The sequence below is a fragment of the Vitis riparia genome, chromosome 10 (assembly GCF_004353265.1).
Source record: "Vitis riparia cultivar Riparia Gloire de Montpellier isolate 1030 chromosome 10, EGFV_Vit.rip_1.0, whole genome shotgun sequence".
NCBI classification, from domain to species: domain Eukaryota; kingdom Viridiplantae; phylum Streptophyta; class Magnoliopsida; order Vitales; family Vitaceae; genus Vitis; species Vitis riparia.
In genome coordinates this window covers 22134578-22206666 of record NC_048440.1, presented here as the reverse complement: position 1 = coordinate 22206666, position 72089 = coordinate 22134578, and the positions used below count along the sequence as shown (strand labels likewise).

At 34.0% G+C, this 72089-nt stretch overlaps 3 protein-coding genes across 4 annotated transcripts in view; 2 read left to right on the top strand and 1 right to left on the bottom strand.

Annotated features, from left to right (window-relative positions):
* Positions 1-4263, top strand: part of LOC117923240 — an 8789-nt gene extending 4526 nt beyond the window's left edge. The window contains exons 4-5 of the mRNA XM_034841460.1: positions 1585-2134; positions 3340-4263. Coding sequence (XP_034697351.1) covers positions 1585-2134; positions 3340-4062 — 1273 coding nt within the window. The 3' untranslated portion in view covers positions 4063-4263. The remainder of the gene's footprint in view (positions 1-1584; positions 2135-3339) is intronic.
* A 26447-nt stretch (positions 4264-30710) lies between these two features.
* Positions 30711-57545, bottom strand: LOC117924288 (ankyrin repeat-containing protein ITN1-like). Of its 2 annotated transcripts, XM_034842887.1 has the most exons (5): positions 56915-57545; positions 39765-40031; positions 38518-38557; positions 33311-33776; positions 30711-31755 (listed from the first exon to the last, which is right to left on the bottom strand). In XM_034842887.1, exons 1-5 carry the CDS (start codon positions 57447-57449, stop codon positions 31183-31185), a joined length of 1881 nt encoding a protein of 626 aa, XP_034698778.1. In that variant the 5' UTR covers positions 57450-57545; the 3' UTR covers positions 30711-31182. The 2 variants fall into 2 exon arrangements, with proteins under 2 accessions (XP_034698778.1, XP_034698779.1); XM_034842888.1 differs by lacking the exon at positions 39765-40031.
* A 2254-nt stretch (positions 57546-59799) lies between these two features.
* Positions 59800-60891, top strand: LOC117923239. The gene has a single exon (XM_034841459.1). It carries the CDS (start codon positions 59800-59802, stop codon positions 60889-60891), a length of 1092 nt encoding a protein of 363 aa, XP_034697350.1.
* The last annotated feature ends 11198 nt before the right edge of the window (positions 60892-72089 follow it).

Sequence of the window (72089 nt, the reverse complement as noted above, 5' to 3'; positions counted from 1 at the left end):
TTTTTTAATAGTAAATGGGTTTAATATATGTGTTTTCAAATTCTTCATATTATTACTAAACATTATATATTTTATCATGCATATATAGTTTTCTTTGATAAAATAACTTAAATATGTATATAATTATTTGTTTTATCATTTCTTTGAGGTTTTTTCTCAATATTTCTATTTGTTTTTATCATTTTTCATGTGACCAGTGTTTTTTATTCAAACTTTTGTTTGATTTTAAAATCAATCCACCAATATTTATGTAATCATTATTTACTTTTGAATATTAGAGTAAAGACTCTTATACAAAAAGTATGAACTTACCTTATATTTTTTAAATTATTTTTAAAAATTTTAAAATTTGAAAGTAGTAAATTTTTTTTTAATATCCCAAATTTTAAAATAGTTTTTAAAAACCATTGTCATTTCAATATAAATCTTTAAGAATTCTTACATTTCATAGAAGAGTTAATGCTCAGCTCAAGCCTACTCCTAGGCTCAAAAAAGGCTTGAATTTTTCTTTTAGGTCTCATAAGAGAAATTCTTCGGATATTGATTTGTCACTACATCAAATTTTGAATTTGAGTCAATAATGTAATTAGTTACATAAATTATATAGGAGATTAGTAACTTAGGTATATAACTTGCAGCAAAGCTATGCAACATCTATATATGGTGGTTTTAACTTCAGATACAGAGATCTCACTTCTTTGAAAGAGAAATTGTTCCAAGGAAGCTAATAAAAGAAGTTAATAAATAAATCATGTTTAGACTAAGGTCCATTTGACATACTGTTTGGGTAAATTCAATAAAGGATTTTTAAATAAATAAATAAAATTTTAATTTTAGAAAATTTATAATATTACATACATTAACCTTCCTTTTGTTTTTTTTTTTTTTTTTGGGAACAACTACGAGTACTTTCATTTTACTTGGAAATTTGAAAAAAAAATTCTATCTTAGAATGTACTTCTTAAATGCAATCAAGCACCTCTAAAAACAAGTGAATATTAAGACTTAATATATTAAGTGACTAACTTAAGGGAAAATAGATTAAGTGAATTTTAAATTTTATAATTTGAGAACTCTAAGTCTGCAGAAACAAATGAAACTATTTTTTCCAAAGGACTACTTCTGATTGGCATTCACCTAATTTTTAATAACTTTTAAAGACTTCTATAATGAAGTGAAAAAAAAAGAGGTTTTCTTAATAGATTAATTGACCAATCACTAGGAAAAAATTGTAAAATGTTCTTCATCATTTATAATGGATTATATTAGAAATGTATTATGGAAAGCTACTGTTGTTGGAGTACCCTATTGATATAATATTAATCACAATATGTCTACTAATACTAGGTCATTTACTCATGGTGCTTTTCAGTATTTTAGTGAATTGAGTATCTCAATACTAGCTATTTGTATGTTTCATATAATATTAAGTTGTTTACTTATAAATTAATATTTATGAGTTTCCTGTTTTAGTAGTTGATTTTTAAATTTGTGAAACACTTTCCTTATAAAAGCAATTTTTTATCAAATGCTTTTCAATGTTATGTCATATTAACCCCTAGTGTCTCACATTACTGAATGTAGATGCTCTCCGACACTTCAAAGACTCATCAAGGTTTTGGTAGAGAAGGATGCTTCATGGCATGCTAGTATTGATTCTCAAGAAGTTGTCCCAAGTAACACTAAAGAGTTGAAAATAGAAGAGCACTCCTTTGAATTGCATCCGAAAAAAGATGGACAAGAGTCTCGAAAAACAGAAGGACAAAACCCTCAAAAAATGGAAGGGCAAAACTCCAACATGAATAGGAAGAGCGATGAAACTCCATTATTTTTGGCAACAACATCAAACATTAAAGAGATTGTTGAAGAAATACTCTTATATCATCCTATGGAGCTTGAGCATACTAATAAGGAGGGAATGAACATATTACAAGTGGCAGTCCGTCATCATGATGAAGAAATTTTTGATATGTTGGTAAAGTCTGAAGTGCTTCCAAGAAGACTATTTTTAGCTACCGATGACCAAGGAAACTCCTTACTACATATGGTTGGCCAAATTAATATAAAAAATCAAGTCAATGAAAAGATGCAAAATCCTGCATTCCAGCTACGAAACGAGTTGATGCTCTTTCAGGTGCACTTCAACTTACCCATTAGTGATAAACATAAACATTGTGTCTATGCATACACTTACTTAAGCCATTTGATTATTAGTCTTCATTACCAAAAAAAAAGAAAAAGTTATGAGGTAATTGATGAAAAATATGTACCTAAGTTAGGAAAATGATAAGCCACTTATTGGGTACTAAATTCCAAATTTGAGTCATGCATTATTGTGGTTAATAAAAACTAGTTCATTGAATAAAAGTATAAAATACTAGTTTTTGATGTAAAATCAAATAAAACCAAACTACTAGGAAATGTAATTTGAATACAATAAATAAGTCCTAAGTAGATATAAATAAAACCATTTTAAAAAGTATAAACAAGTAAGATCATCTTTACCATGTATTAATTTTTCTTTAGTCTTCACTTTTGTGTATTTTCATATACTTTTCTGTATTTTATATACGGAAATTAGTTTTTTGATATTGTAGAATGACCCATCAAGTTATCACTAAGGACTTTTTTAGATTTACACAAGGCTTAGTAAATGCATTGGAAAATAAACACATCAATGAGGTTCAAACTCAAGACCAAGCTAGTCTTGCCATATTAAAAAACGCTAATTAACTTAGGAGTTTTAAGTTACTAGCTAGATAATGAATGATATTAAGCTCACTTGAAGTGAGAGTTAATATTATGTTTGGTTCTAGAAAAGTATCAAAGAAAGAAAAATAATATTGAAAACAACAATCTTCTCATTTTTTTTTTTAGTATATAAAATATAAAAGACATTAAAATATAATGAAAATTAGTTATAAGGTTATGTCATTTTCAAATTATTGTATGTGTGAAAGAGGTAAAATAAGTTTGAAGTAATATATAAGAATAATTTTTATTTTAAGTTTATTTATTTTTGGTTTTTTTACACTTTTTTTTTCTACTTTTTTCCCTTCAAATTTTTTGGAAAATCAAACATAACCTAAAAGTTTATGAATCACCTTGTTTTAATTTGAAGAATTTGTATAAAAAGGACAAGATAATCCACACATTTGGAGGTTATTTTTTCTGAAAGATGGAGGATATTTTTTGTTATGGAATATGTGACTTCTCTTTTAATGAAATAACCCTTTGACTTTGATCCAGTGATAGATGGAAGGATTACAAACAACAAAAATGCTTGTATGTATTACAATTGAACCATGGTGCTACTTGTGATTGTATGTGTGGGTGCAGGACGTGAAGAAAGCCTGTAAGATGCATTTGACCGAGCCTCTCAACAACAATCACCAGACTGCTGAAGAATTATTTGCTGTTTCTAAAGAAGATCTCCATCAAAAAGCCAAGGAATGGCTAATGCGTACAGGTGAGAATTGCACCATTCTTTCTGTTTTCATAGCCACTGTTGCCTTTGCAGTAGCCTACACCGTACCAGGGGGTTCTGATGGAACCACCGGTATTCCAATCCTTAAAGGTAAACCCTTGTTTGTGGTTTTCATTATGGCTGATGTGATCTCCCTCACTTTCGCTTTGACATCTGTGGGTATATTTCTATCCATCCTTACATCCACATTTCCACTACAACACTTCGAAACCTATCTTCTTAAGAAGCTGACGCTGGGAATTAAATTTATGGTCTTCTCGGTCTCAATGATGGCGGTGGCGTTTGGAGCCACTATAGTTCTGATCATGACACATAATTGGGAAAGTGTCTTTTGGTATGTGGTTGCATTTCTTCCTGTTCCCATTTTCTTTCTCTCATATTCACCTCTACGTTCAGCAGTCCTGATGCGCAGCACAGAATTGGTCAAAAAATTTGTTCCAATCCTCCTTCTCCCCTTTTTATTTCCCACTTATGGGGCTTACAAAGGACAGCGCTGGACCAAGAAAAAGTTTCAGTTTTGTTGGAATAATACCCAATCACCTCAGCCAACTGCAGCTCCTTGTACTCAAGTTTGAAAGAAGAAGAACTCTTTTCAGAGCACACGCATGGATGAATGATAACGTATCACCGGAATTGTCCTCTCCTTTTCTATTTCCAAGTAGTAATAGAACATGTCTGTGTGAAGTTAATTAGCATTGTGAGAGTGTTGTATTAATTGATGACTCATTATGATGCATGTATGTTTTAAATTTTAATTTTAGAGATTCTATTTAACTTTTCAATAGTATTTTCTTTCGTGAGAGTTATGAGCAGATGAGATGTTTTTGGGAGAGTATGAGGTTTAGTGTAACAAAGGCAGGTATTCCACTCTTGTTCTATTCCTTTTTATATATTAAATAAGTTCTGGAGCTGAGACAGAACAAAAACTCTAGTGACATCTTCTATTTTTTAATTGATTTTGGTGAGCAACGAGTAAATCAACTTTCTGCGGAATCATTGTATCATGAAGGAAGAGCGTCAATCAACTCTAGGCACAAGATGTTGATTTTGAGACGATGACAGAGACATGGGTTAGAAGGCATGAGATGCCTCAAGTGATGTGGTTTGTAGACCTAGTTTTGAAGACTGATATATATATATATATCACCTTTCGGTTACAAAATGGAGGGGGGATAAATTTCTTGAGACTTTGTACTGCATGTATAAGGGTGAATGGTGGAGTGTGTGCATTCTCATAGTGTGGATTCTTTACTATTTTCATTCAAAGGTGAAGCTAAAAAAGACCAAGTCTTCAGCCTTATACGCACTACCACTCCCCCGATTACTGACACGGTACTTGATCAGAAGAGGCTTCAAATTTGATGATAGAGAAGAAGCGTTTGTCACGATATTTATGAGGTTAACTATTGGGAGAATTTTTAGAATTGAGAGAGTGACAGCGCAGAACATAGCAGACCCCATAGACAAAAGAGAGCTAAGAAAATTACTTCTACACTACCATGCACGCACAACCAACAATAAAAAATCCAATTAATGTTGCATGCATTAAGCAACACTGCACCCTCAGAAGATGCTATCTTTCGTCCATATAGACAGGAAGGCATATCAGAGGCACTGCCTGTACTTGCAACATCAGCACCAGCATGTTCATCAAGCCCTCTTTTTGAGCCTTCTTTCATTCTGCCCTCCAATATGTCAACTGCTTCTACACATCCTATGAAGTCACCTACTTCTAAATTCCAACTTATAATGGCAAGGATGGGCATGTTCCAAAATGGGGAATCATATAATGCAAAAAGTAAAAAATACATCAGAGGATCAACAACTTCTTCTTAAGCTGGTAGATGATATCGCATTAGCAGTGCAACACTTGATTACTACATCTTTTCCAGGGAAGATTGAGCATGCACGAAAGAATGATCATTCCATTGAAGCAACTACAAAAAGTAATGATCCCTTACAAACTGTAGCTAAGACCCTAACAAATCTGCATCAACACTTACCAGTTCCCTATAACAAAATCTACTTCGGATCCTGAACAACATCATATTTAGCAACCTGGAGATATCACAATTAGGGTACAAGAGCCGCATCTTCCTATTTCTTTCACTCCATTAGCTGCAGACAACATGGACCCATCAGTTATCATACTCGAGACACTTGCCAATTTGCAGGAGAACTTTCCAGTGATAATTTCCATGACAATAGTACCAGTGGAGGCCATATACACAAAGGCGCCAACCCTCGTCACCACATCACAAGTGTGTAGGGGCAATACTACATTGTCACCATAAATCTGCATCTAGGATATATGATCCACAATTGCCTTTTGGACATTTATATATATACAAATGCTTTGGGATATACTTCGTTTATATTGTGTAACTGTATGATATTGTACTAACATTATCCCTATAATATTATAAATATGGAATAACTAATTTGCCAGGGGCAATAGTCCCATTCCATACTACTTCTAAGACTCGAGCGACATTTTAGACGATGAATGAAATTATAGAATTTGGAAGCAAAATAATTTGATATCAAAGCGAATTAGAACAATTTCAGGGTGAAATTCATACGTTAATGTGAAATTTATAAATGAAAGGACTAAAAGAATTAGGGAGCGAATTAAGCTGCTGTGGAGTGTGGACATAATCTTTTGGGAGGAGAATGTAAAAATATTTTGGAGCGGAATAATGCATTATGGGAGCAAAATAAATTCTTTCCGTTGCCAAAGGTTATCATGGCAGGCAAGAATTATATATTTGGGAGAAAAATTTATTTCATCCTGTTGTTGCATATATGGTATAAATCATTGAGACCATTGTACAAAGATATAGGTGGTGTTTATTTTTTTACTTAATTATAAATAGAACCTTAATACTTAATAGTGTTAAATATTAGGTTGTTTGTTTTTGTAGTATTTTATTTTTATTAAGTATTAAAAAGTACGAGTAAAAAAAAAAGAGTATTAAAAAGTAAATAAAAACCAATATGTTATTTTTTCTATTTAAAAAAAAGCTATATATTTTGGTTTTTTCTATTTAGTAAAAATTTTATAATAAGTCATGAAAAAGTAGAAAAATAAACAACCTAAATTCTGAAAACAAATTGCTTTCAATAAAAAGCCAAAAAAACAAACACCACCATTGAATTTGGGTACAATCATATGAAACTTGGAGTATAAACTTTTCAAGCTAGTTATAAATCTTATATTTGGGAGAGGAATTATAAAGAGTAATTGGATATTGTAGGATCGATGGAGGAATTGGACAAATTAGGAGCACACTTGGGAGCCATGGGAGTGGAATGGGACAATTTAGGAGTGAAATAAAAAAATTAAAAAAGTAGTTTAAAATTCACATTTTTTAACTTTCAACAATACTTATGTGTTTTAAATAACTTTAAGTTCAAAAATGAGTTAAAAACACGTCTTTTTTAAAACAATCACCCCAAAATATAAACAAATGAGATAAGGTACAAGAAAACAAGATTTGGACACAACCTAATGAGATAGGGTACAAAATCATAGCACTATCCAATAAACTTGAAAACACTTTATTTATTAAAATTATCAAGTATATTATTTATATAATAATATTTTTATTTTTATTTATTATATATTTAGGTTTTTATTTAATTTGTAATCATTAGCTATTTATTATATATTTTCATTTTATGATAACTATCCAAAAAAATAGTTAAAATCAATAAATATGAAGAGATGAAAGGGGGAAAAAATTATACTTAAAGCATATTTAAAAAGTGTAGAAAGTAAGAAAGAGAAAAAAATAATAACAAAAAATAATAAAAAGTGTAGAATAAATAATATGAAAGGAAATAAATAAATAAGAAAAGTGATATTTGAGGTTGAAAGGTGTCAAAGAGGTGGCGAGAGAATTTTTAAAAAAGAAAGGAAAACCTAAAAAGAAAGTCGCACGTGTGTTGGTGATTTAAAGAAAATGACAAATTTGAAATTATTATTTTGATTACTGTTTAAATGTAGGTGAGAGGTTTTATTTTATATTTTTAAATTTTTAGGTTTGGCCTTGTCTTCGTGGGTGGGATCGGGCTTGAAAGGGGCATTTAATTTAGGGAAATTGGAGGTTTATACAGCTTATAAGAAGACTTTATGAGGTGTTCAGTGGGACAAAAGCCAAGTGTTGAGAACACAGGTCTGATTTTGCCTTTTTTGGTTGGATTTGGTGCGAAAGGGACATATATAATTTATAGAAATTGGAGGTTTTCACAGCTCATCAGAAGACTTTATGAGGTTTGAGTCCACATTTTTTCAATGGGACAAATCTGGTGTGAAAGGGGTATTTAATTTGGGGAAATAGGAGGTTTTGACAGCTCATAAGAAGGTAGTTTATTAACAAGTGCTTAAAATATTTTGGCTCGAAATTAAAAATACATATTGTAAATAAAATTATAAATATTTTTTAACAAAGAATCATAATATAATTTATTTTATATTTTTAATACATTTAAATTAAACTTATTATTATTTTAATATTAAATATGTTTTTCAAATTCCACATATTATGAAACATAATAAATTTCCATACATTGTTATAAAATATCACCAACTTTATCATTTATTCAATGAAATAACCTTAATATATGCATTTTTACCAGTTTTATCATTCTTTTTAATTTTTTTTCTAATATTTTTATTATTCTTAATCAATTTTTATTTTATCAATATTTTTGTTCAATTTTTTTTTTAATTTTCCAATATATTCAATTTTTATTTTATATATTTTTTTAAATTTTTTGAGAACCAAACATAACCTTATAATTAATGTAAACTAACTTGTAATAATAATATACGTGATCCTTCCTTGTCAATTTCCAGGAAAGTTATTTTTAATACATTCTTTTTGGGAAGTATTTTATTTTTGCTAGATGAGATATAAAAGAAATAATTTTCTTATATTTGATTATCTTATGAAAAATATAAAAGAAATCAAATAGAATTAAAAATTTATATATTTTAAAATTATTTAATATTTATATAAATAAGTTAAAATAAGTTAAATAAATTTAAAATAATATATAAAAACAATTCATTCATTTTAAATCTATATTTTTTTTTTATTTTCTATACCTTTTACTTTTTTTTACCTCACAGTTAAACCCTTTTAACTTAATCTTATGGTTACTTGTTGTATACGAGCTCCAAGGGAATTGGAAAATGGAAAGATGAGTACGAGTTAATAATGTCTTTTTTTGTTGTCATTGGGATTAGGGGCATGAAAGGCCGGATTTTTGCGGACATGATGTGGCGTCAAACACCTGCCACGTGGGATGGTAGCTTTCCCAAGAAGACAAATTTTGGATGTTGAAATGGTAGGTTTGGCCAATTTGTTATCAACGGGATCGAGAGTATGAAAGGGGGAATTTCATGGATATCGAAGCTCTCCTTGATAATGGTTTCCGCGCGCACTGTTTTTTATTTTTCAAAAAATAAAAAAGAAAAGATCGACATATTAATTTTTTCATTTAAAAAAATCAAATATTTTAATTTGTTTTATTCATCCAAAAATTCATAATAAATTAAAAAATATATAAAAATAAATCATTTAATGTATGAAAGTAAATTACTTTCAATAAAAAATTAAAAAAATAAATTTTTTTAAAGTATTTAATGTTTAATGATTTAAATAATCATAAGTTAAGTTATGTTAATTATTTATATAAAATTCAACATTCAATTATTACTTAAATATTGAGTTCTTTTTTAAAACCAATTTAAATATTTTTTTCTAAACTATTAAATTGATATATTAACCCTTATAAATATTATTTATTCAAAAAAAGAAAAGTTGGAAGGAGACATAACTTATGAAAATTATTGTATTTTAAAAACACGAAACAACATTTAAGGTCTCTTAAATATAATTTGATTTTAGAATTTATGTAAACTTTTTTATTTTTCTATTTTATAATAGAAACAAGTTTTTGTTTGTGCTATAAAGCACCTCATAATCTTATAGTTATACGTTCACCCGCCTTTTTTTTCTTAACCCATTTCAAATTATGTACATACTAATATGAGAAACCTATAATTTTACCTTTGCTAGTAAGAATGGAATGGTTGGATAATAAGGATGATAAGAAGTTATTTAATTGCTTGTGTGGTAGGGCATGAACAATTATTTTGCCTTTGAAACATTGGTATGTGCATGCACTATTTTAAAGCTACATTGAATGAGCATTAATTTCTTCTCTTTCCAAAGAGGCATCACTAAATTATACAATGCTTTGGGACAAAGAGTACTATAAGATTGTGACCCAACTTTGTGATGAACTTCCGAACCTAGAGAATTATTATTTGCAACTCATTTAACCCCAAAAATATGAAGACCAAATACACACCAATAATTATTATGTGCATTTAGGTCTTATTATTTTATATCTTGTTGCTTTCTATATTAATATTCTTTTGTATTTTGGTCACATTATTTGTACATAATCTTATTCTTTTGTGTATGAGTCCCATTATCTATACCTTTATTCAATATTTTAAACTTCACAACACTTTTAATGGTTTGACTAATTCAACACCCTATAATTTTTTATGGCTATTAAAATATTATCAATTTTTTCTAACAAAAAATAATACAATTTTTTTCTTCATTACAATATTAATATTCACATATTATCACAAACTATTTATCTCCTATCCATTTCTAATTGTAAAACTTTTTTTTTGGTAAGACTTCTATTAAATTTTAATTAATATTATAGCTCTTTACAAAATCAAAATATAAAAGTTATTTTTGAAAACAACAAAACTTATTTTATTTTCTTCTTTGAACTTTCCAAACACTCTTATTTTTTTTAATAATAATAATAATTTTTTATCTTGAATATATTAGAAATATTGACAAATTGATCTTAGGCAGGTTATCCATTTTTTTTTTTTTTAAGATTATATTTAGTTCTCATTAAGTACCAAGGAAAGAAAAAAAAATATATTAATTTTTTTCATGTTTTATTGTATTATAAAAAATATTAAAGAAAATAAATATAATTAAAATTAGTTATAAATTTATTAATTTTTAAATTATTTAATCTTTATATAAGAGAATAAAAAAATGAAATAAATTATAAAAATAATTTATTTTTCTTTTTTTTTTCTCTTTTTTTTCTTTTTTCTGGTTACCTGTGCATGAACTACATGGAGTTGGAAAATGAAAATATATGTATAAATTATACGTCTTGTCACACCTACATAAAAAATGGCTAGGTATGAATATGAAAGTATGAATATGGACATAGTTGGTATGTTTACACTTACCACGTAGGCGCCTCATGAAATGAATTATTGTTCATGGTTCATATTTTTCCATGGAGACAAATCTAGATAATGAAATGATAGGTTTGGCTTTCTTGTTGTCATTGAGATTGGGAGCACGAAAGAGGGGATTTTACTGCACATGATGCGATGTCTCATAACACCTGCCATATACGGGCTGCATGAAATGAATTTTGTAGGAAAACAAAGCTTCTCGCTAGTAGAAAGTGTACGAGTAGTTAAAGATTCTCTTGTTGAATCATGCTCCCTCATTCGATGCATATAGAATCAACTTTTCTTGATTTCTTCACAAATTTATCAATTTTTATAAATAATTTTGAATTTAAAAATTGATTCAATTAATATTAAAAAATTATTAATTAAATTAATTTCAAATCATTTATTAATTTCTTCTTTAAACATGACTAAGGAATTTTTTAATTTTTTCATTAAATAGATAGATTTCAAATTAAATGATATTTTATGTAAGACATGCCACATTAAAAAAAAAAAAAAAAATCTATAATATCACCATTCTTCTGTGGCCAGGATTTTTTTTTTTTTTTTTTTGTCTGGGGCCATCCATTATTGTATTCTGCTGGACTGCTTGGGAAAAAGGTTTTCTCACTCCTTTCAAGTAATTTTCTCAGCAAAATGTGGAGAGAGGTTCTTGGAAATCAACCAAATTGATGTCTCAATCTGTCAAATACGTACAATCTTTCCACCATATCTTCCCAGCATTTGAACTTCAGCCCTATCCATTGATCTATGTTGTTCTTGAATGGTACCCAAAAAAAAAAATTAGAAACTTCAGCATCATCCATTAATCTTTATATTGTTTTAGAATAGTACAGCTGAATCCATTAATCTTTATATTGCTTTAGAATGGTGCAGAAATGAAAAAAAAAAAAAAAAAAAAGGTTGAAAGCTAATTATAAGCATTCAGTAGAACTAAGAATTTAATGATTTAAATAATTTAAAGTTAAATTATGCTTATATTATTTATACAAAATTCAGTATTTTATTATTACTTAAATATTGAGGGTTTTTTTTTTTTTTATTAAAATCAATTTAATTGTTTTTTTTTAACTGTTAAATTGATATATTGATTCTTATATATATTAGTTATTAAAAAAAAAAAAACAATTGAAGAAAGAGATATAAAATAATGAAAATTATTGTACTTATGAAACAACATTTAAGATCTCTTAAACATAATTCAATTTTAAAATTTATATATATATATATATATATATATATATATATTTCTATTTTATAATAGAAAAAAGTTTACAAAGCATCTCATAATCTTATTGTTATAAGTTTCACTACCTTATTTTTCTTAAATCATCTCAAATTATATACATACTAATTTGAGTAACATATTTACCTTTGCTAATTAGCGTCGAATGGATGGATAATAAGAATGATAAGAAGTCCTTTAATTGCTTGTGTGATAGGCCATGAATATTTATTTTGCTTTTGGAACATTAGCATGAGCATGCACCATTTTAAAAATGCATTGATGGAGCATTAATTTCTCGTCGCTCTCCAAAGACACATCATTGAATTGTACAATGCTTTGATTGACAGAGGGTATTGTGACCCAATTATACTGTGAATTTCCTAATATATTAGAGAGAATTATTATTTGCAACTCGTTTAATGCAAAAAATATGAAGACCAAATACATTCCAAAAATTGCCCATCCATCCTTTATTGTGAAGTCTTCTCCTCTACTCTCCCTAGCAGCATCTTTAATTATATGCTTGCTTCTCAAATCCAAGCTCAACCACATCTTTAATTACATTAAAATTTTCTTCTTTATTTCCAATGTAAATCAAACAAGAAATTTGGATTCCTTTGATTTTAAATTTTCCTTTCTATTCCTACTATATTTTACTATTCAAACAAAGCCTTAGACAGTTAGTGCTGATGTAGCGAACTTTTTAAGAAATATCTTTAGTTTTTTGAAGATAGGTTTATTAGTTTTTGTTTAATTTATATCTATTGTTATTCTGGATGACAAAAAAAAAGGGGGGATGGTGCGGGGCAAAGTGAGTGTAGTAAATTCTCATATTTGCCCTATCCCATTTAATGTTTTTGTTTTTATTTTTATTTTTTGAATTGTTTTACTTTTAAAATTTTAAATTGTATTAAGAATAAATACAATTTATAAATTGATAAGTATTATAAATATTTGTAATTTATTTTTATGAAAAGTAATATTTTGTATATGTTAAAAAAGTTAAAAAATAAAAAAATTAATTAAAATAATTTTTTTTAATATTATATATAACTAGGACAGAATGAGCTAAAGTCAAACTTGAACTCAACATGATCGCATCCCTAGTTTAATTGCTCAAACTCATCTTGAACAAACTTGTTTTATTATATATATATATTATTGTCATTTCTAATGTTTGCATTGAAGGAATAATGGTTTGAAAAAAAAATTATTTAAAAATTTCACGTATAAAAAATTTTAACTACCTCAAATTTTGAATTTTTTAAAAATAATTTTAAAAATATAAAATAAATATATACTTTTTGTAAAACAAATTCTATCTTTTATATAAAATTTATTTCTGCATTTGACCTTTAAAAATAAAAGTAAAATGTACATCCAAACATACATGTAATACTAGTTACAAAAGTTACTATACTGTAATTTTTTATACTTTAAAGTCTTGATATTTTCATTCAAAGAATATCTTGAATGCAATCATGCAAATATAAAACAAAAGATCTTTTATTATCCAATAACTATTTTTTAAGTCTAAAAATATGGTACCTAAAAGTGTATTGGATATCAAAAATCAGGACCCACATAAAATTGTTTAAGAACCGTATATTTAATTGGTTAAGCTTAAAGGCTTATCATGTGTGTTTGTCCCTAGGTAGCCTAAGCGTCTAGGGCATATCATGTTTTTTTCTTCTTTTCTTTTTTTTTTTTCAAAGTTCAAAACATTTATGATACTAGAAAAAAAAAATTGCCTTAAGTAATTTTCATATGCACTTCAATCAATCTATCATTTGGATCCGAAATAGGGAAAATAAAAAATAAAATAAAATAAAATAAAATAAAAGAATTTAAAAGAAAAGTTAATAATAAGTTTAAACTCACTAAACTTTTCTTAAATACATTGTTCAAACTTATATTCACGTACATAAAAAAATAAAATTGAAGAGCTTATAAAAATATATAAATTTTAAATAAATTTGATTTTATTTAATTAATCAAATAAGACAATTGATAAGAATATTTCTTTTTCATATATTTTTGGCATGCAAAGATAGCATTGGGCTACTAATTTAACATTTTTACCTTTTACTTTATTTTTGCAAAATTAATATGAAATAGAGTTGGCCAACATCATTGCGAAAAGCTTCTCATATTTAATGGAAGAAAGAGATCAAGATTCAATGACTGCTCTTCAATATCTTGCATGCAAACCGACTGCATTTGGAAAACAAAAAAAGGAAGAAGAGACAAGGATTCATGGAGGAACTCATAAGCTCAAAAGCAATAGAATTAGAACCATAAATTTTGGACAAACTCATTGTCACGAGTATAGTATATTTAATTCTTTCCATCATCTATTCTTCATTCAATCAAGAATTACTCCTACTTTTTCATTAGAAGGCAATATTTTTGTGGAAATTGGGTGTGCACATCAATATAGTTTTAGAATGCTAAATATACTTGTGAGTGTTTAGGTGGGTTGGAAATTCCGGACAAAATTCCTAAGTGTCCCCTAACTCGGCTTTCCAATTCCTATTCGGACTACTTGACTTTGAAAACTAAAACTTTGCTTAGAGGCCAAGGTATGTAGTCGAGTGTGTGGTGATTGAATATGAATCAACCCGATTTTTAATCTTTAAATGTGTTAGAAAGTTGGGAAAAATGTTTTGTGGTGCAAGACTTCTATTCCCCTGTTTTTGGATCGATCCAGGTGCAGGGGTGGATTGATCTAACTAATCTTCTTTTGATCAAATCTCAACCATCAGATTAAGGGCTTCTTTTTACACTTTAAAAATCAATTTTCTCTCATTTTATGGAGTGGGTGGTTGCAGAAAATGTGGAGAGAGCAGCCACACTCCTTGTGTTCTTCATTTTCTCATTTTGTTTTCCTAATTTGGGGTTTTTGATTGCAAAAAAAATCCACTTCTCTTAATGTTTTCCAAACTAGTTTTTAATGGATTTTCTGGAGTACTAAATGGGTTGATTCATTCCTTCATTCACATCTCAATCTCTCATTCTATTTGGGTTTGGGTACATACCCATTTTCTTCTTATGTGGATTCAAGAAGAGGTCGGGATTGAGCTTGGTGCGGACTCCAAGTGTGCTCCGAAAGAAGAAGGTGAGAAGCTGAAAGTGAAGGTACTAGTCAAGTAGTTTGGGAAGGATTGGTTGGCTTGAGCTAGGTAAAACCTTGTACTCAGTTTTTATTCTTCATAGTGGAGTTTTTCAATCGGTAATAGGCCCGTGGTTTTTGATCTCTTCGGAGGTTTTCCACGTCAAAATCCAACGTTCATTATCTCTTTCGCTCACTTTACATTTTGATTTATTCTTGAGGAGTGTTGAAGTATTTGCATGTGTTTTGCATTTCTTAACTGTTGGGAGAGTGTTGATGCATACATTCTTGCTTGTGGATGTTATGTTTTGTTGAAAAGTTGTTGGAATAGAAAGTTCTTGACATTGAGATAGTCTAAAGTTAGGTAATCTTTGTTGGGAGATTTTTTAATTTGTACTACAACACCTATTCACCCCCTTCTAGGTGTAGTCCATTATTGAGATTCACCTTTTCAATTGGTATCAGAGCGGGTTTTTAAAAGAAAAAATCATTTTCAATCCTTGAATCTCAATCATGGAACCTCATCAAGAGGGAACTTCCATTGGGAGACCACCATTTTTAAAATGTGAAAATTATTCTCATTGGAAATTGAGAATGCAATATTTTCTCAAAATGCAAAGTGAAAAAGTTTGGAACACCGTTGAATTTGGTTGGTCTCCACCTAAGGTGTTGGATAGAGAAGGTAGACTAACTAATGTTATCAAGCCCAAGTTGGAATGAGATAGAGGTGATAATGAAGCTAGTGAGAATAATGCTAGAGCCATGTATGCCATTAGCATGGATGAATTCCGTAGGATAGCCACATGTACTTCGGCTAAGGAGGCTTGGGATATCCTCCAAGTGACTCATGAAGGCACTAATGCTGTGAAAGTGTCCAAACTTCAAATGGTGACCTCTAGGTTTGAAACAATTAGGATGGAAGATCATGAGAATTTTGGTGAGTTTCATGCAAAACTGATGGACATTGTGAATTCTAGCTTTAATCTAGGTGAGCCCATCCCTAATTCTAAAGTGGTTAGAAAAATTTTAAGATCTCTACCGGAGAGATTTAGAGCAAAAGTCACCGCCATTGAAGAGTCCAAGGATGTGGATTCCTTGAAAGTGGATGAACTTGTAGGTTCACTCCAAAATTTTGAAATGACTCTTGGATCACCTAGGAAATCAAAGGACATTGCCTTGAATGCCATTAAAGAGGAGTCCCTAGGCTCCGAATGTGAGGGTGATGAGAAAATGTTGGATGGAGAAGTTTCTAGATTTGCTTGAAAATTTAAAAAATACATGAAGTTCAAGAAATATAAGAAGAAGTCTAAGGAAGATGCTAAAAAATGGAATAATACAATGGGAAAATCAAATGTAAAAGACAAAAAGAAAGACAAGAGTGTCAAAAAGGACCTTGAGGTTGAGTGCTTCAAGTGTGGAGGAAAGGGGCACTATGCCACTAAATGTCCCTCAAAGAAAAAAGGAAAGAAAGCCATGCAAGTCACTTGGAGTGACACAGAATCATGTCAATCTAGTGAAAAAGAATCCAATGCTAATGAGGAATGCACTAATTTCACAGCCTTTATGGCAAGTGTTATTGTTGAACCACTAAAAAATGAGGCACTTAGTGATTCTTGTGAGTCAAGTGACTCTAATGGTGATGAAATGAGTTTTGACTCTGCATATGAGACTTTGTACAAGGAGTGCTTAAGTCTCAAATAGGAACAAGTTGAGAGGAAGGCTTTTAAAAGGAGTTTAATCCATGAGATTAAAACTTTAAAAGGAGGGAAAAAGTCTTTGCTAGATAAAATTGCCTTTCTTGAGGGTGAACACTTTGACATGAAGATAATGTGTGATGAATTGAAGAGTGAAAATCAAGTGTTTAAGAATGAGTTGAGTCTTAGCAAAGAAGAGTCACATCCTAGCTCTAAAAGACTTAGTGATTTGATTAATTCAGGGAGAAAATCATTTGATAAAAGAGGCTTAAGTTTTGTTGATGAAGCTACCACTCCAAGTAGTGGTAAAACCATATTTGTCAAGCCTTGTGAAGGAGTGGTCCCTAAGAAAATTCCTCCTAAACTGAAACTTCATTGCACTCATTGCACTAAAATGGGACACACCATTGATAGATGTTATGCTAGGATGTTTGAGAGTTTTCAAAGAAAGTTAACCAACCTAATGGATAAATCATTCACTTTGAGAAATAGGTTGTTACAAGGAGGCAAGAGAGTGTTCAAGAGGGATTCAAATGTCCCTCATCATAGTGGTTTCCAAGGAAGCACTTCAAATAGAAGGACCAAAGTCATAAATGTATAACAAATATGGGTGAAAAAGAATGAGCTTAATTGTCTTGTTGTTCACACTGCACTTAGAGTTAGTGAGTCACACTCATGGTACTTTGATAGTGGTTGTTCACGTCATATGACAGGTAATAGATCATTCTTCACTAATTTCATTGAATTTGATGGAGGAAATGTGACTTTTGGTGATGGCAATGTTGCTAGTGTGAAAGGGAAAGACACAATTTGTGCTCCCGGGATCCCTAACCTTGAAGAGGTTTTGTATGTGAAAGGATTGAAAGCTAACTTGATTAGCATTAGTCAAATATGTGATAAGAAGTTCAATGTTCAATTTTCATAAAATTTATGTAAATTGTTTGATTTGAAGGGAAATTGTGTGATGATTGGTTTGAGAACTTCTGATAATTGCTATGTTGTTTGTCAAAATCCTTCTACCTCATCTTCTTCTTCTCTTGTGTGTGGTAGTTCAAAAATTGAATCAATCGATTTGTGGCACCGTAGGTTGGGTCATTTAAAATACCGTGACTTGATGAAGGTTGCTAATAATGAAGTCATCAAAGGGATTCCTAAGCTTGGAAAACCCTCTAATCCTATTTGTGGTCCTTGTCAAAAGGAAAAACAAACAAGGAGTACACATAAGAGAGTTGATGAAATCTTGACCTCTAAACCTTTAGAACTCTTACATATGGACCTCATGGGACCAATGAGAACTGAGAGTTTAGGGGGCAAGAAATACATTTTGGTGATGGTTGATGACTATTCTAGGTATGCATGGGTTGCATTCCTAAGAGATAAGAGTGAGGCATTCATAAATTTCAAGGACATTGGTTTGAAATTCAAAATGAAAAAGGGTATCCTATTGAAAGAATTAGGAGTGATAGGGAGAGAGAATTTGACAATTCTGATTTTTTAGAATTTTGTCATTCTTTAGGAATCAAACATGAGTTTTCTGCTCCTAGAACACCTCAACAAAATAGGGTAGTTGAGAGAAAGAATCGTGTCCTTCAAGAAATGGCCCGAACAATGCTAAATCAACATGAACTCCCTACACATTTTTGGGCTGAAGCCATCAACACCGCTTGCTATACTTCCAATAGAACTCACATGCGTTCTCATACTAGGAAAACTTGTTATGAGCTGTGGAAAGGTAAAAAAAACCCAGTGTGAAGTACTTTAGGGTGTTTGGAAGTAGATGCTATGTCTTAAAAGATCATGAAAATCTTGGAAATTTTGAATCCAAGAGTAAAGAAGGGATATTCTTAGGATATTCCTCCAAAAGTCGGGCATATAGAGTATACATTTTTAGTTCAAAATGTATGGTGGAATCAATCAATGTGATTGTGGATGATCTAGGATCAAGGTCAAGAGAGTGTGATAAGGATAGAATTGATGTGTCAAAAGTTATTAAAGTGATTGAAGAAAAATCTGAAGATGAAAAGTTAAGTGAAGATGAAGAAAATAAAGAAGAGCAATGAAAAAAAAGAGATAGGGGGAGAATTGAGCCATCGAAGAGAAATAAGTCAAAGGTACCTAAGAACCATCCATTGAGCAATGTGATTGAGAACTATGAGGATAGCATGGTAACAAGGAGACAATCCAAGCTAAATGAGGTAAGCTATGTTTGCTATACCTCCTAAATTGAACCAAAAAATGTTGAAGAAGCCTTGAATGATGAAGCTTGGGTAAAGGCTCTTCATGAAGAGCTAAATCAATTTTCTAGAAATGATGTTTGGTACTTAGTACCTAGACCAAAAGATGTGAATGTCATTGGAACAAAATGGATTTTCAAAAATAAGATGGATGAAAATGGCGTGATTGTGAGAAATAAAGCTAGGTTAGTTGCTCAAGGGTTCAAGCAAATTGAGAGAATTGATTTTGATGAAACCTTTGCTCCAGTTGCAAGACTTGAATCCATTCGAATACTCTTAGATGTAGCTTGTGTATGGAAATTTAAATTGTTTCAAATGGATGTCAAGAGTGCCTTTCTGAATGGGATCCTCAATGAAGAAGTGTATGTGGAGCAACCCAAAGGGTTTCAAGACCCTAGGTATCCAAATCATGTCTATAGACTTAGAAAAGCTCTCTATGGTTTAAAGCAAGCTCCTAGAGCTTGGCATGAAAGACTCACATCCTATCTTCTTAAGAAATGATTCATAAGAGGGGGAGCTGATCGAACATTGTTCATTAGAAGAAATGATGAAGTATTTTTGGTAGCACAAATCTATGTGGATGACATAGTGTTTGGCTCTACCTCTAGTGAGTGCACTTTAGATTTTACCAAAGAGATGAAAAGTGAGTTTGAGATGAGCATGGTAAGAGAATTAACCTATTTTCTTGGTTTCCAAGTGAAACAACTCAAGGATGGGATTTTCCTATCCTAATCCAAGTATGCAAAGGAACTTGTCAAAAAGTTTGGGCTTAAGTCAACTAAACATTTTAGGACACCAATGCCTACCAACCTAAAGCTAAGTAAGAATGAATCTGGGAAAGGGGTAGATGAAACATTGTATAGGAGCATGATTGGTAGTCTCTTATACCTCACTGCTAGTAGACCAGACATAACTTTTAGTGTTGGAGTGTGTGCTAGGTATCAGGCATGTCCTAAGGAATCTCATCTCATAGCTCTTAAGCATATCATTAGATACATTGCTGGTACTTTAGAGCTGGGTCTTTGGTATCCATTTGACACTCATTCTGATGTAGCTTGCTACACTGATATTGATTGGGCTGGAAATGTGGATGATAAGAAAAACACTTCAAGTGGTTGTTTCTATACTGGAAATTGCTTGGTTGCTTGGATGAGTAAGAAACAAAACTCTGTTTTGTTTTCCACAGCTGAAGTGGAATACATTGCTGCTGGTAGTTGTTGTTCTCAGCTTTTGTGGATCAAACAAATGTTGAGAGACTACGGAATAGATCAAGGAACCATGGTAGTGTTTTGTGACAATACTAGTGCAATCAACATCTCCAAGAATCCTGTTTTTCACTCTAGAACAAAACACATTGACATTAGACATCATTTCATTCGTGACTTAGTTGAAGACAAAGTGGTGTCATTGGAATATGTTCCAACTGAGGATCAAATTGCTGATATTCTCACTAAACCTTTGGATGTATCTAGGTTTGAATCACTTAGAAAGTCCATAGGTTTATGCACAGTCAATTGACTTCCTCTAGAACCTGTCTAGGACACTTTCTTGCATATCCTTGAGTCCTAATTGTCTTCCTAAGTTCCTAACTTTAATCAAGTTGATGTTCTTTTTGTTTTGGTTTAATATTTTCTTCATTTTTCATAAATTTTCAACATTTGTTGAGTTCATGAGAGTGACATGCTTACACTTTTGTTTAAAAGTTAAATTGACTCATAATGATCTTAAAAGCTTCAAGATGTTTTTATCTCCATGGCTTAATTGATAAACATGACATTGAATCCTTGTTATTTTGATCTGTTTAGATAAACTACAAAAGGTTAACTTCATTTCTTTTAAGTGAGTAACAGCTCATGGTTGAACCTTGTGATTACATAAATGGTGAGTAATATTTTTTTATAGTTTAAATGCAAACTTATGTTTATCTAATGAGCCTTAAAAAGTGAGTAAAGTCACCCAAAATATCCTTGAGTATGATCCTCAAGTAAAAAATAAAAATAAAAAATTGATCCTAAAGGTGAAGCTCATGTTTGTGTAATCATTTCAATGCTCAATGTGAAAAAAAAAGTGAGGTATGAATTTTTTTGGGATGTAAATAGGCCGTGTTAAACAAAAATCTGGCCAAGAGAGGTGCAAATTGACTACTTGGAACATTATCTTGAATTTCTCTAGGAAGGAAGTGTCTTGAAAATAATTTTTCGCTTTATGGGTGGATATAGGTTTATAAGTGGAAAGAAATTAACATTCTCACTATTTTATAGCATCATGAGTAAGTCTTTCTTAAGCTTAAGCTTCCTTGTTAGAGTGTTGATAATCATTTGTTTTTACCTATTCATTTGATAAATGTGGAAGGTTATTCAATTGTTATGTTTATTAAGTTTGTCTAAAGTTAAGCTCTTGGTAGCATTCTTGTTCAAAATGAATCAATTCTAACTCCTTGATTGAAAGATAAGTATGTCATTCTATTGTATCTTAGCTTTGGTGAATCAAAATTTTAAATTTTTGGAAAGCTTGTTGGTGTGTTTCTTTTTTGTGTCTTATCGTCAGTTTTTTTTTTTCTAAGTCATTTTTCAGTAGGGTGTCGATCGATCTGTTGAATTCGTGGATCGATCCACGTTGTGCATAGTCTTGTGACCGAGAGCCCTTGAACGAAATGTGGATCGATACCACTTGACTCCAACACTTAGAAATTTTTTTGTGAAAAGTTTCCTATAGTTGCACATTTTTTCTTTCACCGAGAGCTCTTGAACGATGTGTGGATCGATCCACCAAGATCGATACCACTTATGCATTTGTGACAAATTCCATTTTTTTCCATCATCTGGTTCAACTCATTTGGTTTAATGAATCAGGAGTATTTTCGTAATTTTTTATATATTAAAAAAAAAAAAAACTAAAAAATCCCTAAACATTTTTTTTTTGTTTTGTGTGAAAATTTCCAATTGTGTCCCTGGCTGGTTATACTCATGGGTCAAATGGATGAGGGGCATTTCTTTCCAAGCCCTAATGCTTTCGTTCCAAAGAAGAACCCTTCGTCTCTACACAGTCACCATCGTTTTGTTCGATTCGACCATTGTCACCGGAAATCTTCGTTGTGTACAGCTCACATTCTCATTCCCGTCAGCTACAGGTGATTTAGCACCTGTCGTCAGTCGGTTCTCCCTTATTTCCAGCAATCAGCCAGTTCTCATCTAGTTCAGTCTGCTGCCGTGATTTGATGTTTAGTCAGCTCGTTTCGTCTAGTTTTTTCTTGTTCTCTGATTGTCATCGACCTATATTTTCATCTTTCTACAGGCATTTTCTCCCGTGTTAGTCGGCCTACGTTCCAGTTTTTCTTGTCAACTGATCTCTATATCTTCCTCGTCATAGGATCACTACTCTGGTAGCCCCTGTTCTTCTATGTACAGGTTGGTTCTTCTTCCACTGGTGTTGCTAGTTAGTTTTTGTGTGAGACAGTAGGTTAGTTGTGTGGGTTGTTTGGGAACTATGCTTCCAAAAGGTCGTAGAAGCAAAACCCCTGTTACAGGGTCATCATCCAGAACCTTAAAAGGTGCTTGAGATGAAATTTTACCCATCATTCCTTCTGTCTAGCCTCCTAGTATCCCCAAGGCTCCTGCAAAAGCTTCCATTGATGGGACTCCTTTCAATGCTTTCCTGGAAAAGTTTTGTAGAGACCAGTACACTAAGGTTTATCGTCAGAGGTCTCTTGTTCTTGAAAGACAACTTCATCTAAAATCTTTTCTCAACACACCAATTCCAGAACTGTTTGTAGAACTAGGATGGCTTCTCTAGCAAACTTCATTGGGACTGCTTGTGTTCCCATTGTCTGAATGTTTTATTCGAACATTATTGAATATGACTTGGATGAGTCCTACCTCCAGTCAAGTCTTTTTGGAATTGTTGTTAAAGTCATCTTTGAGATAATTGCTAAAGTCTTAGGCATCCCATTGGTTCAAGTACCCTCTGTGAGTGATTTGGAAATCACCTCTGACCTGTTAGATAGAGTGTTTATTGACTTATGGGGAGAGATTAGAGGTCATCTAGGCTCAGTGGTTCACACTGGTAGCATATCTCGTCTTGCTTGGGTGTTAGCGACTTTTCTATCATTCTCAGTTTATCCCTCCTCTCATTGGGCAGATATTTGTAAGAATGGTTGCATTCTCTTGTCCCGAATTCTTCATCGGGAACCCATCAACCTAGCATCTTGCATCTTAGATGAGATGATTGTTCGAGGAGATCCTACTGTGTCTAAAAATGAGGTTCTTCTCTATGGCATTTTAATCACAAAAATCTATCAAAGGGCTGGAGTTGTATTTCCTGTAAATTCTTCATTTCTTAAGCCAATGGGTCCCATTGATACCTCATCTTGGAATCGACGTCAGACACAAATTAAGGGTGCCCTTGGTTCTAAGAAGAAGGTGTGCCATAGAAGAGCCAAGAGAAAATTTGGTGAAAGTGACTTAGATTTTGATGTAGATTCCAGTGTCCTAGCTTAACTTTGTGCTAGGTTTGATGCTTTGGATGAGAAACTTTCTGCTCAATCCACCTTGTTGTCTGAGCAGATTTCTCAACTCCAATCTCATATGGAGAAAGGTTTCTCACTAATTGATGGACAAATGTTTTGCAACATGGATCAGCTGCACGCTCTTGAAGTTTTTGTCCATAATCATCTCTCTTAGCCAAGTAGCAGCTAGTTTTTTGTTTGGATAGTTCTTTGTCTTGTGTATTTTGCTTATCATGTTCATTTTGATCGTCTTATGTACATTGCTTATTTTGGACAGCTCTTTGTCTCCTTCTGGGACAAAAAGGGGGAGACATTTTACACTTTACATGGATGGTGATGTTGATCATGACATTGTGTTTTGTGCTTTGGATATTTGGTATGTTGATCATGATCATTTTTTTTTTTTTGTATTTGTGGATATTGGACATTTTTTTTGACTCATGAATGCATATCGACTATCTTTAGGCAAGTGATCTTTGTGGATATATGTGGATATTTGTGTCAATTCATTGAAATCTTGTGGAAATGCCTTGGAATATGTGCAGGTGCTACTAATGTTTTTCTTGAGATTTATTTGCAGGTATCGTAATACCTAGGTTGTGATTTTGAGTGAGTGAGTGGCCTTGTATGAGAGTTGGGTGGGGCTTACTTACTTGTACTCATTCGTGTTGTAAAGGGTTTTGTCCCAGAATTGCCAAATGGGGAGATTGTGAGTGTTTAGCTAGGTTGGCAATTCTGAACAAAATTCCTAAGTGTCCCCTAACTCGGCTTTCCAATTCCTATTCAGACTACTTGACTTTGAAGACTAAAACTTTGCTTAGAGGCCAAGGTATGTAGCCGAGTGTGTGGTGATTGAATGTGAATCAACCCGATTTTTAATCTTTAAATGTGTTAGAAAGTTGGGAAAAATGTTTTTTGGTGCAAGACTTCTATTCCCCTGTTTCTAGATCGATCCAAGTGCAGGGGTAGATTGATCCAACTAATCTTTTTTTTTTATTTATCAAATCTCAACCATTAGATTAAGGGCTTCTTTTTACACTTTAAAAAGCAATCTTCTCTCATTTTCTAGAGTGGGTGACTCCAGAAAATGTGGAGAGAGCAGCCACACTCCTTGTGTTCTTCATTTTCTCATTTTGTTTTCCTAATTTGGGGTTTTTGATTGCAAAGAAAATCTACTTCTCTTAATGTTTTCCAAACTAGTTTTTAATGGATTTTCTTGAGCAATAAATAGGTTGATTCATTCCTTCATTCACATCTCAATCTCTCATTCTATTTGGGTTTGGGTACATACCCATTTTCTTCTTGTGTGGATTCAAGAAGAGGTCGTGATTGAGCTTGGTGTGGACTCCAAGTGTGCTCCGAAATAAGAAGGTGAGAAGCTGAAAGTGAAGGTACTAGTCAAGTAGTCTGGGAAGGATTGGTTGGCTTGAGCTAGGTAAAACCTTGTACTCAGTTTTTGTTCTTCATAGTGGAGTTTTTCAATTGGTGATAGGCCCATGGTTTTTGATCTCTTTGGAGGTTTTCCACGTTAAAATCCAGTATTCATTGTCTCTTTCTCTCACTTTACATTTTGATTTATTCTTGAGGAGTGTTGAAGTATTTGCATGTGTTTTGCATTTCTTAACTGTTGGGAGAGTGTTGATGCATACATTCTTGCTTGTGGATGTTATGTTTTGTTGAAAAGTTGTTGGAAGTGAAGGTTCTTGACATTGAGTTAGTCTAAGGTTAGGTAATCTTTGTTGGAAGATTTTTTAATTTGTACTACAACACCTATTCTCCCCCCTCTAGGTGTAGTCCATTACTGAGATTCACCTTTTCAATACTTTTACATACACTATCTCCTTTTGAAAAAATTATTTTAAAGTCAACTTAATTAGCTAACTTATAATGTACATGCATTCTTTTGTTTGGTTTATATTGAGCATATAAACATGTATCCTTAATTATATAGAAATACTTAAGGGGGTGACTTGATGGTTCAAATTAATAAAGATTAATTTCTATCAAATTAGTTAATTCAATGATAAAAAAAAAAAAAAAAAGGCCAAAAGTAGTATTTGAGACCAAAGATATATGTAGGAACTCTTTCCAACTTGTTTCATTGACATAAAACCATGGTTCTAAGCTATTATATGCAAAATTTACTCAGATCATGGTAGTGATTTTAAGAAGCGTTTTTAATATTTTTAGTATTAGAAAATTTTTATTAAAAAAGTTATTTTTAAATATTAGAAAAATTATAAATTCTTTCTAAAATCACTATCAAACAAATTCTTGCTCTAACTCGAAGCTATACTATTCTTTAATGATTTTTACACCAATTCCTCAACAACTTTAGGTTATAGAAGTATATATTGCTTCATTCATCATACATCACAAGAATAGCTTCATTCATGTGATATTAAACACTTTGATTGTGCTTCTTTAGATTAATTTATAACGCAATCAATGATTTTGAGTTAAAAGATATTTGCAACATTTTGATAATGCTCCAAAGTATATCTCATTAGAATCGGAAATTGACTTCAAATTGTGTTATGTAACCAAAAAGGAGAGACATATAAAAAAGAATATATGATTTACATTCAACCTTTCAAGTCAAAATGTCCAACTCATCAATTGAACCAATTTTAATCGATGTAACATTTATTCTCAATAAGTAGAATGGAGCCCATGGTGTAAGCTCAATACTTGGTATAATGGAACTGAATAGGTAAAAGTCAATGTCCACAATGACTTCAATATTGTGAAATAGGGGCTTTAATGGATGTAACCATTTTCTCTTCACATTTTCATGTCTAATAAAATAAGGAGTTGCTCTGATGGATTTTGTTTAATACAACATGGTTTTTTTTTTCTATTAAAGTGCCCATTTCACGATATGGAAGTCATTAAGGACATTGAATTTTCATTGATCAGTTCATTTCTACTGAGTATCAAAGTAACACCATGGGCTCCATTCTATTTATTGAGCATAAATATTAAAGCCATTAAAATGCATTCAATTGAGTTGGATTTATTGGAACACTAAGTTATATAATTTTCGTTCATTATGGCTTAGAATCTTTTTAGATTATATCTTATTTTCTATTAAAGGCTTAAAGTTGTAAGATGATCTATAATGACACGAGTAAGTATAGAAAAGTTTGAAAAAGACAAATTTAATTCAACTAAGGCATGATGGGGATAACATGTTTTTAAATTAAGCAAACATGTTTTTAAAATTGTTTTGAAAAATGATGTAAAAAATTGTCAAGTGCTCAAGCGCTCTAAAGCGTTTGTTCAAGGCATAGTTGTGAAAGGTGCGCCTAAGGTGCGCCTAGGCTCCAAGCGGCATGACACCACCCTCCAGTGCCTCACCTGACTGTAGGCGTCACCCCTTCACGGAGGCATTGATTAGGCGCGCAAGGTACTCGCCTTTCAATTAGGTGCGACGCCTCCAATAGGTGCACCTTTATCCTCTGCCACTATCTTCTTCTTCTTCTTCTTTCTCTTTTTCTTTTTCTTTTTTTTGGTTATCTTCTTACCTTCTGACGATGAGTTGTAAAGCAGTAGAGGGATAACAACAAGAGTTTTCTTTTTATAATTTTTTGAGACCAAACCGACGTCGTTTGGTTTGTTCTTTTAAAAGAATAGGGTATAAAACAACGTCATTTTTTGCTTTTTTTTTTTTTCTTTTTAAAGGCCAAAAGCGATGTTGTTTTGGCTTGTTCTTCTTCTAGAACCCAATATATGTTTGTGTTTGGACTTGTAAGACACACACAAAAAAAAAAAAGGCCCATGCCTTAGGTGTGCCTTTGCACCTTAGGTTCCAAGAGGACTTTGTGCCTCGGTGCGCCTTGAGCCTTTTAAAATTATGGTTCAAGGATTTTAATCTCCTCAAATATTCTTATTTCCATGTTTTAAGTGATTTTATTTTGGAAATCCTAATGGTGAGCCAATTAGGTAAATGTATACTATAAATATCATGCTAAAAATGGTTTTAAGTTTTTGATGCAGATGCTTGGAAAAACCTAATTTGCCTTTTGCTTCCAAAACTCTCAAAGATGATCGTCTTCACTTTAACTGGGTTAAGAAGGAGATTTGTATCCCCTTAGGCATTGGGATAAGATCTACTAGGAGAACATGTGGTATTGCATCATAGATGTGAAGTATAGTGTAAGTGTTGAAAAATAAGACTTAGGGATAACATCCATCAGGTAAAACTGTGTATTGTTCTTTCAAATAGTGAATTGGTGACTAGAGGTCTTTGACCCTGTAATTTTTACATTAGCACGTTGTGTGAGTGGTTTTCCAAGTAAAAAACTTATGTTCTTATGTTGAATGTTTTTAGGTTTTCCTAAATTAAAAGTATCTGTTACAGATTAAAAATAATTAATTTTTATACTAAAAAAGTTTATACACGTATTCATCATTTTCTATGTATTACTAAAACTAGATCAGTTAACTTTCAATTGGTGTCAAGGCAAGAAAAATTATAATTTTTTTTTTCCTCATCTTGGTAGATCTAGTTATGGACCAACAAAGGGTAGGATCCTCCATTAATAATGCACCCTATTTTTATGGTGACAACTATTCACACTAGAGGGCCCATATCCAGTTTTTTCTTGAAAATGCAAAGAGAACGGGTCTGGAACTTAGTGGAATTTGGATGGGGGTTGCCATTAAAATTGGATGGGACTAGAGATCAATTGGAGAACTCAATCCCCAAAAAAATAGGACAAACTAGACAATAAAGGTAGTGAGGCAAATGCTCGAGTTCTTTACATCATATTTAATAAGGTTAGTCCAAACGAATTTTGCAAGATACTTACATGTAAAAGTGCTCAGGAAGCCTTGGATATTCTCTCAATACCCATAAAAGTATTTCGACTGTGAAGTTGTCTAAAATCTAAATACTCACCTCCAAATTTGAGAGTATAAGGATGCAAGAGGATCAAACTTTTTCTGGATTCCACTCTGAGCTTAATGATATGATCAACTTTTGTTTTAATACTCAAACAAAAAAATTCTCATACCTGTCGTGGTAGTAAGAAATGAGGAGAAGGGAAAAGAAAAATGGTGGAGAATATTTGGACCATGGGGAAGGTCATGAACATGAACTCGATGCACTTTTTTTTTTTTATTCAACATATAAAACATGGTGAAATGGTTCTTCGTCCTTCTTGCTGGTAATAATTAGTTCGTGTATGGAATTTCAATAACTTATATTTTTTTATTATTTTCGATTTTTTTTCCACCCAACACTCTAATTTACTTATTGAATTGTTTGTATGCTCCGCCAAAACAAAGTTGAATGATTTTCATTTCCTTATGGTTCCTATATGCCACTGCATTTGAACTCTATTAAAAAACAAGGAAGTTCTTTTCCACCCTCTTACAAAAGCTGGTACAAGGTTATGCTCTAAATTGATATGCCTCTTTTATTTCAATTCAGATCAAGTCCGAAGAAGGCATTATTGGCACTCAGTTGACTGACTCCATCGTGTTACCAGAGAATGTGGAATTTCTGGGACAAAAGATCGACTTGACGCCCTTCAAAGGCTTAATCACCTCAGTCCAAGATACAGCTTCTTCTGTTGCCAAGATGATCTCCAGCCAACCACCATTGAAGTTCTCTATCTCAAACAGCAATGCTGAATCACGGCTGCTAACCACATACCTTGATGAAGATCTTCGAATCTCAAGGGGAGATGCTGGCAGGATCTTTGTGCTCATCAAGGAAGGCAGCTCCCTATTGGTACCTTGAACCAAAGCAAAGAACCGTTTCTTGGTAGTGTGATTCTTCTCCAGAGACATGCATGTTGGATTCTATATTAAAATAAAAGGAGAATGAATTGAAAAATCTTAGTTATAAATCATTGTCAGATAAAATAGATTAGACCCATGCCACTAAATCTAAATAGGTTTAGATTTCTAGTACTTGTGCCAGGTGGGAATCAGATCAAGTATGTGAAATATTCCAAGATGATTCATTCTATAGAATAACAAGCCTGTTTCATAAGGTGCATTGATTTAGTAGTTCTTGCCTCCCTGGATCCTGCAGAATTTGAATGTCATTATTGTTTTTGGGAAGGGGTCTGGTCTAAGATTCATCACTTCAACCATCATTTGTTGGTTAATGGATATTGACCAAGTTGGTTTTATTTTCTTCCTCCATTGTTTTTTTTTTTTTTTCACTATCTTTTGATATATATTTCTTAAGATATATAAGAAAGGAGGGTTGAAGCTGGGGTGACTTATGTTTTCCTGAAAGATTAAATGCTAATGCTATAAATTAAACAAAATAACTACTTGAATTGCTTCTCCAAATAGACAGAAGAAAAATTCCATCGTTTATTTTAAAATTTGGAACATCTTTTAATGTGATTTAACATTATCGAATGAACCCAGATAGAATGCAATGGCCAAAGTCCATTCATCCTGTGGATAATATTGGTGGAATCATGAATTTAGAGCAGCGAACTGGAATAGAATGGTGCAAAGCCTGGTAAACGTGGGCGCTGAACTGTCCTTCCATTCGGTTTGGGTAATCTCCTACATCGTTTTTATGTTTGTGCTTCTGATTTCTGGGTAGCAGGAGAACTAAGAAGTGTACAACCAGCTACAATCCAGTCCAATGTGCTGGGTGTTCATTGTTAGAAAGAATATTAATTTAGGATGCAATCAATGGAAAGTAATTGATAGGCTTAAATACTAATAATTAATAATAATAAATCAAATATTATATTAATTGGAAAAGGACAAGGATTAGAAAAACCTTATTGAAGATGTGCTCTCTTAAGAAAAAAATACTCCTTTTTGCGTGGAGTTGATCGGCGCTCTTCCCTTATGATAGAATGATTCTGCAAAAAGTTGATTGGCGTACTTTCCTCATGATACAACGATCTTTTAAGTGTTGTTGAAATTTGATTCCAACAACTAAGTTTACTCGTTGCCCATCAAAATCAATTCAAAAATAGGAGAAAATATATCACTATAGAGTTTTTGTTCTGCAGCCTCATCTCCAGAACTTATTTAATAGACAAAAAGGAATAGGAGAAGAGTCGAATAGGCCGGTGGATTTGTTATACTCCACACTCTCCCAAAAAGTCTCATCTACTCATAAAATTGACAAAAGAAAGCAATACTAAAAACAAGTAATAAAATTATGTAGTTAAATACATAATAACAGTCTCTAAAAATTAAAATTCAAAACATACATGCATGCATTATAATGAGTCATCAACTGATACTACGTTCTCAATATGCTAATTAACTTTACACAGACATGTAATTATTACTACTTGGAAATATATAGAAAAGGAGAAGACAATTCATCCATGCACGTGCTCTGAAAAGAGTTTCTGTTTGTCCTTTCAAACATCAGTATCTGAAGCTGCAGTTTGCTGAGGAGACTGGGCATTGGATGTGGGCTGAGATTTTTTCCCACATATCGAAGGAACACGTTTACATATGTCTTCACAAGCCTTTGACGCAGTCCTTTTCAGTCCTATGCAAGCTTTAGACAAAAGAAAAATGAGGCCAAAAAGGATTATTAGAGTCACAAGAGCAGCAACTTTGATGGATTTTACAACTATTTTGATCAATTTTCTGATGTCAATTCCCAGGATGGAATGTTGGGACTGCTGAACGTAGAGGCGAATATGAGAGGAAAAAAATGGGCACAGGAAGGAATGCAACAACATGCCAAATAGCCTCTTTCCAATTATGTTTCATTATCAGGATGATTGTTGCTCCAAATGCCACCGCCATCATTGAGACCGAGAGGATCATACATATAATTCCCTGTATCAGCTTCTTAAAAAGATATTTCTCAAAGTGTTCTAATGGGAATGAGGATGTAAGGATGGAGAGAAATATACCCACAGATGTCAAAGCCAAAGTGAGGGAGAACACATCAGCTAAAATGAAAACCACAAAGAAGGGTTTGCAGTTAAGGATTGGAATACCGGTGCTTTGATCAGGACCTCCTGGTACCGTGTAGGCTGCTGCAAAGGCAACTGTGGCTATGAAAACAGAAAGAATGGTGCAATTCTCAGTGGTGCGCATTAGCCATTCCTTGGCTTCTTTATGGAGTTGCTCATTCCTAGTAGCAAATAATTCTTCAGCAGTCTTGTTCTCTTTGTTGAGAGGCTTGATCAAACACTTCTGACAAGCTTTCTTCACTTTCTGCATGCACACATACAATCACAAGTAATTCGTGTAATACATTTAAATACAATCATTTTGCTGTTTGTAATCCCTTCACCTGTCACTAGAATAAATTAATAGCGTTATTTGATTAAAAAGGATCAGCAATTATATATTCCAAAAAATAATTTTTGCATTTAGAAACATGAAATATAATTTTTTTTGAACAAAATACCTTCATCATTTTTTATTTTTTTTTTATATCCCTATCCTATATCCAAGCACTTTTTGAAATAAAAGTAGAAGATAAAAATTTAAAATTGAGGTTATATTTACAATTTTCAACAAGTGGAGATTATTTTTCCAAATATAGTAATTATATTACCCCTTTGACACAAATACTTTAAATTAAAACAAGATGACTCAAACCAACTATTCATGAACTTTTAGGTTATGTTTTTTACTTATATAAAATTTAATGTTTGGTTCTCATATAAGAAAAAAAAATGTTAAGAAAAATGATTTTATCATATTTGGTTGTCCTATAAAAAATAATAAAAAAAATAATATATGATTAAGATTAATTAGAAATTTATATATTTTCAAATTATTTAATTTTTATATTGGAGAGTGAAAATAAGTTAAATGAGTTTGAAGTAGCATGTATAAATAATTTAGTGATTTTAAATCTATTTTTATTTTTCTTCGTTTTTTCTTTCATTCCTCTTTTTCTTTCTATTTTCTTTTTTTGACATTTTCTAAGAACCAAACATAGCTTAAGGGAAAATGTAAGAAAAAAAACATCGAAAGGAAAATTAAGTAGAATTAAAAAAAAAAGTTTAAATAAGTTGAAAATGTATAAGTTTCTACTTGGTTTTAATTATATTTTATTTTCTTCCTTATTTTCTATATTAAAATCAAATATGAGAAAAAAAAAATTTTAATAGTTTTTTAGACCCAGACATAATATTAAGTTTTTCACTCATAGTTCGCTTAATATCATTTTCAATAATAAATAACTTAAATTTATAGGTCAATTGGTGACTATTAACAGGGTATGAGCAGCTTGGTTTTGAGAGGTCTTGAATTTGAATTTCATTGATGTGTTCATTTTCCGTTTGTATTTCTTGATCAGCTTTGTGTAAGTCTAAAAAAGAGTACAGTGATTCCATAATAGCAAAAAACTAATTTCATACCTTATACAAAAGTGATGGCAAAAAAGAAAAGAAAGGAAAGGAAATGATCTTATTTGTTTATATTTTTTTTAGAAAAAGGTTCAATTTATTTATATTTAGGTCATATTTATTTGTATCCATGTTTCATTTCTTTGTCCTTTATTTTTTTTTTAATATACCTAAGTATCATATTTTATACTTTTACTTGATTATCTAGATTTTGTTGGACATTAATGACTCAAATTTGGGATTTGGAACCCATAAAATATCCTATCATTTTTCTAACTTATATATTTCTCATCTATTACCTATAATAACTTATTATTTAATAATGAAGACTAAAAATCTAATGGTTCGACACAAGTGTATGCATGTGCACGATGTTTATGTTTATAATTAATGGGTAAGTGGAACTTTACCTCAAATAGCAACAACTCTTTTCGCAATTGGAGTGTAGGGCTTTGTATCTTTTCACTTACTTGACCTTTTCTTTTTTGGCCAACCATATGTAGTAAGGAGTTTTCTTTATTATCTGTAGCTGATAATAACATTTTTGAAAGTGCTTCAAACTTTTCTGTCACCATATCGAAAATATCAATATGACAGTAAAGGATTGCCACATGTAATATATTCATTCCCTCCTTATTAGTATACTCAAGCGCTTGAGGGTGGTTGATGATTATTTCTTCGACAATCTCTGGAATGTTCGATATTGTTGCCAAAAATAATGGATCTTCATCACTCTTCTTCTCGGTATGCTCAAGCGCTTGGGACAATTCAGGGGCCTTTTCTACTTGGTTTTGGACATCAATACTGGAATTAATACTAGCATCCCATGAAGTATCATATTTTACCAGAAGACGGACAAGTTCGTTAAGAAAGTATCTGTTTTCAACAATGTGAGATATTGAGGATTAGTTTTACATATCATTAAAGTATTTGATAGAAAAGTGCTTTTATATGGATCATGTTTTATAAAATAAAAAAACCTAAGTACTGAAATACTGAAGCATATAAATACTGAATTTACAAGAAAAGTACCTAATGTTATATGAAACATACAATCAAGCTAGCATGGGAATAATCAATTTACTAATATATTGAAAATATATCAGAAGCAAATAACCTAGTATTCTGTAATATCTTAAGTACGAAATATCATTGAATCGAAGAAGATAATTGAAGTCTAACAGTTCATTCTGCATGTCTGTATTAGTAGACAAATTGTGTGATTAATAATGTACCACTAGAATACTCCAACAACAATAGTTTTCAGTAATACATTTGTAATTTAATTCATTATAAAAGCTGAAGAACATTTTACCACTTTTTTTTCTAAGAGGGTCAATTGATCTATAAACAAGACTTTTTATTTTTATTCTTATTTTTTATTTTTTAACAATCTTAAAAAGTAATTAAAAACTGGATCATTGCCGATGAGAAGTAGTCACATGGAAAAAATTTATTCACGTTTATAAGTATTTGATAGAAAAGTGTTTTTATATGGATCATGTTTTATAAGTGTTTGTAGGTTGACTTTGTATTGAAGCATCATTTCTTTATATATTTATTCAAGGCGGTTCAGATTTTATTTACATAAATCAATAGTTCATATTATGAGTTTGATATGATATTGATTTCATATCTTAGAATTATTCTTAAAAATTTAGCTACTAAATCTATGACAATCAATCTAAAACTTAATTCTTCAAATTTAAATTATAAATTATTATAATAAAATAAAACAAAAATCATTATAAATGTAGAAAAAGACATAAAAGCAGGCAACATTAAAAATAGCATTGATTATTTTCTTCCAATATATAAAAATGCATTGAGAAGCCATCTTTGAGACATGCCTTTAATATAAAAAACGGACATAACAAAATAAAAGTTAAGACGGCAAGAGTTTTATTATAATAAAATTTTATGAAAGTAGAAATATCATAAAATTAACAAATTTTGATTTAAGATAAACTAAAATTTTTTAGAACGGTTTTTAAAATGGAAAATAGTATTAAAAACAAAATTTTTTGGTACCTCAAGTTTTTGTATTTTATATTAAAGTTATTATTATTATTATTATTATTTTAAAAACTAAAAACAAGAAGTTGTTCATTTAAAAATTATATATACATAACTTTTTAAGTTAAAAGTTATGTCTAATCCACCTTAGTCTAACCATTTATTTTTCTTTAATGGTTTGACTCTTTTTATTACTTTCCTCGTAACAAAGGTTGTTTAAAAGAAGTGAAATGTTTGTGTGAAAAATATTTATTTTTCTTTTAATTTTCCATTTTTCACTTTGAGAATAAAAAAAATGGGTTCAACAATGTGTGACTTCAATCAAGTTATTATTTACCAAAATCATTTTTCATCTAATGTCACATCGCATGGCTCAAAGTTGTATACCTAAATTATTTAATAATGTCTTACATAATTCTAATGTAATTTATAAAACTTATAAAATTTTCCATGACTATTTTCTATTATCACTTAATAAATTTGAATTTAAATGTAAATTTATGAGGGATCTTTTACTACACAATGAAAAATGGCATCACGTGGTTGAAGCATTACTACTCTGTACCTAGTTATTATGATTCATTTATTTGTATTTAGTTCATTTCATATTACAACTAAGTTCTATTTCTTCATTTCTTTGTGCAATGGTCCAACTTACTTATATGTATCAATGGTTCAAATTCAAAATTCGATATGTATAATAATAAATTGATACACTAAAATTTTCCTTTTATGAAATCTAAAAGTGTTGGGTTTTTCTTCATGTGGAAGGTCCAAATTAAGAACCCAAACTTTAAGGTCTCTTAGGCCTTTATATAAAAGGGTTAGAAGAAGAATCTCTCTTCTTCTTCTTCTTCTTCCAATTTTTTTGCAGCTATCGGAGGTAAAAAAAAAAAAAAAGAGAGAAAATGGGAGAACCACTATTTTTGAAGTTAGAGAGAAAAACTCAGTTTATCTTCATTGTCCATATTTCATCAAAGGTCTAATCCCACTTTTTTTATGGGCCGATCAACCTGAAATTTGGAGAAGAGGTTTGTGACTCATTGATCTTCAATCTGAACGATGGAGATCGGATTTGGAGTTCCGAACAGTCGTCTTTCAGTCCGAGAACAAAGCCTCTGTTTTGGTGAGTTTTCTTTCTAGACAATTTTGATCATGAGTTCCGATTAAGGTTAATCCGTGGTTCAATTCAACTGATTTTTGGTGAGCACGTTCAGAACTCATTGATTTTCATTCTGGCGATGGAGATTGGATTTGGAGTTCGGAACAGTCCGAGAATAGTGGCTGTGTTTGGTGAGATTTCTTCATTATCTTTATGCAAAGTTGTTGAAATTGCCAAGATTAATTTTTCTTGAGATATGGATGATGTATGCCTCTAGTTTTATTTAGAGAGAATTGTGTAACCCATTGATTATATTAATGGAGTTTTTAAGTGGCTTAAGGGTCCCGTGGTTTTTACTTCTCACATTGGAGAAGGTTTTCCATGCTAAAGATTGTTGGTGTTTATATACTTGTTGATTGGGTGAATTCTTATTGTTTTATTTGATTGATTCCTATTAGGTTCTCACAAGAGGGGATAAAATTTGATTGTGCATTATTTGTGTTTATCCCATAAAAAAAAAAAAAACAATTGAAGCTTTTTTGAGCCTAGTAGTAGCTAAGCTTGGGCTGAGCATTGAGCCTTTTGAGCCTTGATATGGTCTAAATATTTGCTAAATCAAGAATCTTTGCATGTTCAATAAAGAATTAGTAGTGTTTGGGATGCAATTTATGAAATCTATTAATAAGGGGTGACATTTTTCAATTACAAATTGTAGTGAGAAGGTGCCCATGTGTTTTTCGTTTTTTTTTCTTTCCCCATTTAACTAATTAGGTATTCTTGGGATATACTCATATTTTATATTTTGAAAAATAAAAATTAATAGTAACCCTTATATAAAATATAAGAATTCTTAAATACTTACATTGAAAGGACAATGATTTTTAAAAATAATTTACAAAATTGAAGTGTTACAAAAATATACAATATCAAATTTTAAGATTTTCGGAAGTAATTTTTAAAAATATAAGATAAGTTCATAATGTTTTTTTTTTTTTTTGTGGGTATAGGAGTCTTTATATTTTACATAGAAGTAACAAGGATTTAAATATAAGAAACTATGAAATATCAATAGCTGGATTTTATGAAAATATTAAGATGAAAATTTGGATTAAAAATATTAATGGAATGAAACTTAATCAAAACTCATATACAGAAGTGTTGAGAAAATCTTTAAAAAAAGATAAAACAAGCCATTATACATATATTGAAGTTGTTTTATTAAAGAAAATTATGTATGTATATGATACAATTTGTGATGTTTAGTAAAAATATGCGGAATTTGAACACACATTAATTACTATTAAAATGATGATATATTTAATTTGAAAATATTTAAGGATATAAAATAAATGATGATATATGTATAATTATTTTTTAATTTAATTTTTATAAATTTATGTTTTTTAATATTTAATTATTATACAAAAATATAAAACATACTCATTAAGAAGATTATTACAATGATTTTATATTTTTGATAATCAATAAAATTAAATTAAAAATAAAATAATAAAATAAAATAATTTATTAAAAATTTTAATATTTCAATTTTTATTTTTTTTGCATGGAGATGGTGAAATATAAGGATTTTAAAGAAATATTAAGGTATATTTAATAATATCTATAGTTTGTCTTTCTCTTGGTAGATATTTTGTTGTGAAATTGGCTAATTTTCAATTGGGTGAGATTTCCTCCCCATTTTGTGTATCAAGGTTGGTTGATAGTTTGAAATTTCAGCATTCACAAAATTTAGTCCTTAAAATTAACTATTATTTTTGTTTTTAAAAATAGAAAAATAGGAAGCATATAGAAACAACAACTTAATAATCTTTTGGACACACCTTTTTTAAAAAAAAATTTAAAAATTGAAAATAGTAATAACTTCAATCTAAAATATGTTAACTCTTATACAAAAGGTAAAACTTACCTTATATCCTAAAAAATTACCTTTTTTTTTTTTTTTTAAATTAGAACAAATTTTTGAAACTATTTTTAAAAGTCATTATATTTTTTAAAGTAAATCTCAATTATTAATTTTTACATTTTATATAGAGGTTACCATCATTTTTTGTTTCTAAAAATTGAAACGAGATGTGTATCTAAATGTCATCTTAGTGTTTATTTGGATAAGTTTTTTGTTTTTAAAATTAAAAAATAATACTAAATTTTATATAAGATATAATAATTCTTAGAGACTTATATTAAAAAAGTACTAGTTTAAAAAATTAAGGTATCAAGAAATTTTTACTCCCTTAGATTTTAAAATTTCTAAAAGTCATTTTTAAAGATATGATAAAATTTCTACTTTTTGTACAAGATATTCTATTTCTATATGGAAGTTTATGATTTTAAAAACAAAAAATATTAAGTGTGTATCATGATGGACACTTAGGCTTTAAATATCTGATTATATTTTAAATTTTTTAAGCAAGACATTCTAAAAATGCTAGCCATCAAAATAAATATGCAAGGAGAAAACAAAAACTTTTAATATCTCACCTTTCATAACGTTTCTTCACTGTCTCTTTGAGGGACCAATCTGAAAAAGAACTTCATTTGTGAGATGATTTGGCCACTATTTATTGGGAAAAAATAATGAGCATATCTAACAGAAGGAAAGAAAAGAAATGACACTTGACCATTATGAGAAATGGAGGCAAATAATTAATGGTAAATGGACATTAAAAATACAAATTGTATTAAACAAAATCTATTAGGCCAAATCCTTATTTTATTTAGACAAGAAAATTTGAGAAGAAAAGCGTTACTTCCATTAAAGCCCCCATTTCACAATATGGAAGTCATTATGGACATTGAATTTTACTTGCTCAATACCACTCTACTAAGTATCAAGATGACACGATGGATTCCATTCTATTTACTGAGAATAAATATTACAGCCAATAAAATGGGTTCAACTGAGTTGGATTGATTTGAAAGATTGAATGAAAACCATACATGCATGTTTCCCCTTTTTTGTTCCATAACAAAATACAGAGTCAGTTTCCGACTCCAGAGAAATATACTTCAAGCATTATCAAAATATTACAAATTTCTTTTAAGTAGTCAAAATCAACATACATATATATATATATATATATATATATATATATATATATATATATATATAGAAAAATCAAATAGAGTATCTAATATCACAAGAATGAAGTAATATATACCTAAAGTTGATGGTGTAAAAATCATTGAGGAAGAGTATAGGTTCAAGTTAGAGTAAGTCACTTGATGATAGTTGCATCAGGTTTGAGTAAATAAGATTATCCAAATTTTATGTACAATGAACTAGATATGTGGTTTTATCTCAATGATACAGTTTGGAGGGAGTTCCTACATACTTCATCTATCTCACCTACTACTTTTCTTACTTTATTTTTGATATCATTGAATTAATCTGAAATTAATCTTTGTTTGAATTATTAATTCACTTCATCCCTCCAAGTAGTTCTATGTTATCAAGAACATATGTTCATATGCTTTCAAAAGAAAATATAAGCTAAGCCAAAAAAAAAAAAAAATGTATTGCACTTTATAATATTGCTAACTAACTTGACCATAGACTAAATTTTTTTAAAAGAGAATATATAGAAGTATATTCAGCATTCAAGAGCTATGCTAATGCCAACACCCAATTTCTATAAAAAATATTGTTTTCTAGAGAGAAAAACAAAAAGAATAATTGAGTAAATGAAGAATAGATGACCACTAAGAAGGAATTAAATGTACTTTACCGGGGTTGATGAGGTCCTGTATCACTTCACTTATCTCATCTATGAATTCCTGTAACTGGTTTATGATATTCTCCATGAATTCTGCTCTCTTTTCTGCTGGTCTCTTTTCTGATTTTATGAAAGCCTCCATGAATTCTGGTCTCTTTTTCATTTTTTGCATTTCAAATGCATTTGGATTGCATGCCATATATTGAAGAGCAGTCATTGAGTCTTGATCCCTTTCTTTAATTAAATCTGGGTATCCCTTCGCAATGAAATAGGCTAAACCTATTTCATGTTAATTTTGCAAAGATAAACAAAAAAAAAAAAATGTTAAATTAGTAGTTCTTGCATCCCAAAAAGTGTTTGAAAGAGAAATATGTACATAATTCTCTTATTAATTTGATTCCAAATATAATCAAAATTATTTGAAATTTCTAAATATTTTCAAACTCCTCTTTTTTCTATATAGGAAGACAAATAAAGAACAATACATTTGAAGACTACATAATTTAAATAAAGTTTATTGAGTTTAAACTTATTATTAATTTATTAAAAAAAAAAATCTTTTATTTTTCCTTAATGTTTTTTCCATTGTACTTTCCCTATTTCTAAGATCCAAAGATTGAGGTTTAGATGCAAGCTACTTACAAAGTTTAACTGAACTTTTTTCTAATTTCATAAATCTTTTGCACTTTGAAAATAAGACATAATATGTTCAATATGCTTAAACTCCCTTTGGACAAACACTTGACATGCGTCTAAAGCTTAGTCAATTAAATATAAAGTTTTAAACAATTTTAAGTGGGTTATGATTTTTTTATCCAACACACTTTTGGGTACCATCTATATATTAAAAGAGTTTTTGGATAATAAAAGCTCTTTTGGCATATATTAATTTGATTACATTTAAAATGTTCTCTCAATGAAAATATTGACATTCAAAGTAGCAAGAGTTGCAATATAGTAACTTTTGGCCAAAAGAAAAAAAAATGCTTTGGGAAGTTAATATTTTGTTTAATAACAATTAATTTACATAAATATTTATGACCTTATTTAAATTTGGTAACCAAACACTAATAAATCTATTTTCAAGAAACTAATGATATTTCTTAAAATGTTCCTGGAAGGAGTTAGAAGCTATATCAAACAAAGCTTTAGTTACAACGTGCATTAATTCCAACATTTCTTTTAGACTTTTCTCTTATTTCCTTTTTTACTTGTTACTGTTTTATTTTCTAAATTTATAACTTTTTTAAAAGAAAAAGAAAAGAGTAATAAGTTAAAACAAACTTGAATCTCAAACATATTTTCTATTATCCTCCTGTTTTGTCACATGTAGCATGTGTAGGACTAGAGAAGGGTTGATGTGTGGCTACGGCAAGCTAGGCAAGGGTATGACTGCAGAACTTAGTAAATAGCTACAATAGGGTATCGGACTGTTATTGCTGGAATAGAAGGACTGTTATTGTATGGACGAGATTGCAGGGATGCAGAGAGTAGTGTAATTGAAGCCACGGAGAATGACAATAGTGGTAGCAGAGGAGGATGGTGGTCGTGGCAGTAGTAGAAAGGAGCAGAGTAATCAACGGATAAAATAAGGAGCAGAGTAAAACATCTCGGGAAAAAAAAAAATAGGATTGACATCAAGGCCGCTAATAGGACTTTCTATAAAAGCTGAACGTAAAGTTATTAATTAATTGAATGCACAATACACGTTTTGGCTTACTCATTCAAGGCCGCTAACCCATTCTTTCCTCTAACTAGGAACACTTGGTCCAAGACTCCCTAACTAAGAAGGATCAAGTCAAGGAAAATAATTTATTTATTTATTTATTTAAATTTCACTTTGTAAAAGGTTGTGGAATAATGCACGTATGTAGGGGGTTGGGGTCCCTTGCATGTGACGCATGCGGATGACATGCATTCAGGTTCCTCGGATTGGCCATCTGAAGTCTTACATGAGTGGGCTTGAGGTCTCTTCACAAACCCAAGAGACTAAGGAAGTGAGAAACTATATAAAGAAAAAAAAAGGTTTCAATCCCTTTCCAAAATAGGATTGACATCTTTTAGCTTTTGCACTCATATGCGCACACTCTTCCAACAATCCCCACTGAGTATATGAGAGAAGAAGGAAATGCTTGAAGGAAAATTAGAATACAATGCATTAGTAATAGTGTCCATGGGCTATGAACCAACCTTAGGATAAATAAGTTTTGAGTCATAAAAACTTAGTGAAAATAAATTTTATGAACCAATGTTCCATTATTTAACTCAAGGAACCTATTATCCCACCTTAGAGAACATGCCTAACTTCTCATAGGAAGTGGCTCCACCTCTAGTATCATATAGGAGAAACCTTCAAGTGTGTCTTGTAACAAAACACATCACTCATAAGAGTAAAAACATCTTAGTCATTGCAAAATACTCTCTATCTACACTTTAGGGATGAACTCTCAAACATATATAGCTGATAGAGCATCTCACAATCAATAAGTGATTTGTTATTACCCATATGGACCTACTTCATGGGATCTCTATTCAAGTAGGTTGGTTTACAATCACTCTTGAATTTTGTATTAGGCATAAGCCACATCCTTCTTGATGTTTCTTCCATTAATTTCCTATTTAGTGGTTTGGTAAGAGATTTGACCAAATTCAATTTTGACCTCACAAATTCCAAAGATATAATCCTTGTCTGAAGCATCTTTCGCATAATATTATACCTTAGGAGTATGTGCTTATTTTTTCCATTAAATATCTTACTCTTAGCCTTAGTTACTGTAATTTGGATATCATAATGCATAAACACATATGATGTTGGTCTCATCCATAAAAGGATACTTGCTAAGAGGTTTCTAAGTGACTCAACCTTCTCTAAGGCAATAAGCTTAACTTCTATAGTTGTTGGGATAGAGCCCTAACAAGCATAATATGATGTAACAATTTTAGATTCATTAATTCATTTATTATTTATGTTTCTTATTACTTCTTTGTATCTCATTTATATTAATTGGTTATCTAAGCATACATATCCATTTCACTTGTCTTGAACATGACTTGAGTGCAATAGGAGTTGCATAGAGGACACAAGTCATGGCTCCCTTGCAAAATGATTAATTGTTCATAATTGGTTAATAGATTTGAGCAATTTTATAGAGACTATAATGCACCACCTCCTAATTAGAGGGATAGCTTGTCTTGACCGTCAAGATGGGTTTTCCATAATGAGTGCATTAGTGTGTATGATTATACATTGAACAAGATCTATGATGAATCATGATATAAGGCTATTAGTTGTCATGATTGCATGAACTCTCAACCCTAAGAGAATATCAAGTCTATGCCAAAATTAATAGAAGACTTTGACCTATGAGTGAGACCTTAATGTGGTCATATATCCCTACGGATTGGATCACTAGTAATAGAGGCTGATGAAAATAGATATTCTTAATAAGAGCATCATGATAACTCATGGGATTAAGATAGTGTATTCTATTGGGTGATTAAAAAGACATGTAATCAAGAAAATTATGCCCATAAATTTCCTTTAGTGGAAATTTGACATATCATCCTTAGAGTTAAAGCATTTCAATTAATCATATAATAGGAGGATCTATAACTCAAGGATCGAAGAGGTAATCTTGATAGGTGATAACACTAACTTGTTAGATTACAGACACTAGTTTATGGGAGTTTGCATATATAATGGATAGTAGGTCATAGACCTAAGCTTCATAGTGTAGTGATTACATAAGATACTAAAGTGCAATTGGTTCTCTTTAGTGGAATGTTCAATCAACTTTAAAATTGAATTATAAAAGAGCTAGTATTTTTCTATAGGTACCAATAGTCTCCACTTGAGCTCTTAGATCTTGGTAGTACATTTGTTTTGAAGATTTTGGGTTTCAGGTTCATAAGTGTGCATAAGGTCATTTTGGTAAAAACATAAGGTTGCACTAAATCTTATGAATTGTCCTTTTGGACTGAGATAATTAAATTAATTGAAACCGGTCGAGCTGTAAATAGGCTATAATTGAATAGTAAATAGATTAGGAGAATTATTTTCCTATTATGTTAGTTTTCTATTTCTGTAAAAAGATAGTTTTATGATTTAGTTTCCTATTTTTGTAAATAGATAGTTTTATGATTTAGGAATAAGTTAGTTTCCTATTATGTCTCTTGTTTCCTATTTCTTCTCTTGTAATCTCCTATATAAATTAAGTGTATAGTCAATCTAATATATAGAACTTATTATTTTTCATCCCATATTTCGTGTCATGGTATCAGAGCAGTAGGTTTTTAAAACCTAGGCATCATTTTGGCCTTCATCGCCATTTTTTTTACCTTCATTTTACTAACCTTCATTGCTTCTGGTTTTTTGTTTCGTGATTTGCCTTAATTCCCAAGAGATCAGGTTTTTTCGTGGAAGATGTCAGAGGTTGCAGAGACAACTACTATAATACAATCGAAGGAGATTGTTCGATCTCAACAACCCAGGGAATTGCAAAACATTCAGGCTGCGTATAGGCTGGATGGAAAAAATTACCTTAAATGGTCTCAACTTGTTTGCACTATGCTGAAAGGGAAATGGAAGATCATCCATCTTATGGGTACAGGGCCGAAACCAGGAGATCCCCATTTTGAAGCATGGAATGAAGAAGATTCTATGATTATGGCATGGTTGTGGAATTCTATGACTCTTGAGATTAGCGACACATGTATGTTCTTGGCTACAACTAAGGATATTTGGGACGCAATCCAACAAACACATTCAAAAGCTAGAGATGCGACTCAAGTATATGAGGTTAAGGTGAAGACGATTACTACAAAACAGGGAAGTAAAACATTTACTAAATATGCCAATCAATTGAAAGCTTTGTGGCAAGAACTTGATCATTATAGGGTGATAAAAACCAAATGTCTTGAGGATGTCATTGTTCTAAAGGATTTCATTGAACAAGATAGAGTCTATGATTTTCTTGTTGGGCCTAACCTAGAATTTGATCAAGTGAGAATCTAGATTCTTGGCAAGCAGGAGGTTCCATGTTTTAATGAGATGGTGGCACTGATTCGAGGCGAGGAAAGCTGAAGGAGTGTTATGCTTGAACCACAAACCTTGGATGGATCAGCTCTAATTGCAAAAATAGAATATTCAGAGCAAGGAAAGAATGATCTGCCTAAACACTTAGGTAGAGACAATCAGTGGAAGGAGAACAAGGACAATCTCTGGTGCACCTATTGCAAGAAACCAAGGCACACAAAAGAGAAGTGTTGGAAGTTGAATGGTAAACCACCAAGTCATGAATGGGAAAACCATGGAGGGTAGCAAAGGCCTCAAGTACATATGGCAGAGTAGCCCAAAACTGAGGAAAATTCAGCAACAGACGGGTTTAATAGTGAAGAAATGGAGAAATTGAGAAGCTTGTTGGGATCCCTTGACAAACCTATTGGAACTTGTTCTTTGGCTCTTTCAGGTACACCTTCACTCTCTTTTTGCATAAATGCCTCACACAGGGTTTATGATGACTCTTGGATAATAGACTCCAGTGCCACAAACCATATGACCTCCAAATCTCAACTTTTCCATATCTATACCTCAAGCCCAAGTAATAAGAAAATTGCAGTGGTCAATGGCTCTTTAGCTACCGTTGCAGGTTTCGGAGACATACACATCACACCTACCCTTATTCTTAAAAATGTCCTCCATGTACCAAAATTGTCGGTCAACCTTGTTTCTATTCAAAAGCTTACCCATGATCTTAAATGTTATGCTATTTTTTTCCCTTCTTATTGTGTTTTTCAAGAACAAGGCTCGAGGAGGAGGATTGGACTTGCTAAGGAAAGGAAAGATCTTTACCACCTTGAATTATCTTAGAAAACTAGTAATAATTTGTCATTGTCTTTTTTCAGTTCCTCAAATAAAGATACCATTTGGTTGTATCACCTACGTCTAGGTCATCTATCTTTTAGGGTTTTGAAGGTCATGTTTCCTCATTTGTTCCAAGGATTAGATATTTCTGAGTTTCATTGCGAAACTTGTGAATTGGCAAAACATACTCATGTATCTTTTCCTATTAGCAATAAAAGAAGTTTTCATCCTTTTCATTTAATTCATAGTGACATATGGGGTCCTTCGACTATACCTAATGTTTCTGGGGCTCGTTGATTTTTATCCTTAATTGATGATTGCACTCAGGTTACATGGATCTTTCTTATTAAACAAAAATTTAATGTTAGCATTGTTATACCTAATTTCCACTCAATGGTTCAAAACCAATTTGGGGTTACAATAAAAGGCTTTAGGATAGACAATGCTAGAGATTACTTCAACCAGATTTTGTCACTCTATTTTCAATCACAGGGCATTCTCCATGACTCATCATGTGTTAACACGCCCCAACAAAATGGGGTAGTCGAGAGGAAAAATGGGCATTTACTCAACACAACTTGAGCCTTACTCTTTCAAGGGAATGTTTCTAAGTCCTATTGGGGGGAAGCTGTTCTTATTGCCACATACATGATAAATAGAATTCCCTCATGAGTGTTAGACAACAAAAGCCCCATAGAGATACTTAAAAGTTTCTATCCACACTTCAGAACCTCAAATGGGCTCACTCCTAGGGTATTTGGGTGCACTGCAATTGTTCATGTCCACAACCAACATAGAGACAAGCTAAACCCTCGAGCCATAAAATGTGTCTTCCTTGGTTACTCATCCACTCAAAAAGGATACAAGTGTTACAATCCCTCAACCAAAAAATTTTACATCTCTGCAGATGTCACCTTCATAGAAAATAAACCTTCTTTTTTCCCAAGTCCTCTCTTTAGGGGAAGATTTCAATAATGGAAGATAGTCATTATGAGTCCTTTGAAACTTTTAACCTTCCTTATGTCTCAACCCATGGTGATGAAGAACCTAAGTCATCTGAGCCAATCACACCTGAGTCACCCAATTTTACCACTAAACCCGTGTCATCCCCTGTTCCAGCCAGTGTTACTCGTAATTTTCCACAATTTTCTAAGGTGTATTCAAAGGAAAAAGGTTATTTTAGAACAAAAGCAGGCCCAAGAATCCAACTCAAACCCTGGGAATGAAATCACAGTAAGATCGGACCCACTTTTACATACACAACTTGGTGAAACTTCCATTGACTCAACAGATAACCTAGACGTAGATCTTCCCATTGCTGTCAGAAAAGGCATTAAAGAATCCACTAACTGACCACTTTATCCACTATCACACTATGTGTCTCTTAAGCACCTATCACCAGCCCACAAGAATTTCATTGTGAGTCTAAACACCACTGTCATCCTTAACACTGTTTCTGAGGCATTGACAAAAAGGGAATGGAAGGATGCTATAAGAGAGGAGATGAGTACATTAGAAAATAACAAAACATGGGAGATTGTTGAAAGACCAAAAGGAAAAAACATTGTTGATTGCAAGTAGATTTTCACACTGAAATATAAGGCTGATGGATCTCTTGAGAGACATAAAGCAAGATTGGTAGCCAAAGGGTACACTCAAACTTATGGAGTTGATTATCAAGACACTTTTGCTCCAGTTGCAAAAATGAATACTGTAAGAATCCTACTGTCACTAGCTGCCCACTACAATTGGCAACTCCTACAGTATGATGTTAAGAATGCATTTCTTCATGGTGATTTAGATGAAGAGATTTACATGAACATCCCATCAGGATTTGAGGGAAACACAAGTAACAAGGTGTGCAAGCTAAAAAAGGCACTTTATGGGCTAAAACAATCTCCTAAGGCTTGGTTTGGGAGATTTGCAAAAGTCATGAAAAAGTCTGGGTATAAACAAAGCCAAGGTGACCACACTCCCTTCATTAAGCACTCGACTGTAGGGGGGGTAATTGCACTTTTAGTCTATGTTGACGACATCATAGTGCCTGGAAATGATGATAGAGAAAAGCATGAAGTGAAGCAAAGATTAGCAACAAAGTTTGAGATAAAGGAACTAGGGAAACTAAAGTACTTCCTCGATATTGAGGTGACATATTCCACACAAGGGATCTTCATCTCTCAACAAAAGTATGTGACTGATTTATTGGTAGAAACAGAAAAGATTGGATATAAACCAGTCTCTACCCCAATGGATCCAAACCACAAGTTGGGAGAAGCTAAAAAAAAACCAGTGGTGGATAAAAGAATGTACCAGAGGCTAGTTGGTAGACTCATATACCTTGCTCACACTCGACCAGACATCGCCTACTTGGTGAGCGTGATCAGTTAATTCATGCATGATCCAAGAGAACCTTATCTTCAAGTTGCTTACAAGGTGTTTCATTACTTGAAAAGCAACATTGGGCAAGGAATTTTCTTCATGAAGAACAATACTCTTGCTCTAGAAGCATACACCAACGCTGACTATGCACGCTCCTTAGTGGATCAAAGATCAACTACAGGGTATTGTACTTTTCTTGGAGGTAATCTGGTAACATGGAGAAGTAAAAAACAAAATGTGGTAGCAAGGTCGTCTGCAGAATCAGAGTTTAGGGCCATTGCTCAAGGGTTGTGTGAACTACTTTGGCTGAAGATTATTCTAAATGATTTGAGAATCAAGTGGGATGGTCCTATTAAGCTCTATTGTGACAACAAGTCAGCTATCAATATTGCTTATAACCCTATACAACACGATAGGACAAAACATATTGAGATTGATAGACATTTTATCAAAGAAAAATTGGAGGAAGCAGTAGTGTGTATGTCCTATGTTCCATCAGAACATCAATTAACTGATATCCTAACAAAATGGCTGAATAGTTCAATGTTTCACGATCTTGTATTCAAGTTGGGAATGGAAGACATCTATTCCTCAGCTTGAGGGAGAGTGTCAACCTTTAAATAGGCTATAATTGAGCTGTAAATAGAATATGATAATTATTTTCCTATTATGTTAGTTTCCTATTTTTATAAATAGATAGTTTTATGATTTAGTTTCCTATTTCTGTAAATAAATAGTTTTATGATTTAGTTTCCTATTTTTGTAAATAGATAGTTTTATGATTTAGGAATAAGTTAGTTTCTTATTATGTCTCTTGTTTCCTATTTCTTCTCTTGTAATCTCCTATATAAACTAGGTGTATAGTCAATCTAATATACAGAACTTATTATTTTTCATCTCATATTTCGTGTCAAAACCCAATATGGTTAATTAATTAATTAAGACCCAAATAGGCTGGATTAGATTACCCAAGCTTAATTTGAGCTTAAGTCACTTAAGCCCGTAGGGAGACTTATAAATACCCTTAGGGGTTAAGGTTTCAAACTTTTGACTTTCTTCTTCCAAAGAGAACCCCCAAAAAGAAACCCTAGTTTTCTTCTAAAGAAAATAGCTCACACTTTTCTCATGCCTAAAACCTTGTGAGGAGAGATTGGGTGGAAGAGCATCAGTTAGATGAATTCTACTGTGATTTTTGATATCTTTATTGTTTGGAAACAATCTGGGAACATCCAGATCGAAGGTATGATTACTACTCTTTGGATCTACTTTTCTTGGCTTTATTGTCATAGTTTGCCACTATGATAGATTTAAAGAGGCCTAGGGTAGAATGCACATTCCCTATATGATCTAAGACTAAGGAATGAAGTAATCTAGAGTTCCTAACAATAGTACACCAAGCAATGCAAGCTTTCTAGGCAGACTTCCAAAAAATTGTACCTCCTCTAAGGGTAACAACATACTCACTAATAGATTTTATCTCATTTGAATAAGATATCAAGTTATCATTAAATCCTTTAAGGACAATTGAAAATCCACTATAGCACAAACCATAATCAATGGTGCCTCTCAAGTACTTAAGTACTCTACAAATAGTAATCCAATGGTCCTAATTAGAACTTTGGGTGTATCAACTCAATTTTCCTATTGCATAAACAATATTGGGTGTGGTATAGTTTGTTAAGTATATCAGGCTCCTAATGATATAAGCATGCTTAGTTTGGGTAACTGGTTGGAGCTAAAATATGTGCTCTAATAATACATATTTAATATGATTTATCCACCATAAGATACTCAAATCATCTGACTTGATCTAAATCGATGTTAAAGCCCTAGTCATGAGTTTAACTTGTATTTTGGAGATTTATCTCACGTTTAAGGGAAAAAAATAATGCAAGTTGAATCATTTTAAATTTTGAAAGATCAATAAAGGGTTTAAATGAGGAAATTGATGAGTCAAGACTCATGGACTATGAGGAAAGGCAAGCGAACATGGATAAGAAGGCATAAAGCAAATTCATCAAGTTGAATGGAAATTTGGAACACAAAATCTGGTGACAACATGTATTCTGACTTTGAAGTGAAATTTGGAGTAGTTCCTAAAGTCCATTTTAGGTAAGCTATATATCGTTTTGAAGCTCTAGAAGTTAGAAATCCAACGCTTTAAATGGTGTACAAATCAAAGCTAAAAAGAGCAACTTATGACCATTTGAAAATAACTATGCAGAGTTGAAGGACCATTTCAAAATGATTTCAAAATTCAACTTATGAATTCAAAATCCAATTCGAAATGACCCCAATTTCGAATTCACACACTACCACATTGATATTTCACTTTTTCTACTTTGAGAATTGCATTTTAGGCACTTCATCTGCCATAAGTGGGCCCCACACAAACTAGAAATCATTTTTTTTAATCATTTTAGGTAATTATTTGTAAAATAAATGGCCAATAGGAACATGCCACATGTTAGGATTTTTTATGGAAACTATAAAAACTCGATATTAAAGTTTTCTAGGGAGTTCTTGATTTTTTTAGGAAAGAGATGACTTGACGATTCTTGGGAAAGAAAAGAAGACCTTGAAGGTTTTTCTTAGTTTGTTCTCTTTTTCCTTTTATTATTGAATAAATTATTGTTTTTAATTTCTTTGAAATCAATAATGGTTATTTCTTATTCTTTTATGGCCTATGTATGTGAGGACATGCCCATAAGAGGTTAAAAAGTCATATTAGGGTGAAACATGAAAACCTAGGGTTAGATCCAAAAGGAAACAATGGGTGAAATCGGATTAATAATGGAATGAATAAAATGTTAGGGCACTAGTATTGAGATCAAAATATCCATTAAAGTTAGTTTGACTTAGGAGATAATATAATCACATATTCTTTGATACTAGAGATTCTTGGTAATTCTTGATGTCTAGTTATCAAAGGTTTTGTCATTGTTATCTACCTTAAGACAAATCTACACAAAGTGGTAAAAACCTAAAAACCTTAGACCTAAACCTAGATTTCATGTCCATTCATCTATTAGGTAATTCAATGAAATAAAATATTAAAAGTTAGGATACGGATCAACTCTGAGGTGTGGAACTCGGGTTGATCTCGTTAGACCATGCATTTTGATTACCCTAAGACTATTAAATTATATACCCTTGTTTCGCCTAAAGGTTTATAATTGAAGTTGGATTGTAAATCCCTAGTCTTGATTAATTGACTTAAAAATCAATAATTATTCTATAATTTAAATAGGTTTATTTAGGAAATTTTCATCCATATTTTATTATGATTTATTTGAAATAGATTTTTTTTTTTATCTTTAGTAAATAATTAATCCTTTGAATCTAAGAACAAATAAACATATTAGAGCTAATCTCAGAGGACGACAACCTGGAATATTACAAAGCCGTGATAACTTTATCTTTGGTTTTTCTAGGCTAGAGTTATCATGTATTTAGGCTTTAGTATTTTATTTACAACAAAGATTTATGATTAATAATACTATATTCTCTATTTTTCTTTAGTTGTGAGTTGAGATCATAAGGATTTGACACTAGTTTACAATCAAGGTGTTCAAACTTCCTAAAAATCTTCTTTACATAGTGTTCTTGAGAAAGTTTAAGCTCATTCGATATTCTAGTTATCTCAATTCCTAAAATCACCTTTGTTTCTCCTAGGTTGTTTTTTTTTTTTCTTATGTCAAACTTAGATTCTAAGAATATCTTGGTCTCTCAAAGTACCTTTAGGCTAGTTCCACAAATTAGCATGTCATCAACATACAAGTAGATAATAACACATGTGCTATCCTTAAATTTGTTGTAAATACATTTATCAACGTTATTAATGGAAAATCCACTAGTTACTAACACATTATCAAATTTGTTATGTTATTGTTTAGGTACTTATTTTAAATCATATAGTGATTTAACTAGCCTACATACCTTTTTCTCTTTTCCTAGAACCACACAACTCTCAACTTAGTTTCATATTAAAAGACACGGTCTTGACATCCATTTGGTGTATCACCAGAAAATGAATGTAAGCTAGAGTGATCAATACTCTAATTGAAGATATTCTGGCTATAGGGGCAAAAATGTCAAAGTAATCTACACTCTTCCTTTGTTTAAGCCCTTTGGCAACTAAATGTGTTTTATACTTCTCTATGAACCCTTTTTGGCTTTAACTTCCTTTTAAAGATCCATTTACAACTTATAGTCTTTGCACCAAGAGCTAAATCCACTATCTCCTATGTATGGTTATACATGATCGATTCGATGTCATTGTTAATAGTCTCCTTCAGAATGGTGCATTTGAAGAAGTTGTAGCTTCTTTGTAAGATCTAGGGTTCTCATCAATTTAAGAAGGTATAGAAATAATCTCTAAGATTTGTTTCTTTCCTATCTCTTTTACTTTTTTGTTAATGCAATTTCAAAAGATTCATTAGATTTGTCTTTAATTGTTCTTTGAATTTGTTCTTTACCACTCAATTTCTTGAGAAAAATATTTTCAAAGAAGTCAATAATTTTCTTTTTCCATTATGGTGTTCACTTCTACAAGGTTGTTTTTTGATTTAATAATCAAAAACCTATATGTTGAACTATTCCCAACATACCTTATGTACATAAAAAATTTTAAGACCTAGTTTTCATTTCTTGGATTTAAGAAAAAGTACTTGCCAAACAACTCCACACTTTTAGGTATGTTATGTTAGTTGCATAACCATTTCATAACTCATAGGGTGTTTTACTAGTTTTCTTGTAAGCTATCATATTTTGAATATGGCAAACAAAGAGGATAGTTTCCCCTCACTAGTTCAAGGGCGTTCTTCCCCTCACAAATTCAAGGGTGCTCTTGAACTTACTAGCATTACGTTCATCATATCTTTTAAGGTCCTATTTTTTCTTTGTACTACTCCATTAGATTTAGGGAAATAAGAGGAGTAGTCTCTTGAATAATCCCATGATCTTCATAGAAAGAGTTAAAGGGATTGGACTCATGCTATCTTCTCCCCTATCAATTCTAAGTCTTTTTCTTTTCTTACTTAGTTGATTTTCTACTTTATATTTTATTTGATAAAAACAACTCTTGCTTCATCTGTGTTTCTCAAAAGGGTATTGAGTAATCAACTATAAAAGTTATGGAGAATCTTTTACCACCTCTTGTCATTGTATTTTTAAGGTTTCCTAAGTCACTTTGAATTAAACTTAGTAATTCTAATTTTTTTTTCCCATAGATTTTCAAGAAGCTTTGTTTTGTTTGTTTGTTTTTTTGTTTTTTGTTTTTTTTGTGGTTTTAGATTCTATGCAAGATTCACATTTTTCATGATTTTCTAAGCATAGTTTAGAAATTAACTTAGATCAACCATTTTCTTTATATAATAAAAGTTCACATGTTTTAATCTACTATTCCAAATATCACAAGAATCAACTAAGTAAGCAGAAGAAATGGCATTATTATTATTAATTTCATAAACATTCAACAAAAAAAGACCCTTATTACAATAGTCTTTCCTAATGAATACATCGTTCTTAGTAAAATGATTTTATTGGAGTCAAACAAGATCCTTGCTTCTACCTTCCAAGTAGAGATATTGACACTAAGTTCCAACGAATATCCAGTAAGTGAAAAAAATCACTTAAGGTGAGTGCTTTGCCCAAGGTTGGCTTGAGGAAAATCACCAAGGATGTTCTAAAATCACCCATGAACACTTGTTCAACTCATTTCTTTATAGTGGTATAGAAAGTGGAAGTACTTTTGTTGCCATAGATGTGCCTAGTAGACTCCCAGTCCTTTACATTGGTGACCATACTTACCTTGATCACCTTTGTCTCTGCCAAGGTTGCTCCTTAGTTTGGACTTTTTAGATCTCTTCCTATGGTGACACTGATCTGCATGATCTCCAAGCTTGCCACAAACAAAAAAGTTGTTTTTTTTTTTTTTTTTTTTTTTTTATAGTTTGGTTCTAAACCTTAATTATTGTATTTGGCTTGGTCTTAAAGTTTTGTTTTCTAGACCTATTGTTTGTTAGCCTAGGTTTTTCTTCTATTTTATTAGCCTTAGAAGACTATTGTTTGGTTTTCTTAGCCTTATATCACAGGATGCTTCAAATGAGCCTCCCCATGGGTTTATATAGAGCCCAGGAAGCTTTTGGAGACTCCTACACTTAGCCATTAATGGGAAGAGTGTGGAAAGTTCTAGAGATAACTAGAGAAGTCCACACAACTCTACACTATGGTGGAAGGCATGAGAGGAGTCCAAAGCTTTCTAGAGAATTCCAGAGGTCTCTTGTATATTCTTGTACATAGGTTTGTACATAAAATGGTGTATGGTGTTCTAAAATATTCTTGAATTGTAAGGAACCCTCCAAGGTTCCAAAGAGTTCCATTGGTGCCTATAAATAGGTGAGGGCCTCATTTGGCCAAGGCACCAAGCAAGTGAGTTCCTAAAGCACTTGTAAAGGCTTCATTGAGTAATAAAAGCTTCCATTCCTTAAGAGCTGCCTACTACGCCTTCTCAAGCTTCCGAGTCGTGAGCATCTTAGCCTAGCAAGCTAAGCATTGGGAGTAAGGCTGACTTAGCAAGATCAAGTGTCTTGACTTGTCTAAGTGTCGCACGAGCTTAGGAAACAACTAAGTCCGTGACACTTATCCTTATTTTGGTTCTATTCCTCAATTTGAATACAAGGTTATTACATCTTCTAAGGAAATTTGTTTTCTTTTGTGTTTCATGTTATTTTTGTAATCTTTCTAGGAATCTAGAAGTGTTTCAATTAAATACTCAACCACAAAAGGTTTAGGCAAATTTATGTTTTCATTGGCTAAGTCATTTATTAACAAGTGATAGTCATGGATTTGAGATGATACATCTTTATCCCTGGTCATTTGGAATTTTCTAAAATTCTTTATGACATATTTTTGGGTTCCTACGTCTTTTAGAATATATTTTTTGTTTATGACATTCCAAATTTCCTTAGTTGCCTTATATTGGCAATAAACATCAACCAATTCGTTCAAGAGTATGTTATGGATGGCATACCTAACTTGTTTGTTTCCAATTTCCCAACAAAGCAAATTCTTAGGGTTGTCCTCAGGTTTTGAGTCATTCAAAACATATCCCAAGTTCATAGCATCAATTGCAGAAAAGACCATTTCCTATCGTCTCCTAAAGAATGTCCTATTGAGTTGTAGAGGTGTCAGGATAGGTGTGAACTAAGGAAGTCTTTATTAAATGATTTACTTTAAGATTGTTGGTTCAAGTAGTCTAAGAAATGGATCTTAAACAAAGCCAACTAAACCCTAGACAAAACAAACAAGAAACAAAACAAAATTGGAATAAGTCATTTATTGAATTATTTGGTTGAAGCGTAACAAAGCATTGTCCTTAAAAGTAGACCCACCATCCTCGAAGATCAACCTTGGTATAAAAGGGAACCAACATCCTACCTCTATGATCCAACAAGCAAGAACCTTGCCTTAGGTGCGCTCCATCAGAGAGGTACAATACAACTTGAGCATTTGAGATTTGAAGTTCCTTCATAAGAAGGGAATGTTGCATTAGATTAAGGAGTAATGCTATTGTAGTAGACTTGGATGTAATAAGTGTATGGCTGCAACAAACTCAGATACTAATGGATATAGTAGACTCGGATGCTAACTGTTGCAACAGGCAAGGTAATGTTATGACTATAGAACTCCATAAATAATTGCATCGATCAGTATCAGACCGCTGGTGTTGGAATAGAAAAACTCCTATTGCATTGAAGGAGATTGCAGAATGCAGGGAGTAGTGTAATTGAAACTGAAGATGACGCAATAATAGTAGGGAAATAGGATGGTGGTAGCAACAACAGAGAAGGATAGCGATAATGGCAACAAAGGTGGATGGTGGCAGTGGAAAGGAGCAGGGTAATTTATGGATGGAATAAGGAGCAAAGCATAACATCTCAAGAAAAAAAAAAATGAATGAGAGACTCTAAGGGAAGCAAGGAATTTTATAAGTAGAGTCCTAAAGGGACTTTCCTATAAAAATTGAACATTCGTACGAGCTTACTCATTTAAGGTTGCTAACTTGTTTTCTCCTATAACCGTGAAGACACAGCCCAAGACTCTCTAATTGATCGAGGAAAATATATATATATATATATATATATATATATATATATATATATATATATATATATATATATATATATATATTTTTTTTTTTTTACTTTGTAAAAAGCCTTTGTAAGGGTGTGTGTGTGTATATGGGTTATGGGGTCCCCTTGCATGCTATGCATATGAATGACACGCATTAACGTTTCTGGAATTGAGACACCTAAAGCTTGGGCCCCTAAGCATGCAAGCCTCAGCCAAAAGGGATAAGGAAGTGGAAACTACATGAAAGCAAAAAGGTTTCATTCCCTTTCCAAAGTGGGATTGACACCTTTTAACTTTTGCACTCATATGCACATGCTTACACACTCGTCCAACAAACTCCCATAAAGTGTCTTGAGTGAAGAAGGAATGATTAGAGGAAAACTATGAATTCAATGCCTCGATACTGATACCTATAGGAAAACTAGCCTTAGGATAAATAAGTAATTCAAGGAAGGAACCCATTATTATATACATAACAGGTTGGTGCAAATAGGCCATGTGGCTTCTGCTACGGATGATGCAAACGGACAACGCACATTAAGGTTTCATGGATCAAGCCACCTGTAATTCAAATGGAGTGGGATTTGGCGCGTGAAATCCTACTTCCCTCTCCACAAGCTCAAGAGGCTAAGGAAGTGGAAACTATACTCTCACACTCTTCCAACAAGTTGTAAAAGTGCTTAAGAAACTAAAGCTTATGACACTAATTGGTGAGCACCTTGAAAAAATATTAGAAATAGAAATGGATTCTGACTTGCAGTTGAATTAAGACAGAACAACTCACCAAAACACTCGTTGAAGATGGAAATGTGAAGAACTGTTGTTCTATCAGTCCTCTTCAAACAGCTTTCAGCAACTTCTGGATTGGCCCTTTGTTTCAGTTGCTCAGCTAGAAACCAAAACATTTCAATTTGACCATAGCGAGCTGCACAAAAAATGGGCGTCTCTCCTAAGTTGTTACGTTCAAACAGCAACTGTTGATCTATCTCCAACATCTTTTTCGCCACATATTTCATGGTATCACTGGTGGCCACTTCGTGGAGTACAGTGTTGCCTTCGTTGTTTCTTTCATTGGAAAGTACAGTACGGTTGTCTTCTTTAGCCAACTTTAGTAACTCGTATACCAGATCCTTTTCTTTGAAGCGAATGGCCATATGCAGGAATGTGTTGTCGTAAATATAACTAATTTTCTTCAATGGGTGTTCAGGAGGAACACTACCCAAGACTTGGCCCACATACTCATTTTTTTCCGTCAAAGCTTTGTACAATTCATCAATGCGAATGCGTCTCTCTTGATCGGTAAGATTGGTATTCGCCATGAGAGCGTCTTTGGAGAGGAAGAGCAGAGCAGAAGGCTTAGTAGTCAGGGATGGGTTCTCACAAGGTCATGGTAGGTTTGGGTGGTAATGTGGATTTGGTGGGGGTGGTTCCACAATCACTGCAAAATCCCTTTAAATATGACTATGCCCATAAAAACATGATTTATTATTTATTTATTTATTTATTTATTAACCGTGTTGTCCGGCCAGCTTAGCCGCTATGCCCATAAATATGATGATGGCACAGGATTTACGAAGATATGGTTGGTGTCGGGTTCCGGAATAGTCTTTAATCCATGCTTTGTTTAAAATGGTTCATGTGGGATCCCCACTAAAAAGTGCCACGTGTCTCTCTCCCTTTTGGCCACGCGGACGATCCCCCTGCGACACGTAGCACTGCTGATTCCACCCGGACGGGGGAATCATCGTTCATTCCACCAAGGATGTCTCACAGCCACCATTATACCCGGATGACATTCCACCCTATCCGGATATTTCATATCCGGATCTGGGCGACGATCCACCTTCTCCAAATATATCTCATCCGGCACCTTCCATCGGATGGGAAAAGGAAGACGATTCAACTTCCCCGGATAAGACATGTCCGGTTACTCTTGTGACAGCATACCCGGACAGTATAGCTCGTTGGATATTCGCAGAATCACCGGATCCGCTTCCGCCCACATATCAAGAAGATAACTCTGACAACACTGACGACCAAGCCCACTAAACTGTCACTCATCATTAATGCAAGATACATTCGACAAGACATTCCCAAATCTTCTTTGTTTTCCTGACATACTCCCGATATCTAAAAAGTCATAAAGTGCGGCGACGTCCACCGCCTAAATACCTTCCTGACAACCGCCTTCTGACACCAGAAATATCATGATTGCTTTGCCTATGGGCCACAATCATGACAATGGGACCTACTAGCCAAGCGGTGTCATGCTTTCTGACACTATATAAAAGAGGCTTCACACCAAGAGGAGGGTAAGGTTTTTCTCCCTGAAACCAACCTGAGAGCTTGATCTCTTGAGTCATGGCTAACAAAACCATCGGAGGGTGCATCCGGACATCCCATCCGGACGCCTTTTTGCAGGAAGGAAGAAGGGCTGATACTGTGCGTTGACCTAGATTTCGTTGTTGATTGACAATCACTGTAGCAGGGAAATTTCACCACCAACACTGGCGCCGTCTATGGGAAACGTCTTCTCTACTCAGTAAATCCTATACCTCCCAACTGTAAAGATGGTTTCACCCTCAAGGAGTCGTGCTTCAGCCAAAGGTGTCGAAAATCACTCCGAGTGGCGGGACGCCATGGAAAGACGACAGCGAGAGAATGAACGGCAGATGCAAATTCTGCTCCAGGAAACAAGGAAACTCAGGGAAGAAAATAGTGTCTTGAGGATCAGAAGCTCTCCCCAACCTCAGCACTATTAGCGGGGGCAGGATCCCTGTCATAGCCAGGGAGTTCCACTCCCCTGAGAAGTGAGCCCAACCCTTGGGCCACAGGAAGCAGGGCCTAGCCAGACCCCAGCACATGCTCACCATATCCGACGAGACGAAAGTTCAGGCTCTACTCGAGTCTCGTCCAAATCACGACGTAAGAAGAGGCCCCAATTATCTGACGCCATGTATGCGCGTCTGGGACCTCAAACACCTACAAAAGCAGGCCTCGCTCACCATACCACTGGATGCATACTCCGAGCCCTCGAGCTCACCTATTCTACGAAGACGTGCTGCTCACCCACCAGCGGTGCAGAGTGGCAAACCTCCCTCGCGTATAGCCCCTTTAGGCTCTATCAGCAGGCGTCTAGATGACATGCTCTCCACACCTTTCAGCTCTCGTATCGTTAAATATGAACCCCCGCGAGGGTTCATCGTCCCGAAATTCTCTACATATGACGGATCCAGCGATCCTTTTGATCATATAATGCATTACCGGCAACTCATGACCCTTGACATGGGGAATGATATGCTGTTGTGCAAGGTTTTCCCAGCCAGTCTGAAAGGCCAGGCTCTTTCATGGTTCCACCGACTGCCTGTAAACTCGATTGACAATTTTCAGGATTTGTCCGAGGTCTTCGTGGGGCAATACTTATGCTCAGCCAGACATAAGCAGAATATCAGCACCCTGCAAAACCTCAAAATGCAAGAAAATGAAACTTTGAGAGAGTTCGTTAAGCGCTTCGGACAAGCTGTTCTACAAGTCGAATCGTGCAGCATGGACGCAATCCTCCAAATTTTTAAACGGAGTATATGCCCAAGGACCCCCTTCTTCGAGTCCCTCGCTAAAAAACCTCCCACAACCATGGACGAGTTATTCCGATGAGCGAATAAATACTCCATGTTAGAGGACGACATCCGTGCTGCTGCACAGCCGGTCCTGGTAACTGGCCAACCCACTAAAAACAAAGCCACCAGAAGCTTCAAAACACCCAGCCATCCTGGGACATCCAACCGGAGGCAAGACGAGCGGCGCTCACCACTCGTTCAAACACCTCTCACCAAGTCATACGAAAAACTGCTTCCTATAATCCGCAATCTGCTCGGATTCAGATGGCCAGTGCCAATACGGTCTAACCCCTCAGAAAGGGACCGCAACAAAAGATGTGAATACCACAAAGATCACGGGCACACGACTGAAGCATGCATAAGCCTCCGTTACATGGTGGAGGATCTCCTGAAGGCAGGTCATTTGAAACAATATATTCGACCAGCTCCTCAAGGTGAAGAATCTCCCCGTAACCGAGGCTCACGCGCCCCAGCAGCTCCTGTTAGGACAATGATCAACTACATATACGGAGGACCCTTGGATGACGAGTACAATTCCAAAAGGAAAAGACAGAGACTGCTGCGAGCAGCCACGGTTGGGGAACACGTGAGCTCCATCCGACTAGGATTAGCCGCTGGGAGCACCCCTCCCATAGATGGAACCATTGTCTTCCCCGCTATAGATCCAACCCAAGTGCTGCAACCGCACCGAGATGCTCTCGTCCTAACAGTAGGGGTGGGAGACTACGACGTGAAAAGAGTTCTGATCGACCCAGGCAGCTCTGCAGACTTGTTGCAGGTGGCAGTCATCAAACGAATGGGTTTCGAACCCTCCAGCTTAGAAAATCCCGGAAGAACCTTGTCCGGATTTAATGGTTCCTCCATGACCTCACTCAGAGATGTAATACTGCCAGTTTATGCTGGGCTAGTCATCCTAAACGTTCTGTTTTCTGTGGTTGAGGATTTATCTCCTTTCAATGCCAACTTGGGATGTACGTGGTTACACGGAATGAAAGCCATTCCATCTACATATCATCAAAGGGTCAACTTCATTACCCGAGATGGGCAAGTTAATCTTTACAGAAGCCAGCTCGCTGCTCGACAATGTTATCATATCGCTCGCGAAGCCGGACGCAGTACCAACTGCGAGCACTCCTCCAAATGAGCAACTGCTTCTGACCAATAGCAGTTACAGCACCCGGGAGACAAAGATCCCCCGGCAGCAGATCCGTTGGAAGCCGTCCGAATATCAAAGGAAGGAGAACACTTCACGAACGTTAGTGCCCTCCTGTCACCAACTGAGAAATTTGAACTTCAAAAAGTGCTCCAACAAAATCGAGATATTTTTGCTTGGGCCCACTCGGACATGCCTGGAATACTCCCGAGCGTCGCCTCTCACCGGCTCAACGTGTTAGCCACCTCCAAGCCTGTTCGACAAAAAATCCGACGATTCCATCCGGACATGCAGAAAGTCATTCAGGAAGAAATGGAAAAATTATTGAAAGCCGGATTTATCAAGGAGGTAGAGTATCCAGAATGGTTAGCAAACGTAGTAGTGGTCCCAAAGAAGGGAGGAAAATGGCGGGTGTGCGTAGACTACACCAATCTCAATGACGCGTGCCCCAAAGACAGTTTTCCAATACCGCGAATAGATCAGATAGTAGATGCAACCTCTGGGCATGAAAGACTATCTTTTCTGGACGCTTTCTCCGGATACCATCAAATCCCCATGGATCCAGATGATGAAGAAAAAACTTCCTTCATAACTCCTCATGAGCTCTACTGTTATAGAGTCATGCCCTTCGGACTCAAGAATGCTGGTGCTACATATCAGAGATTGATGACCAAGATCTTCAAGCCGCTGATTGGCGATATTATTGAGGTGTACATTGACGATGTGGTAGTCAAAAGCAAAACCCGAGACGAACACACCCAGTACTTACAAGAAGTTTTTCATTTATTGAGAAAATATGGCATGAAGCTCAACCCAGCCAAATGCGCGTTTGGAGTAAGCTCAGGAAAGTTTCTAGGGTTCATGGTTACCCAAAGAGGAATCGAAATCAATCTAGATCAAGTGAAAGCAGTCGCCAACATGCTTGCACCAACGAACAAGAAGCAGCTACAACGCCTCACTAGCAAACTCGTCGCTCTCGGACGCTTCATAGCTCGATTCACAGACAAGATGAAGCCCTTCTTCCTGGCACTCAGATATTAACAAATCTGGATGGACGCAAAACTGCCAAAATGCATTTGAAGAAATCAAGCGGTATCTTTCTCAACCCCCCATTCTGAGAAGTCCGCAACCTGGGGAAAGACTATACTTGTATTTAGCAGTTACTGATTGGGCTGTGAGCGCAGTCTTGCTCCGTTCCTTGTCACCTCGAGAGCAAAAGCCAGTATATTTCATCAGCAAAGCGCTTGTCGATGCAGAAACAAGATATTCAAGGATGGAGCAAACTGCTCTAGCGCTGCGCACAGCCACTCAGAAGCTACGTCCCTATTTCCAAGCTCACCTCATAACCGTTCTCACCAATCAACCTCTCAGGAATATCCTTCATAAACCCGACATAACAGGCAGGATGCTGCGATGGGCGATAGAATTGAGCGAATATGGAATAGGATATCAACCCAGATTATCTCTGAAAGGGCAAGTCATGGCAGATTTTATAACAGAATTGTCCGAAGCAAGCACCCCGGATAAAGAATCAACTCCAGATAATTGGTGGTTTCTGTATGTTGATGGAGCCTCCCGCTCGTCCGGATCAGGGGTTGGACTCCTTCTCAAAACGCCAACCGGAGAATGATTGGAGCAATCCATCCGTCTGAATTTTCCCGCCTCAAACAATGAGGCTGAATATGAGGCCATCCTATCCGGATTGAACCTTGCAATCACTTTGAACGCCTCAAAACTCAAAATCCACAGCGACTCTCAGCTCATCGTGGGGCAAATACTAAAAGAATACGAGACAAAGGATGAGTGTGTGGACCCGCATTTTTCACGTGCGCCCCCACTCGATCGGCGAGACTCGCTTTTTAGTTGTGAAAAATTAGTTTTAGAAAAGTTGGAGTCGCCACTTATTTTATTTTTATTTTAAAGGGAAAATAAAACAAGAAAGAAAAACCTTAAAATGTGACTCCATAATTTTTGGAAAAAAGGCATGTCTTTGAAAAACCCGAGTCTGGTCCGGGGATCAGGTTACTTATTGGGAAGGTACCTCTAGGAGGTAGCACCCCTCTAAGCCCTATAAAGGTCTCTACTGACAAAATTAAGGGAAGTGTGGCAATTAATCAGTTAATTATAGATACCTAAATAGGCTAGGTGATTTTAGAGAGTGGCATGCCAAACACAATCAAATTGCAAATAAGGAGAGTTAGGGTGCGTACCTGGACCGCTCTTCAAGCGCTATCATAAAACATAAAAGTTAGTGTAGAAATGTAGCACACAACATATGTCTTATCCGGGCAAATCTAATATATATTTAAACACCCAAGAATCACATCGTGCATGGACGTAGTCACCAATAGCATACATGTCCATTGAATTCTCAAAAAAAAGATGAGAAGGAGCGTACCTGGATAGCAAGCTAAAGCGCCTTTATGGGAAGCAAGGTTAGCCCAATAACAAATATAAAACAAATTCAAGCATATCTCCAAGAGGAATTAAAATCAATTAAATACCAAACAACCGTATTTAAAATCAATATTAGTGAAGATATCAAGAATGTAGGACCCCCACCAAAGTCCGCATTACTTTTGCACGAATTGATTCAATGAATTCCATTGTTTGGAATCATGAAGTTTGTTCATGCTTAGGAAAATCAAGAAAAACACGAAAATAGTTAAAAATCAAAGAAAACAGTGAAAGTGCATACCCGAAGTAAAGTGGCAGCAAATTACATGTTAAAATCTGGATTGTGTACCTAGAAGCTTCTAAAGAAGTTTAAAGGAAACTGGAGTTATTTTGACGTAGAGTGGTTTTGAAATCCAGATTTAAGATGTATAAAATCACAAAAAGAAGAAAAAAGAAACAATAGAAGGAGTATGATGCGTGGTGAGGTGGCCAAGCTGGATTAGTGTCTAGGCTACTTTTGAGACTGAATTACTTGCGTTGCCTGAAGATGTTTCTGTAGATTGCTAAAATGGAATTCTGCGTTCTTACATCAGTGGTCGCTGTCTGCAAGCTCAATTCGCTCATGCAACTGTGGAGAAAGAAATTTCATTGCCATCTCTTCCTAAAGTTCCTGTTTTCATGCTACCGGCATCACAACCCAAACCAGATTGGTGCACTCCAGCTGATGTCTTCCAATATTTCTTTTAATTCAGGTTCAGAGAATGACAAGAAGTCATTTGGATTCACCACATTGGAGAAAGTAGAGCCATTGTCATCATCCTAAAGGTGCTTCGCCATGGCAGAAAAGAGGAAATGTTGGCAGAAAAGCAATTTCAGCTTATCATCTGATCTGGAAACATGTATGCAATTTCTCCCATATTGACATCTGACTTCTATTTCTATTGTCAACTTGCTTACAGACAGTTTTCTTCAACTGAGTACTTGCGTCCTGATTGATATTCTGATGTTCGATTTCTTGAATAACTTTTCATTCTTCAAGCATATCAAATTGCCTATGGTCAGAAATTGACCTTCAGTCAATAAGATTCAGCAACTTCTTTGCGTGTGTGAAGGTAAATGGGTAGTAGGCTAGAGACTTTCTGATGGATTCTGCATTTCTGGATTTTTGAAAGTGGCCGCCAAGAAGACACCAGGCTCCATCATTGATGTTATGGCTTCTGAGTCTTCTTCAGTCTACTCTCTGTGAGCAATTGATACTTTCTGACTGCAAGTATTAATACTCAAGTGCCTGCTGCGATTTTCTCCTTGGTCATCAAAAAACAATATTGAACTTAGTATGGTTTTTCAGGGCCTAAGCTTGCAATCCCTTAAAGAACCCTGACACCCTTTCTCTATTCCAAATGGCGTAAAGAACACTGCGTCCTGCTTTATGGGACTTCTATGGAGCTTTTCTGGTTTCATCATCATTTGAGTCTACTGCTTGAATCACATTTGAATTAATTTCCTCCACCGCTAGGAGTTTTTAGTGTAAATCAATGCCAATATATTCTTCAAGAATCATATCAACCTCAACGGTCAGTTTTCTTTGTTCAAATAATCGAACAAATTGCCCCACATAAATAGAGAATGTCACCAGTCCAGCAATGTCATTCTTGTCAGCACAACTTTCCTCAGCAGCTGGTGGAGTTTGATGACGTACTGCTATAATTGCTGCTACAGGTAGTGGAATGACTCATTTATCTCTACAAGAAACACGCTCTAAATTTCGAGTATGCTGCAACCCTTCCAACTGGACTGTACTGGTGATTGGCATGGATTCCATCAATGTAAAAGAAGGGCATGATGAAAAGAAGCTATAAGCTTTTTTTTAATGATTTTATCTTGACTTCCCTCTGTAGAACTCCCAACAGCAAGCTTCATTGCTGTCATTGTTGCATTTAAGAAGTTCATTCTCCTGATGCCTAACACTGAAAGCCATTCTATTTTTCAATTTGATTCCAGATATTAACAGCAGAATGTGAAAGAGCATCCTCAAAATCCCCAACTCCATGGATCCTTGGAAGCAGCTTGCTTTTCTCGTGGAGACTCAGTTTCTGCTACATTGGATTTTCTCTTCAAATCCTCATTTACAATTTTTAGCTGCTCATTTTCTTTCATCAGCTTTGCAATTTCATCAGCTCTTACCTGAGCTTGTCTTGCAGCCTCCCCCCCTAGAGTGCAGTTTGCAGCATCTTCAATTTGCTCAGCTAAGTTACCTTCAATCTCTGGGACTGACCAGTTCATTTCTGCTTTAATATCAGGTACACATTTTTAATCATCTTGTTATGGAGGTCAATGGCAGGATTCACAGTCTATAAAAAATCATCCATCTTCGAATGCAATCTATCTGCCATAAGGAGAACAAATTGTCTTGCTCACAACCCAATCAAACAATTTAGAATATGCAATTCTGGCCAGAACACCTCTATCGACAGCTGCAAAGTCTGGACCTAGCCGTTTCGAAAACCAAGTATCTCTTAGTCACTGATTGAAACATGCATCTTTCTACCTTGAATCAAGACCTTCCTCTTATACGGAGCAGGGAGTTCTCATTATAAGACCACATTAGCTATCTTCAGCAGGGCCATTACCGAAATTGAGGAATCACATTCTGATTTACCGTTTGAAGAAGTGCCTGAGCCTGAATCGCATGATGAAGAGCTTGAATCACTATTGGAGGTACTGGAAATACTACATCCATTTACTCTTGAAACTGAGACTGAAATAACCGCCTTGCATGGTGCAAAGATGTGCAGATTTGAAAATCATGGTAGTAGGGTAATTGAAGAATCTGAATGACTTTCTTGGATTTCGATACGCAGGGCCCATCATCAGTTTCCTTAGGTGAAGTGGGATTCTTATTAATTGTCATGCAATTTTCTGGTAGCTATAAAGGAGGTCAAAATTGATTGAACCATCCTATGTCTCTTATTAGCAGATTTTCCATAACAAAGTTATGGGAATCCTTTGTACTGCCAGTGACTTCGAATAGCCATTAAGGGAAGCAATATTGGAGGAATTTTATTCCTGGGAATGCATCCAATCTTTCGAGATCCCCACCCCACCAATCTGATTACAAAGGAATCAACCTCTTAAAATATGGGAGATGTTGGTGAAGGATTGTCATTTGCAAAGTGCTTGCCGACTAAAGTCACAGTGTATGATGCGTTTCTCTGAGTGAGCTCAAGTGCCATAGGGTCACCTACATAGTAAATGTCCCTCATGCCTTGAAGTTCAATTTCCACTTTGCTCCAAATTCCTATCCTCAGGCTCCATGAGTGGAACAGGGGCCAGATTGATTGTAAAGCAGTTTTCAGGTAGCTGTAAGTGAAGTCAAGACTGATTAAACCAATCCCTTTCCATATGTGCAACTCACTAGAACAGGGTTATGAGAATCTAATCATATTACAATGCGGAGAATACTAGGACATCTATTTTTCATATTCAGTCTTCGAAAGCCAATAGCATGACCAAGGTCCTAAAACTGATTTTTGAGGGTCAAGGACTTGGGATTTGATACTTCATACTGATATTCTCCTTCTCAACAGCGGGTCAAGAAACTGCACAGAGGAGTTGGGTTTTTGCTCTTCATTATTGTTCTATTCTGATTCATTGTGACTCATCAAATGAACTAGCATCATTACCTTCTGTCAGTAAACTATCATTGGACAGGGGAACATCTAATTGTTGATTATGCTGAAGTTCTGAGCTCCGGGTTTGCCTTTCAGCATGAGCGTTTGCTGGAGCAATACTGCATAATTGAGATACGAAATGCTCCTCCAAAAGAGCCATAATAATGGCTTGACCATTATTAACAACATGTGCAGCAACAAAAAGCTGGACAGAGTTATCACCATTCGTGTAGAAGTCATCCTCCATCAAGGGTCCAGTCTGACCTGTCCCATTTTGAGCCATACGTATGCATTGGACTAGTGATGAAGTAATTTTCTATGGCTTTTGTCCTCATGAGCAAATATTTGGATACTGGCAGGAATTCCCTCAAGTTCTGGAACAAAAGCAACTACAGGGAACCAGGTTGATTACTACCAAAAAGTGCTATTTTGTAGACCTAATTATAATGGTTTTAAGCACCTTTGTGTAGTAATCATATTCATTTAACCCAATTAATTCATTAAGGTCCTTAGTAATTGGTTTTAACCATTTTGTGGCAAGTTTACATGTTTTTATCAGCTTATGAATCAATTCAAGCATGCCAAATGATGGAGGAGCTAATTGGACAAGTTAAAGCAAGGATTTTGGAAGTTTACAGGCTTGAATTTCAAGTGGAAACACGAGCACAAGCAAAGAGAATGCAAAGAGGAAAAACAAGCAAAGTGAAGAGGAAAACAGAGGACAGCAGCTGCAGTCTTCTCTCGAACTTTTGGAGCACTTCCCGAAGTCCATTTTCTACATGCTATATACCATTTCAAAGCTCAGGAAGTCAAGAATCCAACGCTTCAAACCGTGTACAATTTGGAGCTGAAATGAGGAAGATATGGCCTTCGGAAGACAACTGCATCAAATCTTGTGAAAATTTCGCAAGGTGAATTTCTCCTTGCGAAATTTCGCAAGGAGAAATTCACATTGCGAAAATGCCAAATCTCCTCTGTTTCTCCATGCACGCACCACCGACTTTTGAGATATTTTTAGCTTGATATTTTCTCATGTAAATTCCTTTTGTAACCTTGTATTCAGCCATCATAAGGCTTTATCTTGTAATTTTGCTATATATAGAGGTGCACAACACCTCCAAAAAGGGAGAGGGGAAAATGGACGGATGGGGTGATCGATCCTTTGTAGATTAAATTAGAATTATATAAAGCTCTGTTTTCCTTCTTTTCTCTTTTCTTTCTCATTTTCTTAGTAGCCAAACAGCCTCTGAGGACCTTTCCTCAGAGGATGGTTGGCTAAAACCTTTAAGTTTCTCAAAGTATGGATGTTATGTGATGGCTTGGATGCAATCCCATGGAAATTTCTCGCACCCGAAAGGTAAGGTAGTCATTTTTCATTAATGGTTCATTAATGGAAATTTTGGTTTTTATTTCCTTTGGACAACTTCCAACGGCCAATACTTGATAAGCTTTTGGATTTCTATCCATTAGTTATCTCCTACGAGCTATTGGAAGGTGAGGTTTTCAATTCCAAGTTTTGCATTAATCCGTTAGAACCAATTTCAATGGCCATTGAAAGGTAAGTTTATCACCTGGAATGACTTTGAGTTGCCAATATTTGGTAAGCTTTTGGCTTTAGACCATTAGTTATCTCTCACGAGCCATTCAAAGGAAGTCTAAGGTGAATAACCATTGATGAAATCCACTACCATCTGTTTTGCCATTTTAAAGGATTAAAACTTGATTTGCTAAATCCATACCGGTTCGGAAAACAAGCATCACCATAGTTGCAACCCCAACGCGAGGAGCCTATCCTGAGATTTCCAATTTGCATAAGAGCCAAAGCATAGCTATCCTATCTTTGAGAAACTTGTTTTTACACCCTTTTATTTTAGTCTTTAATGTTAGCTTAGATTAGTTTAAATCTCTCTCTAAAACATTTTCATCTTCTTTTAAAGCTAACATCCATAAGAAAATCACCTATTTTCCTAATTTGAATATCACTTGTGTTTGCGAAAACCCTTCCCAGTGAACGATCCTAGAACCACTATGCTATAGTAGCTTGGCTACTTTAGTAATAGTATTTAAGGTATAAATTTTGTTGATACGCCTTTAAAGCTAAGCTACCATGAGTCGCATCACAGGTACCTTGGAAAGCTTTTCGGAATCTGGGCGAATCCATGTATGAACTGTCCAAGTATTCTCTATTCATGCGGTGCTGTACTGGATATATGACAATAATCTCGATAATCGTTCCAACAACAATACATCAAATACTCAAATTACCACAGGCAGTGAGGATCTTCTAGAAGTGCCTAATTAAATTGATGCTATCCACCAAATGAGCAGCCTTACCAGAGGAGGTGTGCACATCTGTCATTGTAGTCAGTTTTCAAAGCATTACTGCTACTTACATCATTGTTAAAGTCACGGAATGGCAGCAGATTAACAAACTCCAATGTACTCTCATTTATCTGATCACCGAAAAGAAGAAGCCTTAAATCAGCCACAAACATCTTATACCCTCCAAGATGTGATGAAATTATGGGGTGCTGACATTCATCAATTATGACAGCTTCCCATCCCAGGCATTCTGACACTTCTAGACCCTCAACAACGACTTCAGGAGGCACCAAAAGCACTTCAAACATGATGCAACCCCCCTCATCTGCAGAACATCATGATGGTATTCAGTTTCCCATTCTTTCTCTTAGCGATTTCAAATTCCTTCGAAATCTGGTATATACCTTTCAGCTGTTGCATGAACACCAATATACTGGGCGGGCTTCAAAACTGCTCTCTGGCCAACAACACTCAAAGTCATTCATATCTCGATTATCTGATTCATAGTCTTCATGAAGATAATAACAAGTGACCAAATGATGAAAGCTTGTCATTAAATTCACATCGGCCTCATTTTCCTTTTTTAATAATCTGGTCAGTCTTGGCATCATCAATCCTAACGTGTGCGCCACTAGCCTTCCTTACACTTTTAACGGAATTCTCCCCCTTGCCGATTACATGTCCAATCTTGTACTCGCGGTGTTGTATTGGGCACATGACAATGGCCTTGATAATCATTCTAACAATAATGAAGCAAATGTAGAAATTACAAAAAAAACAATGAGAACCTTCCTGGAAGTGCCAGCCCACCTCTTTACGGTGGATCCAGAGGAGGAACCGGAACTGATAAGAATTTTGCCTTTAGGCACCCAAAGAGAGCCCTGTCATTACTGTTGGAACCATAATTCAGGACCTCTGAGAGATAGTTGAGGTGCTCTGTAGACGGGGACTCAGCTTATCCACCAAAGTACTACTTGAACCCATCCATGGGATAGTCAGAGCAAGAAAGAGTGGTTTTTCGAAATCAACTACAACTCAAATAAACGACATCCCTCAAGTTCAAGTGCCTGCTCATGTTTTTTTTTTTTTTATCAATTGCTGCTTCCCAAGTAATCTTGAATTATCACAAATTCTAGTAATTGGCGGGAGTTTAGTATCTCTATCAATGAAGTGTGGGCTGTAATACATAGGATATTGCCTCCTGTCAAAAATTCTGGATGAGGCCTTTTCTCGATGAGGTTTCTCCAGTATTGTGAGATTCGAAAATACACTCAAATCAACATCAGCAGAAAGACCCTAATGATCAAGAAATACCCCAACAACATTGACACCATTACAAACAATGCTATACCAAGAGGAAGGGCACCCATTGAAATCTATGGACTCCTCATTCCAATGAATTAAGCACATAACCAGTTGGATCATGCTTGATTCACTTCTCAAATTCGAGCAGTGCCACAATGTCCTGTGATGGAAGCTGCCTCATTGAGAATACGAACAGTAGGAACACCAACAAAAGTGTATAGAGCTCTATCATTAACCCTAATGGGTTCTGTGAAGTGAGATTGCAAAGCTCGATACAGTGAACGAAATATGACTTTCAATCCTTATAATCTGAAAATTCGTGCAAACTCAACTGAAGGGTTGCTGGGCAGATCTTTGTTAGAGGCAAGTGCTTCAAGATATTGATTCCTCTACATCAAGAACCAGTGACGGAACCACAAACAGAGCCTGAACATTAGATGAGTGGACAACGAGAGAATAACACAAACAGAGTAGACATGGAAGTTTCAGCATTTGCTTGCCCAGATTCGGAATCGTTGGGATTAAGGGTGATCGATTTCCAGCAACACTTGAGAGCTCTCTGGGTATCAACGGGTACCTTTGCATAATAATGCCCCAAATATCTAAATGTTTTCCCCTTCTGCAGATTTAATTTGGCTGATCTTACAAAATGCTTCGCAGTTTTTTTTTTTTTTTTCTTTCACTCTTGTTCTTCCTTTTCCCACAAGAAGACCTCGAGATTAAAATGAAGGGAGGCGTCTTTGGCTCTGGTTCTCTCACTCTACTCCACCACGGTACTTCAATTTCAGAATCAATTTCTAGTTGTTATAAGGACATTTCTGAACTGATTTCTGTTGGATGAAACAGAGGGTCCTTTCTATCTTTATCTTCCCAGAATTTCACGAACAGAGAAACCCAATCTGATTCAACAATCTGCAATCGTGTGCCAAACCCCACAAACAGCCCACATTCTACACAGCCTTCGTAAAGTTTCTACCTTTCATGAAATACTCAATGCCCTCGTGGTCTCCGTAGCCCAAACGCCAAAGAAGGGAAGAGAAATAAATACATAGAAGCAGAAGACAAGAAAATATAATCCAAAAGAAAGTAGGAGAGATACAGACGGGTGAATAGGCAAGCCACAATTCATTGTTTTCAAAAGGGCTTAAAAAGAAACAGGTAGGGACTCCAGAGAATAAGAGAAGGGGTCTTGGATATCAATATCAACGACAATCCCACACATCAGCCATTAACAATAGAGATTAAAAAGACTAAAAAAAATCAGAAACCAAAACATAGCATGTTCACGCTTAAATATATTCGGCAAGAGAAAAATCAGTCCTAATTCTCCACAACAATCAATAAGATGACATCGGGCTTGCAGAATAATATTCAGGATCATATAAAGATGAGAGTATGTGAATTTCTTGTGACCATACCTGGAAGAGCCAATCTTTGAGGAGAATTGCTCAGCTTCCAAACGAGAAGGATGCGTGCTGTCAGTCCCTCTCTCTA

Coding starts and splice junctions, on each gene's coding strand:
- LOC117924288 (XM_034842887.1), bottom strand. CDS start 57,449: ATGGCGAATACCAATCTTACCGATCAAGAGAGACGCATTCGCATTGAT. Junction 38,558..39,764: donor ACAGGACCTCATCAACCCCG/GTAAAGTACATT, acceptor GTTCTTTTTCAG/ATTGGTCCCTCAAAGAGACA. Junction 33,777..38,517: donor GTGAAGAAACGTTATGAAAG/GTGAGATATTAA, acceptor TGTTGAAAACAG/ATACTTTCTTAACGAACTTG.
- LOC117923239 (XM_034841459.1), top strand. CDS start 59,800: ATGTTAGAGGACGACATCCGTGCTGCTGCACAGCCGGTCCTGGTAACT.